This window comes from Juglans microcarpa x Juglans regia, chromosome 8D, assembly GCF_004785595.1.
Source record: "Juglans microcarpa x Juglans regia isolate MS1-56 chromosome 8D, Jm3101_v1.0, whole genome shotgun sequence".
NCBI lineage: Eukaryota > Viridiplantae > Streptophyta > Magnoliopsida > Fagales > Juglandaceae > Juglans > Juglans microcarpa x Juglans regia.
In genome coordinates, this window is record NC_054608.1 from 32,156,270 (window position 1) to 32,208,592 (window position 52,323).

At 34.0% G+C, this 52,323-nt stretch overlaps 4 protein-coding genes, 1 long non-coding RNA gene and 2 pseudogenes across 8 annotated transcripts; 4 read left to right on the top strand and 3 right to left on the bottom strand.

Moving 5' to 3' along the window:
* The first annotated feature begins 6,641 nt into the window (after positions 1-6,641).
* Positions 6,642-13,513, top strand: LOC121242731 (annotated as a pseudogene).
* Positions 13,514-14,105: 592 nt separating this feature from the next.
* LOC121242432 lies at positions 14,106-18,157 on the top strand (annotated as a pseudogene).
* Positions 18,158-19,426: 1,269 nt separating this feature from the next.
* On the top strand, positions 19,427-24,071 carry LOC121242732 (serine carboxypeptidase-like 10). Of its 3 annotated transcripts, none has more exons than XR_005935952.1 (14): positions 19,427-19,655; positions 20,433-20,578; positions 21,125-21,201; positions 21,322-21,444; positions 21,515-21,617; positions 21,708-21,745; positions 21,841-21,942; positions 22,319-22,405; positions 22,496-22,609; positions 22,688-22,759; positions 22,845-22,963; positions 23,127-23,220; positions 23,301-23,355; positions 23,454-23,539. XR_005935952.1 is itself a non-coding variant. In XM_041140675.1 (14 exons), the coding sequence occupies exons 1-14, from the start codon at positions 19,516-19,518 to the stop codon at positions 23,535-23,537; spliced, it is 1,374 nt and encodes a 457-aa protein (XP_040996609.1). In that variant the 5' UTR covers positions 19,428-19,515; the 3' UTR covers positions 23,538-24,068. The 3 variants fall into 3 exon arrangements, 2 of the variants coding, with proteins under 2 accessions (XP_040996611.1, XP_040996609.1); XM_041140675.1 differs by having other exon boundaries at positions 19,428-19,655; positions 23,107-23,220; positions 23,454-24,068; XM_041140677.1 differs by lacking the exons at positions 22,319-22,405; positions 22,496-22,609 and having other exon boundaries at positions 23,107-23,220; positions 23,454-24,071.
* On the bottom strand, positions 22,506-25,812 carry LOC121242733 (F-box protein At5g07610). Of its 2 annotated transcripts, XM_041140679.1 has the most exons (2): positions 24,456-25,812; positions 22,506-22,641 (listed from the first exon to the last, which is right to left on the bottom strand). In XM_041140679.1, exons 1-2 carry the CDS (start codon positions 25,528-25,530, stop codon positions 22,577-22,579), a joined length of 1,140 nt encoding a protein of 379 aa, XP_040996613.1. In that variant the 5' UTR covers positions 25,531-25,812; the 3' UTR covers positions 22,506-22,576. The 2 variants fall into 2 exon arrangements, with proteins under 2 accessions (XP_040996613.1, XP_040996612.1); XM_041140678.1 differs by lacking the exon at positions 22,506-22,641 and having other exon boundaries at positions 24,280-25,812.
* A 9,431-nt stretch (positions 25,813-35,243) lies between these two features.
* LOC121242735 lies at positions 35,244-37,895 on the bottom strand. Its single transcript, XR_005935953.1, has 3 exons — positions 37,502-37,895; positions 37,176-37,287; positions 35,244-36,474 (listed from the first exon to the last, which is right to left on the bottom strand). It is a non-coding gene; the product is annotated as an uncharacterized LOC121242735 (long non-coding RNA).
* Positions 37,896-38,853: 958 nt separating this feature from the next.
* LOC121242734 lies at positions 38,854-40,926 on the bottom strand. The gene is made up of 2 exons (XM_041140680.1): positions 40,645-40,926; positions 38,854-39,101 (listed from the first exon to the last, which is right to left on the bottom strand). The coding sequence occupies exons 1-2, from the start codon at positions 40,810-40,812 to the stop codon at positions 39,054-39,056; spliced, it is 216 nt and encodes a 71-aa protein (XP_040996614.1). The 5' UTR covers positions 40,813-40,926; the 3' UTR covers positions 38,854-39,053.
* A 7,279-nt stretch (positions 40,927-48,205) lies between these two features.
* LOC121243477 (mitochondrial import receptor subunit TOM7-1-like) lies at positions 48,206-48,820 on the top strand. Its single transcript, XM_041141589.1, has one exon. It carries the CDS (start codon positions 48,210-48,212, stop codon positions 48,501-48,503), a length of 294 nt encoding a protein of 97 aa, XP_040997523.1. The 5' UTR covers positions 48,206-48,209; the 3' UTR covers positions 48,504-48,820.
* Positions 48,821-52,323: the final 3,503 nt, after the last annotated feature.

Here is a 52,323-nt window from a genome sequence, read left to right on the forward strand (position 1 = left end):
GGTCGAGGTAGAGGCCGTAATGGAGGTTGGTTTCTCCCACTCATTTCTCTCCCAATCGTCTCAAATCTTGACACACAACACTGTCTTTTTATCATAGATTTAATCATGGTTATCAATCTCCTCCACCTTCTTCTCTCTCGACAAATTTCACTGTTGTTCTTCCACCTCTTGCTTCGGTTTCATTAGTTGACTCTAGTCGGTACCCTGACTCAGCCGCAACACATCACTTCACACATGATTTTTCTAATCTTTCTATAAATCCACCGGAATACAAAGGAGAAGATCAAGTGTGTATCGGTGATGAGACTTTCCTTCCTACTCATCATGTCGGCAGCTTCACTGTGCCCTCAAACAATGGCAATCTTCTTCTCTCTAAACTTTATCATGTTCCTTCCATTCCTAAGAATTTAATTTCAGTTAGAAAGTTTTGTGTAGATAATAATATTTTCTTTGAATTTTATTCCAACTTTTTTTATGTGAAGGACTCTCTTACTCACCAAACTCTGCTCCAAGGCAGCACTAAGAATGGCATGTATGTGTTTCCCTTAGTATCCTCTTCTCCTCAAGCTTACACAGGTACTCGAGTCTCACCCCATTAATGGCACATATGGCTTGGACATCCTTCTATACAACTTGTTCGTAGGATCATTTCAAAAGTTTATCTCCCAGTGAAGACTTCCTCCATGCCTGGCTTATGTTCCTCTTGTTGTCAAGCCAAGCTCCATCAACTTCCATATAATCAGTCCACCTCTCATTCCACTACTCTACTTCAACTTTTATTTTCAAATGTTTGGGGTCTTGCACCAGTTTTTTCCCGTGGCGGTTTTCGCTACTATCTATCATTTGTAGATGACTATAGTAGATTTACATGGCTATTTACTTTAAAATATAAATATGATGTAACATCTATCTTTTTATCTTTCAAACGTCATGTAGAGACCATTTCAAACGTCATATAGATCCTTAAATACTGTGTTGTACTCTTTTGGTATTTCCCATCGTCTTTCTTGTCCATATGCTCACTCTCAAAATGGGTCAGTTGAATGTAAACACCGACACATTGTTGAGACTGGCTTGGCCTTACTTTCTCACTCATCCACTCTAAATTTGTATTGGTCTGATGCATTTACTACTACTATTTTTCTGATTAATAGACTCTCATCTGCTGTTTTACATTTTAAATCCTCATTTGAAATATTATTCAAAAAAGCACATGATTATACATTCTTAAAATCCTTTCGTTGCATTTGTTGGCCTAATCTTAGGCCTTACAATAAACATAAAATGGATTATCGTTCACTTCCTTGCATTTTTCTAGGATATAGTTCGAATCACCATGGGTACCTCTATTTTCATCTACCCACTGCACGTATGTACATCTCTAGAGATGTATTATTTGATGAATCCAAGTTTTATTTTCCCATTTATGTACCTAGTGAGTATCCCATTTCCCTTCCCAGCCCAGCCCGAGCCCAATTTTGCTTCCAACTTCTCCAAATTTCACTTATACAGCCAAGTCTGCTAGGCTGACATCATCACATTCTCAGCCAACTCTCTACAAGCTTTACAAACTTAACCACCAACAACCCCAATTTCTCATTCATCTGCATCTGGCCTATCTCACTCCTCCGAGCCCTCTTCTTCCCAATATTCCACATTAACACCATATTCCAAGGGCATCGTCTTCTTCTTCCCCAATCAACTCCATCCCAACGCCTCCACTCAATGTCCATTCGATGCAAACTCGATCTAGATCAAATCTTCATTTTCCCAAGCTTCGAACCAATGGCACCATTGTGTGGCCTCCTCCTCAAACTCATGCTATCTCTGCCGAGACACCTAAAGATCCCACCTCTATGATCGAAGCCTTAAAATATCAGGAATGACACATGGCTATGCAGCTAGAGTTTGATGCTCTTTTGTCTAATAATACTTGGACTTCAGTTTCACCATCTTCTAACCAAAATTTTGTAGGTTGTCGATGGATATTCAAGACTAAGCATTTTTTGGATGGATTGATAGAACGGAGAAAAGCCAGACTTTTAGCCAATGGCTACAACTAGTTTGAGGGGATCGATTATTTAGAGACTTTCAGTCCAGTCATAAAACCCACATCCATCAAGTTGGTTCTCTCTATTGTTGTGTCTTCTGGATGGAGTATTCATTAGTTAGATGTGCAAAATGCATTTTTGCACGATACCTTAGATGAACACGTATATATGTTACAACTACTGGGATTTGTTCACCCACAATTTCCACACTTTATTAGCACTTCAAAAGTGATTGCAGAAATAGCGAACTCTGAAAATTCTCTTTCGGTGTCACCCTATCATAATAATGAAAAACACTGTAGTACCATGCATTCATACCAATCCATTTGTGTAACAACTGCATCATGTCCGTTGAAAGTTGAAGTATACTATCATCAATATGATGAACTAATTCCAAAACAGAGCAAGTTATGATGATAGAGATAAACCAACAAGGAAAAAGTATGATAAACATAGATTTGTTATGTCTGGGACTCTGTGGAAACCTCAAATTGTTTTGAGAATGCTTGTACTCCTGGTACTTGATAAGATTCAAAGCTATAAAGGTTAAGAATCCAAAGATTATATTGTCAGAAAATCAAAAATTAAAAAAAATAAAACCCAGGTGAATCATTATGCTAAGTACTAATCCAAGAGAACATATCGAACCAAGAAATGAAAAAAAAAAGTTTTAAGTTTTCTATTTATTTATCATTTTTCACCTTTCAATTCTCAAAGGGTTGCTAGTCTTGAGCATAGCTGCTCATTTTTCAACGTGAAACAAAAGTGTACATGGCTTACGGTTTACATTGGAAATTTCTTCAAGATTTTTACTTATTATCAAATTGTTACCAGCCCAAATGTAAGGGCAAAGAGGGAGACTTGATGCAATGCCTAAGACGTTGGAATTTGACCATGGATCTGCATCGAGAAATGATGTTATAGATTGGCAAATATGCTGGAATAATATGCAGAATCCTACGGGAAACCAAATACAGGACTACGTACTACCTGGTGATATTAATGGGGCTCTAGGCTTGGTGGTTGTAATGGTTGGCAAAATGAGATGTGGATGCTCTATTTCATGGAGTTAAAGCAGAGGCCTCTCTGTGATGGCTAGCAGCAGCTCCACGTGGGCTCACGGTTGGGCTACGACGGTGATAAATATATGGAACAAAAAATAAGTAATCAATAGAGTAAACTACACGAATTCTATACCCTTATCAGATTGAAACGTATTAGCCAAATGCTGAGTAAAATGAAAATAAGAAAGTTTGCATGCTAAGAACAGATTTTGGAACATTTCCTGACTGGAGAACTTTTGTTTGGGATAAGCACATAAAGAGTGAGGATTAAATAGAAGATTAAAAGGGTGAGAAAAAAAAAAAGAAGAGTGATGAAAGGGTTGCAATCAGTCTAAACCTGAGATCTACGGTGTTCATCTCCTTGGAGACAACCAAGTAGATGATACAACATAGAGTATGAGCCCGTTTGGCTGTCCAGGCTCTGTTATAGAAGCAGAGGTTTTGAAGAGGCAGCAATGGCGGTTACTGTTAACTGATTTTAAAATTTAAAACTGTCAAGGGCAGTTATTCATATGCGATTTCCGTGCCATATCACTACTGTTGACGTTTGGAAAAACTACCAATTAATGCAGTCTAAATGTCAAGTCAGATGTTAAAACTTGACTTCTATATAATTAAATAGATTAGTTCATTTTAAATAGATTAGTTCAAACTCCACAGAAGCTCTACACAAGAACTCTCTACAGAAGCTCCTTATGCCCAAACTCCATTACAATTCCAATGGATCTTCTCTAAATTTTCCTACTGTACTGTGAGATGTGTGAGGTCATGAAATATTGGAAAACTTTCCATTATAATGGATTTCACCCCTAAACAACCCGTGGACATAGGCATTATACCGAATCACGTAAATCTCTGTCTTTTTTTATTTACTTTTATTTGCTTATTTATTATTTATCATGTGGATGAACGCAAATAACACTATTGAAACTCGAATAATCTCGTGGGTCGAGGATAATTATTTCTTCCCTTCTGGTCTATTGTGCAAATTAAGGCATTAACAAGTATGTTATAATATATATTATAATTGTATTATAGACTATAGTGATATATTATAATATATAGTGATTTAGGATTAATATAACTACTAATTCAATAGACTATAGTGAGAATATATAGTTATTTATATAGGATTTTAAGATTTAATATTATATTATTTAGTAATTTATCATATAATACAAAATTATTTTTTATATAATTATATATATTATGTAATAAAAATTATATATAATATAAAAATATTTTATACAATATAAAAAATTAATATATATATATATATAAACCGATCTAGTCCGGTTCAATTGGATTTTTTCACCGTTAATGATGGATCTAAATTCACAAGTGGGTGGGTGTTCACTCTTGTGGCTCGGCCATCTCATGGGGATCTAAGAAACAAACTTGCATAACTCACTCAAATATGGAGTTCGAGTTAGTAGCTTTAAGAGCTATTTGAAAAGAGGCCGAATGGTTGAGAAACCTCTTAATAGACTTGCCAATGTGGTCGAGTCCAATGCCTCCTATTTCCTTACATTGTGATAGTCAAGCCACATTGTCAAGAGCGTATAGCAAGTCATACCATGGGAAATCAAGACATATAAGTCTTCAACATAACATTGTAAGACAATTGTTGGAAGAAGACATAATGACAGTAGAATATGTAAAGTCCAGTACAAACTTGGCAGATCCTTTAACTAAGGCCCTAAATAAGAACCTGATTCGTAAAACATCGCTTGAGATGAGTCTAAAACCTATGGAATAGATCACTAAAAGATGGCAACCCAATCTAAGAGACAGATTAACAATTGCCTCACTATTATCTACTCTTAAATCTCTATTTGCTATTTTTCTAACACATATTGGCATCACTTTCTTGATATTCAAGAAGTCAACTTGTGAAGCATGTGATAGGGATGTGCGATCATGGTGGTCCTTTGGAACAACATCATCCAAGCATGAAGTTGTGTTGATATGAGCTGAAATGAAGTATATAGTGCTGAGGGGCATTAGGTGTTCGTGCGGGAAAAAAGTTTCGATTAATCTCGGGGTGTACAAATTCTTAATAATGAGTTTTTTGCAAGTGCATTTCGAGTAATTTAAGTGAAAATTTTCTAGTCCGATAGTCCATTCAAATCCAACAGGATGGTTCGATTTATCTGACTCGCCCCAAGACGACTACGCTACCCTTAAAGGTTACTTTTGCAAAGAAAATAACAAAACTTAATAGATTGATTATTATAGTTGTAGTCTTTCTTCTTTCTTTAGGTGTTCTCTAAAATGATCTGACCCTGTGAAGATATCTGGATTTCATTCCCAATCGATAATCATGCACCCATTAACAACTTGGGGGCGTTCAATAAAATTTATGATTGCAAATAAGTATAGTTGTGCCAACTAATTCCATATTTAATTATAAACAATGGATCCAAACTTGGTGTCAATACCATAAAGATAGTCACAAAGATTGGGTCAATTTTTGTATGTCACGGGCTGAAGACTTTGTTTGTACATCTGTGCTTGATCTTGTAATTCAAAAGAAGTTTTAATTAGATTTCAACTTCTTGTTAGAGGGAATTTCATTAATCTTCAATATCTTTTGTAGATTTTTCTACAATTGAAAGAAGATTGGTCTCTGAGAGAACTATGTGTATTCTGACCAACCAAAACATATATGCAATGAGACAAAGGTGAAAAAAGAGGTTGAGTGGGGGTTGTTTCTCATGTAAAGAGGAGTTTTAGCTTTCAAATTACTGTACAATTGTTTAGGAGTCATGGATATCTCAAATTAGTATTTGATCATTAGGTTTATAGACTCATATTTTAGGTCCGTTGAACTTTTTCAAAGAGTTTGTGAATAGTAGTGAATAGATTCAAATTAAACTCGTTTAGGATTAGTCCATGTAGTTTAGCCCCTGAACAAATTATTTCTTGATTTTAAAAAATCAACTTTTTCATTTTCATATTTTTAGGGGCCATTTGGATAGAGAAACCATCTTATCTCCTCATTATAATTTTGCTAAATTCTCACACAAAATATAATAAATAATTCAACTTTTTCAAATCTCAAAACAATAATAATATTAAAAAATATTATTCTAATAAACTCATCTAAAATCATCTCATCTCACTATCTAAACGAGCCACGTTTCGATGGTTTTAATCCATCCTTCCATCACAGACATGCTACATTGCCACAAGACTTATAAGCCATGTCATCACCGACAAGATTATGCCAGGTGTCACATCATATAAAAAAAATACAAAAAAAAAAAAAAAAAAAAACTAATCATACAAAATCTATGGACAATATATGAACTATTTCAGTACCTTTTGTTTTCTTTCTTTCAAAATTTGACCCATTACTCAAAAGAATGGGCACCACCGATCGAGCTCAGACCTTGACATGATCTAACCATCAATTAAGCAACAGAAACGAGACTTTCAGTTATCACCAACATTTCTCAAACTAAAATACAGACTATAATCAACTTCATAGAATCACAAACATCGCCATTGGTTCACACCTTGACCTCTACCTATAAATCAATTAAGCAACAGAAACAAAAGATCAGACTTACCGTTAGCAACAACTGTCTTCAATCAAAAGATAACTATATATAGGCCTATCTATCTATTAATTATTGTATCAACTTTAAGTACTGGGATCAAAGGCGATTAATTAAGCATAAACTTGGAATAGCTTTAATGGAATCTCATTCCATCATGAGTTTCATGTGTTTGCAGCTTCTTCTACTTGGGGTGGCAGCCACCGCCTCCGCAGGTTCAAACACCTCAAAAATCATCACAGCTCTACCGGGTTATTCCGGCAAGCTGCCGTTTAAGCTCGAAACTGGGTAAGCATGCATGCATACGTACGAAGTTAAGTTGCCATTTTCTGGGAGTTTATTATTTGGGTTATTTATGATCTTTAATTTCGAAATTAAATCCATCCGTACATATGGCTCAATTGGTTTCCTAACATAACCAAAATCTGAGTATTTGTCAATATATCAAAATTAAATTAATTGATGCGTGACATATATATATATATATATAATATTTATGATCTTCACCTCAACCATCCAATAAAAACATGAGAATTAAAAGAACAACAATGATTTTTAAGATCCAAAAAATTACAAAACAATGATGGGGAGAGACAGGCAACAGTGGAGGGAAGATCATTTTGATCTCCCCATTGTTACTTTTGTTATATATCATGAGACATTTCATGATGGAGATATAAAATTCTCATATTATTTTATCATTACAATTTTTTCAAACTCATACACAAAATATAATAAGAATAATAATAGGGTTACCACCGACATACTACTACGCATTTACTATCATTTTTGTATTTGATTTTTTTTTAATTTTTAATTTTATTTAGTGATTAAGGAAGTGATTATTAGTAAAATTATATATATATATATATATTTAATTTTTTCTTAATGATTAAAGATGTTAAAAAAATACTTAAAAGAAAATGATAAAAAAATAAAAAATTTTAAATACACTATGGATAGTAAATGCGTAGTGTCACTACCCATATAATAATAAACAATTCAATTTTTTCAAATCACAAAATAATAATAATATTAAAAAATAATGTTTTGAATTTTTATCTAAAATAAAAAATTCTCATTTCACTCTCCAAACCTATTCTGAACATTTGTCTAAGATCTCACCCCATATATAAGGCTAGCTTCTTACGATGAAAAGTGGCCGATGTTTGCTATTGATGAAGGGGAACAAAACCTACATGATTAGAAAGTTATCAAACCAATACAATGTTCAGCAAAAAATGTAAAAAATCTGATGAAAAACAAAAAAACAAATAAAGTCAAAAGAGTGAATGAAAGAATGGAAAGTTCTTTGGGCAAATATCATTATTTTTTTTAATAAAATCTAAATATTTTAATAATATAATAACTTAATTTTAAGACCGTCCCTTTTGTTATATCTTGGTTGTAGTACTTAATTAATTTCTAATTTCTCAGGTAATTATGTTTTGTAATATATTAACGTAGATTTTGGTGCGTGCAATGGGGGTGCATGTGATTGTGTAGATATGTTGGCGTGGGTGATAACGAGGAGGTGCAGCTATTTTACTGTTTTGTCGAGTCCCAAAGAAGCCCTCTGCGAGACCCTCTCTTGTTTTGGATACCCCCAGGTCCCGGTTGCTCTGGTTTCAAGGCTCTTTTATTTGAGAATGGTACGTATGTTTAAAACTAAAGAGTTTGGGTAGTAAGGTGATATGATCTGAGTTTATTTATAAATAATAATATTTTATAAATTTTATTGAGATATGTTTGAATGTAAATAGGTTAAAATATGTGTTTATATATAAAGTATGTTGAAATGAGTTTAATTTTTCTTTTATAGAAAATTGAAAAATTAGTGAGTCTCATTAATAATTGATTTGAGATGGATTGAGATTATTCAACCAACCAAACATAGCCTAAGGCCTGGTTAATTTGGTTAAGGAGATGCTTTCATCTCATCCCATTGCATCTCAATATCTAAATAATTTTCAATTTCAAATTTTTAACTTTTTTATCTAATCATTGCTTAATTATTACAATTTTCTCAAACTTCTAAATAAAATACAAAAAATAATATTATAACATTATTTTAAATTTATAATATTTTTATTCAATTTTTTCTCTCTCATTTTCTAAAATTTCATAAAACATTTTAACTCGAATAATTTCTAACTTATCCGATCTTAACTCAACATAAATATATCATTATTATTCATAAACTAACTCAATTCATCTCATTTCAACTTCTTATCCAAGCTGAGCCTAAAACTAGGGTAATGATTCATGAAGTTATACAGGAGGTTTTTGTACAGTGTTGCACTGTTCATATCCCGGAAGTGGATCAGCAAACAGTAAAATACTACTGTTTATAATATTAGGAGTTCCATGTCCATGCATTTCTGAACTTGCTTATGCATAAAGAGAAAAAGAAATAATCAAAATGATAGAAGGAGAAAGGTACAGGTAGGCTAGATGAGAAGTGAAATCTCTCTTAAGTTTCCTGATCCCTCTTCCCTAAACTAAAAGGGTAGGCCTTCTCCATCCAAAAAAAAAAAAAAAGGGTAGGCCTTCATTTGCGATTAAAATGTCTTTTTTGTGATAAGAATTATGGTTCAATAAAAATATTATACCTACACCTTTATACCTACCATGTAAAATATAGTGGTACTAAGCTGGTAGATAAAGATAATACAAGTGTTATAAATATAAACTGGAGTGACTTAATCTTATACGTTAATTTGTAAAACTATTTTTCTCAAATCTAACATATACGTCAGTTTGTAGATCTAACGTATAAAACTATTGTTATACGTCAGATTATAGATCTAATATATTAAATGAAGTCACGCCAAGTTGTAGATTTACTTTTATAAAATCTCTTTGTAACCATAGTACTTCTCTAAAGATAATGGGCATAAATCTCTTATCCTTAGCTTATTACCATGAAAGTTTTAATTTAATGTCTTTTGTTCTCGCCTTAATAATTGAAAGCTCTCCTATTTTATAGGAAAACCCCAAAATACATGGAATTTAATAACTCACAATCTATTACATATATTAGGTCCTTTAAAGTTCACAATAGGACACTACAATGGGAGCCTACCAACACTTGAAGATAACCCATGGGCATGGACGCAGGTGAGAGTTTTATTGCATCATCAATTTGTTCCATAGATCCTAATGAAATGTGATGATGCATGCTTTTTTCAGGGCCTCAACATCATATATATGGATGCTCCTGTTGGTACTGGATTCTCTTATTCACAAAGCTCAGACGGCTACATTATGGACGATTATAAACATGCCCAACAATCCTATGAATTTATTCAAAAGGTATCTAGGTCTTCTTTCTTTTTCTCCCTAAAAAGAAGCTTTAGAAGTATGGAGACTCGATCTCCGAACATCGACATAAGAGAGCAAATATATATTTTATAAAAATAAACTCATAAACTGATATGACTTGCTGTGTTTTTACTTTTGGTTTGCTAACTGATGCAAATTTTATACAGTGGTTGACTTTACATCCTCAATTTTTGGAAAATCAACTCTATGTTAGAGGTGACTCATACTCTGGCAAACCTATTCCAATGATTGTGCAAAAGATTGTGACTGGTAATATATGTTGATGAGAGCCAAAACTTACTAAAATCAACCTCTTTTCATTGATCACTAAGTTTTCCTTTGTTTTTATATCCTGTAACTGATCGGTATTTGATTTGATCATGATATCGTGGTGTTGCAGACAATGAAGCTGGAGTTGTGCCAATGATTAATCTCAAAGTACATAATCCAACCATCTAATTTTCTTATTGAAATAGAAAATGAATTAAAATCTGTTCTTTGAATATAGAGGTTTTGTTTTCTCATTTTTCAAAGTTTGTTTGATTGGATACAGCTAAAATATTGTTTTCATCAGGGGTATGTCCTTGGGAACCCAGTTACAGATTCATTCACTGACTCAAATGCCAAAATCCCTTATGCTCATCGGCTTGCTCTCATATCAGATCAACTTTACCAGGTGCTTTGGTATCTGACAATTTTTTTTTCCTTCTTGAGTGAGAAAATTTCCGATCATACCTAACAATTTTCCTTCTAAACTCTTTTATGTTTTGTGACTTCTAGTCGGCCAAAGAAAGTTGCAGTGACAATTTTGTGCATGTAAATTCTAGCAATTATCAATGTTCCTCAGACATTGATGCTATCGATGAGGTTAGAGATCGAAGATCACAAATCTTGTCTTTATTTAGATCTACATATATAATTGAAAAAGTTTATTTGCAAGCCGGTATAAAGAATATACCTTCCTTATTATTAATATGACATGATTTAATTTGTAAATCAAGTTTTAAAATTTGAATCTTGTAAATCAAATCTTACCATATAAACAGTATGAATGGCGTGTCTGTTATGATCCCGAGAGTTAAAAGGCTTAACTCAAGGCCTTCATCCCACTATAATAAAAGGCTAAGCAAGACGAGATAAATATGATACTCATTAACATGTATTCAAGAGATAAAGATAGACTTAAGTTACTAATGATATAATCCTCTTATTAACAAACTATTTTTATTCCATAAGACTCTAGGACTCTTAGCCAAGTTGATGAGTATTGCTAGCAACTCCATGTAGCTACGTGATGATGGATGACTACTAGTAATTATCTGTAACAGCACGTTTCACATCGACTTACATATAGAATAATTTCTATTCACACTGAGAACATGATGTCGATCATAATTTGGAATTTGCAGCTGTTAAAAGATATAAATGATGTACACGTTTTGGAACCAGTATGCAGTAATGCAATCCCCAAACCAAATGCAGACATGGAGTCTGTACGGAGATATCTCTCAGAAAAATCAGGCCCTGCACTTTGGTGTCGTGTAAAGCTCTCTCTCTCTCTCTCTCTCTCTTCCTCTGAGTAATGCATGTATTATAAAATTTCATACAGAAACAAGTTCATGCGATTAACACATTGTTTCAACTCTTTTATATGTCAGAGTTATAACCATATGCTGTGTCTCATCTGGGCGAATAACAAAGGTGTTCAACAAGCTCTTGGTGTTCGAAATGTATGTGCAGTCTTTTATGATATATGTTATATTAAATGATTGGAAAACTATTTGTAATTATCTGTTACTTATCTGCTAATCATTTATCAGAAAACGATCGATGAAAAATAAGAGATAAGATGGTTAAAAGGAGGATCATGAATACTATTTTTATATCCAACAGTTGCAACAATGACTTACTAAAACATTCTTGTCATGTCAACCAGGGGAAAAAAACCTCATGGCAAGGATGCAATACCACCTTAGCTTATACTAAGGACGTGACTACTGTTGTTGGTTATCATCAGAATCTCACAAATGCCGACTAAGATCTCTGATATACAGGTAAAAATAGAGTTAAGTGCAAACTTTGACTTGTAGGATAGAATTAGTACCCGATAGTAGTGCAAGCAAATCCAAGTTAGCCACAGTACAAGCTAAAATGTTGTGGGATACACATTCTAAGCGCAAGAGTTTAAACTCTAGGGAAGCCACAGACCTAAGCAGCAATAGGCTAAATGCTAATACAATTTTCTTCTAATTCCAACAGTGGTGATCATGACATGTCAATCCCAAACATTTGCACGCAAGAATGGATCAAGTCTCTTGGTTTGAGTACAGATGAAAGCTGGAGAGTATGGTCTTTAGACGGTCAAACAGCAGGGTGAGTTTTGAGTTGCCAATCACTAAGAACACTGATCCCCAGTCCCCAACCACTTTTCCCTGGTCGAATCTCTGAGATGCTTGTAGCCTGAAATGTGTCCTCTCATGGATTTCAGGTACACCGAGAAGTTTATCGATGATTCTTTCACCTTGACATTTGTGACTGTAAAGGCAAGAAAATCTGTCACCTATGTTTCCTTCATATAGATAATGTCTTCAAGTCTAGAGGAAGTTTTCATATATTCTTTGTCCTTGTACAGGGAGCAGGCCACTGTTGTGAAATGTTATGCAAAGCGCACACACCAACGATGGCAAATAAAGTAAAACCAATACAATCAAGAACACGACATACAATATACGTGGTTCGACAAATTGCCTACGTCCACAGGAGCTGCAGAAATCTTATTAATCAGAGGAGATTACAATCACTCAATCTCAACTCACACTCTCTAAGACTTTTTGCTCTCTCACACAATATGCACTCACTAGATAATTGTTCTTTCTCAAAATATGCTTGAGGCCGTCCAACACAAGTCTAATATGATATATTTATAGTGAATGGCACTGGAAACGCTAAGATGGGAAAAACTGCACACTTAGCTCGAGCGGAGTGTCGAGCGCTACTCGAGCGAACATCCAAATGAACATTAGCTTGAGCGGAGTGTCGAACGAACACTAGAGTTTCTGTTTCGCTCGAGCTAAGTGTCGAGCGTTATCAAGCGAACTCTCAGACTTGAGATTCACTCGAGCGGTATGTCGAGCTACGTCGAGCCAAGTTGGCTCGAGCCAACTGTCGAGCCAACTTTTAGCAAACACTTTTTGAGCTTTAAAACCAGTCTCTACATATATCCCAACAGCCACCTTACTGCAGAATACAAGGTTAAGGAGTGTGCTGCCATGATAGATAGGTGGATGGCTTATTTCCCTGTTTAAGTACCGTGACCGATTAAAATCTGTCACAGTATGTTTGATCAACAAGAAAGTGATCGCAAAATTAGCAAACTCTTAAAATTCTCTTTCGGTGTCACTTTGTTTGTTTCTGTTCATAACCATGAAGGACAATTTCTAGTGTCATACAATAATGTCTGTAACCCTATCATAATAATGAAAAACACTGTAGTGCCATGCATTGATACCAATCCATTTGTGTAACAACTGTATCATGATCGTTGAAACGTCCAAGTATACTATCATCAATATGATGAACTAATTCCAAGGCAGAGCAAGTTATGATGGTGGAGATAATCCAACAAAGAAAAAAGATGATGAACTTGGACTTGTTATGTCTGGGATTCTAGGAAGCCTCAAATTGTTTTGAGAACGCTTGGACTCCGCTACTTAACAAGATTCAAAACTATAAAAGTTAAGAATCCAAAAGTTATATTGTCAGAAAATAAAAAATAAAAAAAATAAAACCAAGGTGAATCATTATAATAAGTACTAATCCAAGAGAACATACCGAGCCAAGAAAAAAAAGTTCTATGTTTTTTATTTATTTATCATTTTCCACCTTTCAATTCTCAAAGGTTGCTAGTCTTGAGCACAGCTGCTCATTTCTAACGAATGGTCATACTATCTGTAAGTCTGAAGATGACATTAGTGGGCCGTACATAATTTCTTCTACAGAGTTAAAGTTAGCTGTGTGCGGGATCTTTCTGCAACTTTATATTTATCAGCCGCGAAAGAGCTTATCTTTCGGTACATCTAAACAAGAATTCATCAGGGTATTGCTTATTATCAGGATGGGTTTGCGTCTGCTTCTTCTTTTGGTTTGCTTGGTAACATCCACCTCTGCCGGCTCGAACACCTCTAAACTCGTCACGACTCTACCGGATTATTCCGGAGACTTACCATTCAAGCTTGAAACTGGGTAGGTAATTATTATTTTGTCTAACTTTATTATCCATATCGTTCATATTTAAGTCCCTTTCTCGAAGATAATATCATAATTTAGGCTCTTTTAATTTGTACGTTCAAATTTTCACCCATTTTAGAATGTCAGTTTCAAATCAATTATTGGATTGTCAAATGTTAATCTTCGTTGAGATAATGATCGAGATTCTACTACGTTATCTCCTATGGTTCATCAATGTTAATATTCAGAATAAAGCAAGAAAATGCGATTTGGGGAGTAGTAGTTATGTATTTTTTTTTTATCATATGTAATATGTTGGACTTCTGTGCATGGAGATATATCGGTGTAGGGGAAAACGAGACGGCGCAGCTCTTTTACTACTTTGTTGAGTCCCAAAGGAATCCTGGGAGAGACCCAGTCCTGATTTGGGTCAGTGGAGGCCCCGGTTGCTCTGGTCTCGACAGCTTTGTCTTTGAGAGTGGTAAGTTACTCTTTATGATCATTTTTGGGGGTGGGTTTAGTTTAGCCACATTTTGAAGTAATTAATGGCAGTCGCCATTCTATTTCCTTCCACTTTTATTGTCTTTCTGGGAATTGTTTACAGAGATTTCCATGATGGATTTAAAAAAAAAAAAAAACATAAAACAAGGAAATAAGTAGAGAGAGAGAGAGAGAGAGAGAGAGAGAGAGCGCTTTGCTGTCGCAATACTGGTCTATAATATGTGAAGCTTCTATAATGTTTTTGGCTCAGACATATTTTATAAGATTCATTTTATTTCTTTCAAATTTAGAAAGCTTCATTGACTTGCATTAATCTTTTCATCAGAAAATGCACTGTATCGGAAAGAAAATGCATAATGAAAAAATTTAAGATGAAAACCAACTGTGTGCACCATTTTCAATTGAAACTTGAAGTTGGCTTTGGGCTTGGACTTTTGCTGGTATATATTAGGTTCTGGTCTCCATTCAAAATCTTCAGAGGGTATTCTTTTTCTATAATCCTGTATATTGCCAACTAATAAATTGAAGAGCTGGAAAGGTTTCTCCAAATTTATGAGAGGATTCAAGCTTTCTCTTAGACCCTCATACAGTTGTTACATCTATATTATGTGTGATTGACCCAATATTTCCTTCATAAAGAACAGTACTCCACTATTTTGCAGGCCCTTTAACTTTCAAACTAGGACATTACAATGGAAGCCTACCGACGCTTCAAGATAACCCATGGACATGGACCCAGGTGTGAATTGAATTACACTTGCTTCGATCTTTCTGCACAGTTTATGGCAATCATATTTTCATTTTTTTTCCCCATCTGGATCAAATCTGGTGATGCTTTTTCAGGGCCTCAACATTGTATATTTGGATGCACCAGTGGGAACTGGATTCTCTTATTCAGAAACCGCAGATGGATATGCTATGTACGACTACAAATATGTGGCACACACCTATGAATTTATTCAGAAGGTGTGAGAAAATTTGGAAAATAGGAGAATATACTGGTACTTGGTTAAGGCCGGGTGTTTAAACTTTTATTCCAAATTTGATGCTGTGTTTGAGGTGTTTGAACTGTAAAGCTCTTTATAAGCTGATTTCCTATTTGATGCAGTGGCTGAGCGAACACCCTCAGTTTTTTGGAAAACCAACTCTATGTTGGTGGGGAGTCGTACGGTGGCAAACCTGTTCCGATGATTGTGCAACAGATAGTGATAGGTAATACAAGTTGATGAGAACCAAAACTTGCTATAAATGGATCAATTCAAATCTGTCAAGTTACTGTTTATAAAATCTACCTCGTTTCATGGTGTTGCAGGTAATGAAGCTGGAAGCATTCCATTGATTAATCTAAAGGTACATGATCCAACCTTTTTTCTCAATACAAGAGAATATGACTTTAACTGTTGTTCCTAGAAAAACTCTGTTGTTTTCTTTTTGTCTCCTTAATGTCTTTCAACCATTATGTTCTGAATTTGGAAAGTTTGGTCGGTTAAATTGTTCCCAGGGGTATGTGCTTGAGAGTCCAATGACAGATACATTTACTGACAGTAATTCAAAAGTGCCATTTGCTCATCGGCTAACTCTCATCTCAGATCAACTCTACGAGGTAGTTTGGTGCTTAACATGTCTCTCTCTCTTCAGATTTCATTTGTATGATTTACTTGTACCTTAATTATTCTTTATGCGAAAAAAGCTTAAATATTCATTGATTAGTAAACTTTTAGTTTTGAATGGGTAAATTTGTCCCCAATGATTGGGAGTGAGGACCAGTAACCTCGGATGATCCCGGCCCTTTGAGTTATGTTTGAAACTTCAAGGCCTAGTTAGAGAGATGAACAATAGTGTGCTGGATCCTTTAGGGTGTAAACCTTCTCTAACAGGAAAGGATATTATATATCTGTCATTCTTCATTATCTTCTTTTTAATTGTACCTTCATATAATCCTTCTCTCTCTTTTTTAACTCTCAATGAATATCTTCTGATTAAATGTGTTTCATTATAAACTTTGTCATCCTTCATGCCTTCTAGTCAGCCAAAACAAGTTGCAACAACAATTTTGTGAATGTAGATTCCAGCAATTATCAATGCTCTTCAGACATTGATGCTATCGATGCGGTTAGTGGATCACAAACCTACTCGTTTCTTAGATTATTGTATTATCAAACTTCCCTATAAACTGAGAATGGGTAATCATTTGAATTTTCAGCTGCTAAGCAGAATAAATACACTGCACATTTTGCAACCATATTGTCTTAGTGGCTTCCCAGAATCAAATGAAGAATGTTTGTCAGAAAGGCATAATTCTGCCCCTTGGTGTCGGGTAAGCCTCTCTCTCTCTCTCAATTGACATTTTAATGAGTTCAAACTTCATGGCAGGGTTATAACCATATGCTTTGCTCCAACTGGGCGAATGATAAAGGTGTCCAAGAAGCTCTTGGCATTCGAAAGGTATGTGCATTGTACCCTATACATACATATATATATATATGTGTGTGTATCATAATATTCAGTCACGACATGGAATCACCAAAATATTTTCGGTGATGTTTTCCACAACAGGGGACAAAACACGTTTGGCAGTACTGTAATTCTACCTTAGCTTATACTAGGACAGTCACAAATGTTGTTGGTTATCATCAAAATCTCACAAATGCTGACCTACGACTTCTTATATACAGGTAAAATCTGGCAACATGCTTATAGCAACTCTGTTTTCACTGTATTTTTTTTTTTTCACCAACTAAATATGTAAGCCCTAAACTTTTTGACCCAGAACTCTTTTAATCTACAGTGGTGATCATGACATGTCAGTTCCAAACATTGGCACACAAGAATGGATAAAGTCTTTAAACTTGACTACGGATGAAAGCTGGAGAGTGTGGTCTGTTGATGGTCAAACTGCTGGGTGGGTTTCAAGTTTCTAATCCTGTAGAAATCTTCATTTTCTCTTCCCTCTTTTCCTAACATATTTTCTCTTTCTCATGACTTGCAGGTACACAAAGAAGTTAATTATTGATGATTTCAGTTAACATATGCTACTGTAAAGGCAAGAAAAACAAAAGTTCTTTATGCCTCGTTTGTTTTCACAACTTCTCTCAACTCATATCATCTAATCATTACAACTTTTCCAAATTTCTACACAAAATAAAATTAAAAAAAATCAACTTTTTCAAATCCCAAGACAAAAATAATATTAAAAAAATATATTCTAATAATATTTTATTCAACTTTTAATTTTAATCTCAATTCATCTCATCTCATATGAGAAAATAATGTCTACTACAAATCCAAACCAAAAACAAAGTTTCATTAATTCTAATTCCTTGTGCAGGGAGGAGGCCACAATGCTGCAGAAGACATGGTCAAGGAGTGTGCCGCCATGATAGATAGGTGGATGGCTTATTTCCCACTTCAAAATGAAGTGATCTGACATTGTATGAGCACGTTTGTCTTCAGAAGTGAATGCAGATTAACAAAGAAACTCTGAAAAGTCTTTCTCTCGACTCACTCATGACTTATCCCTTTGTCTATCTCGATCATAACTGTGAAAGTGTTCCAAGTTTCATGGAAAATGATATGAATCCAGTTTAGGGCCGAAGCTACACTCCCAACACAGGATGTTTTGTCTGACGGACACCTTATGCCTCGTATAAGAATGATAAGAATCTGATGGCCTTGTACAATTAAAGTGGGCCCAACCTTCAAAGGAGAGCCCATCTGCCAAGGGCCTAGCCCATCTTAACTAAAAAAGCCAACCCGCAAATAGTCCAACATCGAAAGGGAAACATTTGCTTTAACGCAAAGATAATGTACCTTACGCCGTCTTTTATTACTTTTTTTTACTATCCAGTTATTTTTTTTTTCTTTTTTAATGTGAATTAAAAATTTCAAAATATAATCTAAAAATAAATAAATTTAATTAACTAACATAATCATATAAATTTATTTTTATTTACATGATTACGTTGGTTTGATTGAATTTTTTTTTTTAAATTATGCAAAAATGTCATGTTGTGAGATATTTAATTCAAATCCAAATGGCAAAAGGAAAAAGAAATAATTGTGTCGTAAAGGAGGTGCAAAGGTATCATTACCCTTAATGTAATGTGCAAAAGTAGGTAAGCGATGTCTACTCACCACTTATCTCAAAAGTTTAAGCTAATATGAGAAAATATAGATTTTATTATTTATTTTATATCTTAACATTCTTCTCACGTTTAGGTCATATTCTCTCTCAATGAATGGGCCTACCATATAAAATATTTAATTAAATAGGATAAAGTGTAAAATCGGAATTCGAATTCATAATCTCTGTTTTGATATAATGTAAAATTACTATTTATTCTTAAACTGACAAAAAAATATAAATTTTATTATTTATTTTATACACGCGAGGTTAGATAAAAAGACCCATTTAAAAAAGAACCAACAGAGACTATCTGAAGAGTAGTTGAAGCCATGGCACAGCAGAAGAGACTAATAACAAATTGCCTTTCGATGATTTTTCAAGGAAATGAGAGTCACCAAGAAAAACCAGTTGTTGACATGCGGTGATCTGTTGGATCTCTAACCCAATTAACTGCAAGTCTGAAGAAGAAATTATGTACAGCCAACTAATTATTTCATCTTCGGACTTACAGTTAGCACTGATATTGACTCCAAACTTAAACATTTAAAAAGCTTTGTGTGCGTAACATCTTTCTGCAACTTCATATTTATCAGCTGACAGCCTCGATCGAGAGAGAGAGTTTTGCAATTGGTGCATTTAAACAAGAATTCATCAGAGTAATGCTTATCGGAATGGGTTTGCGTCTGCTTCTTCTATTAGTTTTCTTAGCAGCAGCCACCTCTGCCGGCTCTAACGCCCCAAAACTCGTCACCACTCTGCCGGGTTACTCCGGCGAGTTATCCTTCAAGCTTGAAACTGGGTAAGTAATTACTATTCTATCTGATGATATTATTATCCAATAATTTCAAATTTATGTCCCTTTCTCGAAGATAATATCATCATTAACTATCCTTCTATACCTTTATTTAAATTGCTACCCTTTTTACAATGTGATTTTCGAATTTTTTATTGGATTATCAAAAAGTTTTTATGTTATTCTTCATTGACACAATCGAGATTCTACCATGCACGCTGTCACCTATGATTCATCAATGTTAGCATTCAGAATAAAACAAGAAAACGCGAGTTGGGAACAAATAGTAGTTTAAGCAGTGTTTAGAAACAATCTCAACCTGTGAATAAGGTTTTGGACATGTTTATAAGAGATGAACAATAATTTCTTATAGAACCGGTATTATGAGATGAGTTAAGCCCATGAGGTTTTTCATAGTATCAGAATCTGTCACAAAACGAATAGGGGCCCACACTACTTATTTCGTGACAAGGACTAGAAAAAATACTGGTATGCACGTGAAGAAGGGTGTTGAGGAATAATCTCACATTGCCTGTGGACAAGTCTTGTACATGTTTATAAAGAATGAGCAATCATCTCTTATAGAACCGGTTTTATGAGATGAGTTATGTTCATAAATTGCTTCAAGGAGAATGTGCCAAAATGGGAACTGAGATACTGCACAAAGTAATGGAAAAATATCTGTTATCTTTTACTTGCCCATTAGTTAATGAAAAGATGATGATTAAAAGAATAATTAACATATGATTTATGCTGGACGTCTGTGCATATGATATGGATAAGATACGTCGGAGTAGGGGAAAACGAGACTGCCCAACTGTTTTACTACTTTGTTGAGTCCCAAAGGAACCCTTTGAGAGACCCAATCCTGATTTGGATCAGTGGAGGCCCCGGTTGCTCTGGTCTTGGCAGCTTTGTCTTTGAGAGTGGTACGTTACTCTTTATATAATATGATCATTTTAGCCATATTTTGTGGTAATTAATGGCACTCATAGGTTCGCATTCCTGTATATCTCAATTCTCAACTAATATATTGAAGAGCTGGAAAGGTATATATTTTCGATCGATTTCATTTATAAGAGGATTCTATCTTTCTATTAGACTCTCTTGGCATTACATAATAGAGAATAATTTGTGTAAACCTGTTTTTCTGGTGGATTGATCCCACTTTTTCTCAAGGAGCTTTCCTCGAACTTGCAAGTCCGAAATTGTATATAGCATTACTTGCACTTCCAAACAGCCTTCAGGCCTTATCTGAATTCAGAAAGCGTCTCATCTTATTATTACAATTTTCTCAAATTTTCACATAAAATATAATAAATAATTTAACTTTTTCAAATCTCAAAATAATAATAATATTAAAAAATAATATTCGAACAATATTTTTTTTAACTTTCATCTTTCATAAAAAATATCTCATCTCATCTCTGAATCCAAATCAGCTCTTAATATATAATCCATGCACTATTTTGCAGGCCCATTAACTTTCAAACTAGGACATTACAATGGAAGCCTACCAACGCTTCATGATAACCCATGGACATGGACCCAGGTGTGAATTTAATTGCACTTGCTTCGATCTTTTTGTGCAGTCTATGCCAACCAGATTGTCATCTTTCTTACTTTTACCATGTCAAGCAAATTATGTGTTGAACTGATGATGGTATTTCAGGGACTTAACATCGTATATTTGGATGCACCAGTGGGAGCTGGATTCTCTTTTTCAGAAACCTCAGACGGATATGCCATGGATGACTACAAATATGTGGCACAAGCCTATGAATTTATTCAGAAGGTCTGTTTTATTTCAAATTTGATGCAGTGTTTAAAGCTCTTTTATAAGCTAAGTTTCCAACTTGATGCAGTGGCTGAGCGAACACCCTCAGTTTTTGGAAAATCAACTCTACGTCGGTGGTGAATCGTATGGTGGCAAGCCTGTTCCGATGATTGTGCAACAGATTGTGATAGGTAACACATGTTGATGAGAATCATTTCATTGAAAAGGATGAGTTCTAATTTTCTAACTTAATTGGCCTTGATTTCATGGCGTTGTTGCAGGTAACGAAGCTGGAAGCGTGCCCATGATTAATCTAAAAGTATATGATCCAACCATTTTTCGCAGTAACACGGAACATGGAATTAACTGTTTTTCCTAGAATAAACTGTCGATTGTTTTCGTTTGTCTCCTCAGGGGTATATGCTTGGGTCTCCAGTGACAGATTCATTCACTGACAGTAATGCAAAAATCCCACTTGCTCATCGGCTGACTCTCATCTCAGACCAACTCTACGAGGTAGTTTGCTGCTTAACAAGTCTCTCTCTCTCTCTATTCAAATTTCAAATGTACGATTTACTTGTACATAAATAATACTTATTTTAAATATTCTTTGATTAGTGAAGTTTTAGTTTTGAATGAATCAATCTGGCCCTGAAGATTGAGAGTGAGGACTGGTAGCCTCGGATCAATTTCTCCTTGAGTTACCGTCCGAATTCAAGGCTTTGAATGGGAGAAAGAAGAACAAAATGAGTAGACTATTCAATTACCAATTGAATTGTTGGTTTAGGTCCCCTAAACATAATATAATGTGAGATTTCATACCTAAAACAAGGATATTTCTCGATATTAACTTCTGGAAATGCGAAATTTTGTAATGTTTCATGCTTTCTAGTCTGCCAGAACAAGTTGCAACGGCAATTTTGTGAATGTAGATGCCAACAATTATCAATGCTCTTCAGACATTGATGCCATCGATGAGGTCAGTTGATCACAAAAGTACTCTTTTCTTAGACTTTTGATCATCAAATCTCCACACAATCTGAGAATGGGTGATCATTTGAATTTGCAGCTGCTAAGCGAAATTAATACGCTACACATTTTGCAACCATATTGTCTTAATGGCTTCCCAGAATTAAATGAAGAATCTTTCTCAGAAAAGCCTACTTCTGCTCTTTGGTGTCGTGTAAACCTCTCTCTCTCTCTCTCTCTCTCTCTCTCTCTCTCTCAAATGACAATTTAATCAGTTCAAACTTCTTGGCAGGGCTATAACCATATGCTTTGCTACAACTGGGCGAATAATAAAGGTGTCCAAGAAGCTCTTGGTGTTCGAGAGGTATGCGCATTGTACCACATACATACATACATTCAGTCACAACATGGAATCATTAAAATATTGTGGGTGATGTTTATCAAAACAGGGGACAAAACAATTTTGGCAGTACTGTAATACTACCTTAGCTTATACTACAACAGTCACCAATGTTGTTGGTTATCATCGAAATCTCACAAATGCTGACCTGCGACTTCTCGTATACAGGTAAAATCTGGCAACATACTCATAGCAACTCTGTTTTCATTGTTGTTTTCACCAACTGAATATGTAGGCCCTTAACTTTTTGACCCAGAACTTCTTTGATCTTTCAAGTATAACCCTTTTCACGGATCTTTTAATTTCGACAGTGGTGATCATGACATTTCAGTTCCAAACATTGGCACACAAGAATGGATAAAGTCTCTAAATTTGACCACGGATGAAAGTTGGAGAGTGTGGTCTGTTGATGGTCAAACTGCTGGGTGGGTTTCAAGTTTCTAATCTCCTTAGAAATTGGAATTCTTTTCCTGAAATATGTTCTCTCGTTCTCATGGATTTGCAGGTACACAGAGAAGTTGATCAATGATTATTTCACTTTGACATATGCTACTGTAAAGGCAAGAAGAAAAGAAAAATGTTCTTCAAATATACACAACGTTTGCTACAAATCCAAAACCCAGAACGAAAGTTTCATATATTGTTCTTCTTTGTGCAGGGAGGAGGTCACTATGCTGCAGAAGACATGGTCAAGGAGTGTGCGGCCATGATGGATAGGTGGATGGCTTATTTCCCACTTTGAAGTGTGGTTGATCGGAATGTATTAGGCGATCCGACATTGTTTGAGCACATTTGGTGAAAAATAATAACTTCAGCTCTTCGAAAGTGATTGCAGATTGACAAAGAAACTCTGAGAAGTCTTTCTCTCGTCTCACTCATGGCTCAGCTTCTATGAAAGTGAGTAAGTTTCATGAAAAATGATATGAATCCAGTTCAGATCTGAAGCAACAACCCGACATAAAAATATATTGCCTCACATGCACCTTTTGGCTAATATAGGACTGACTCACTTGTCCATTTGTCTAACTTGATCATAACTATGAAAGAGTTCCAAGTTTCTTGCCTAATATAGGGCACATTTTAACTTTCCATCCGAATATAGCAAGGCCATAAGAGCGTGGGAAGGATATAATGCCCATAAATTCAACATATGGTCATTCCCTCACAGCTCCAACTCATATTCACCAATTCAGATTAGGAATTGTTTCATACAGTCCCCAATTCGCAGCCTAATGAATTTGGCAGGGCGGTCTGTTTGGGAACCCAACTGTTCTCAAATATTCTCGGATTACTTCACTACTACTCATAAACTATTTTATTACTATTCACAAATCATCTGAGATACTCTTAGTTTACTATGATCATTAAACTTGGATTTGAGTTTGCAACTTTGAAAATAACCATAAACTTTGAAAATACAAAATCACTCGAAAGGAAACATGAAACTCCACACCAGGAAAAAAAAAAGAAAAAAAAAAAAGAAAGACCATAGGAGTCCAAGATTGACGTATAAACAATCAAACACAAGCCAAAGACTCCATATATTGATAGGCATCAAGCCATCCGAATTGCAATGAGCTACTAGATTCATTGCTGTAGGGTGTTAACTCGCAACACTTGTTGAAACTCTTTTCCCTAAGATTATAGGATAAGATCTTACCAGGCACGTGCAACAAGAGCTCTGCCTCCTCCTCTTCATTCCTAACAACAAAAACTATAACGAACGCAACGTAACACGAGTCACATGGGTCGAGAAAATTCCGGACCATCTCCGGATACGCAGCAACAATTCCATCAAGATCGACCTCGTCCTTCACGAACCACCCAGAATAGTCGCTCGCCATCTCAAAGACTTGGAATTGGGTTGTGCGAGCACCGTAGATTTCGATGAGATGCAAATGGCCACCGGACTCTCCGAAATATCTGAACCTCCTCTTTCCCCACGCTTCAGAACCGGGGAGACTCGGCATTGTTCCGAGGATCTCCTTGTCGAGATTGAAGAACATCGCCGCTCCCGATGGACTAAGCCAATGAACTGCTCCATTCCAAAACACACCATGGTCGAACACCATGTCGAACGGCACGACGAATGGAGAGCCGCAAGGCCTCCAAGCGCGAGTCTCGGACGAGTATATCCTGATTTGGTAGAAGTAAACTGAAACAGCAGCGCTCCAAACACAGACCACTTGGTAATACGGCGATTTGGTGGGCTCAAATGCCAGGGAAAGACCGAATATCGTGATGGGTCTCTCGGTACTTATGAAAGGAAGCTTTGAGAATTGCTTGGTGGTAGGATTGCACACGTAGTAACGATGACTTTGGTCTGTTAGTGTCTTGTTGAGGCTACGGCACAAGAGCAATCCATTGCAAGACTGTAAAATCTTGATTCGCGAAGAACAAGGAGGATCGCTATCGTTGTCGTTGTCGGTGATGAAATCGAGGGATGTGAAGGGAGGCTTAGAGTGGGTCCCATCAAGAGTGACGAACTGAAAGTGTGATGGGATTCTTCTGCGGAGGAAGATGCCGGAGACAGAAACGCGGGGGTGGTGGTAGCAACGAGAGAAATGAGGACCGGAGATGAGGGAGAGCCAACGCTTGGATACGCATTTGAAGCGGAAAAGGGGCTTGACAGGGAGACGGAGGAGGATCTCAGTAACGATGTCGTCGTTACCTCCGATCATCTCGGCTGCAGCTGTGGTGTTGTTCGGAGATTTGTTTCCGGCTGTACTCGGCATATTTTTTATGTCGGAAACTTCCCAAAACCGAGACTTCGAAAGTAAAGAGCAAGGGCCAAGGGGCTGTTGTTGATAAAAGACGAAAGACCAGATGTTCAAAAGAGCATTATGTTGCTTGTCCTCATATAGCAGCAAGCTTTTTTCTTTCTTTCTTTAACAACCGCCATTAACGCCATCACACAGACCGTCCAAGACGCGAAAGGTGCTTGCATTGGTTGGAGAGACGAGCACATTTTATTCGAGAATTTCGAGTTCATGCCGGCAACAATGTAGCCATAGCCAAACTTACGCATATTTCTTCTTCTCGAGGAATGCTACCTACAGTACGGTGGGCTACGCAAGCCTAGCAGTTGTTTTAAAAAAAAAATAGAATATATTATTAAAAATTAATTTTTTATATAAATATCATATTTATTTATTAATTTTTTAAATAATTATATAATATTTATATATAATTATTATTTTTTTTAAAATTATTAAACAGGAAGATACAATTTTTTGAGTTTTATATTTTATAAATTGAGATGATCAAGCATGATGATAAATATATTTATAATAAAAATAATATTATAATTTAATATATCATATTAATTCATATAGTTCGTAAATTTATTATTATAAAATCAATTAAAATACTTTTCAAATAAATATTTACAATAAATTATGTCATATCCTAAATAAAATGATTTTGTCATTCATAATTATACTAACTAACGTGTTATATTTGAATGACTTTTCATTTACGCAATCGTTTATGAAATCATATGCGATCATCAATGTTTTACTTCAATAATTATAATTAAAAAGGATAATAAAAAAAAAAATGAGATTTCTAACATATATATACCCGTATAATAATATTGCCACGGCAGGCTTCATTACTCGAAATAAATAAAGAATATCTAACCTACGTTTTAGGAGGAAAAAATATCTCTGAAGCACATAAGGAAAAAAAAAAAAAAAATTTGGTTAACTGATTTTTGTTAAGTAATACTAATATGATTATAGGTTGTGTAAGTACTGCATACTATTTTTGAAAAAGGGAATTTATTATTAAATAATTAATTTTTTCATATATGTTCTATATTTACTAACTTTTTTCAAAGAAAAATAATATTATAGTGCTTGAGTTTGTCTCCTTAATTTGACTACTTATGTATTTTATTTTTTTACTTAATGATTAAGGAAATGACTACTAATGTATTGATTTTTTTTAAATGTTTAAAAATATTTAAAAAATATGCAATTTGTACTAGAGGCACTCCTAGTGATCAAACCTAGAAGGCATAGTAGTACTATCCTTTTTCAAAAAGAGTAAGCGAGTTGCACATTATGATTGTAAATAACATTTTTTTTTTTAAAATGTCATTCTGTTAAAATATCATCTTCTAATAAAATCTAATGCGATCTTAAGGTTATATTTCTTTAATAATAAAAATTTAATTTAATTATACAAATAATGTGAATTAATTACAAGTTAAATATATTGACACACAATTAATCTATTTATTAAATTATTTATTTAGATTTTCATAATTCGATTTGAATCTTATTACGTTAATCATGGTACCATATGTTGAATTGACATAAAGTCTATCCTAATGTCAAGTTATAATGAAGGGACAGCACTAATTACATATTTAATCCTCACAAACAAAATGTGCCAATAAAAAAAAAGTCAATAATGACTCATAAAAAAAATCATTAATCCTTTTCCATATAACTTTTTTATTGGTCCAACAATGAGACAATTTTTAATATAGATAATCAATGCATTAAGCTAAAGGTGGCCATATACTTTATGAGAGCAATGTTTGCAAGTCTCGATAAATAAGTCTCGTATAAATCTTTTGTAAAAAAAAGTCTCACGAAAACTAAATATTATCTTCACAAGGTCTATTTTTTTACAAAAAATCTTCGCAGATTTGTATACTCGAGACTTTTACAAATTATTACTCGTTTCATAATTAGTAAGGTGAAGATTAGATCTAATTAAAGTTTATTTATCTCTCTCTTTTATTTTTTTTCTTGAGAAAGTTATCTTAACCCCGAAATTACCATTCTCATGTATATTGCCTGTCAATTTGAAGCAGATTCAGCTACAATATGCATCTTTGATATGTTTCTAAAGTATTAATAAACAAATAATTATCCTAATCTACATTTATTTATTTATTCACTTTGTCTATTTTGATGATCAATACTTGTCCAAATCATGTGGGGACAGCAAGGATTTCATATTTGATAATTCCCATGCACAGGCAAAATGTGGGTCACTTAAAAAATGCATAATGATTAATAAAAAACAAAAGAAAATTTTCAATAATGCTTCTCCATATCATTTTTTTTTTGGTTGGTTCCACAATAAGAAATTTTTTAAGATACATTATGATAATTAATTTATGAGAGTCCATCTACCCAATGATCAAATTTAATCCTAGGATCATGAGAGTAGATCCAACTGAATTTTACTTTTTTTGTTTTTATTTTTCTTGGAAAATCTATTTCTTCTTTTCTCTCTTTTGTTCTTCTACTTCTTCGCTTGAGTTACGTTTTTCTTTATTTTTTATTTTAGGAGACATCAACTTCTATTATTTAATAATAAGAAGATTACATACATTTATAAAATTAAATAGATTGAGAATGAAAGTCTGGAATACAATCTCATCACATCTCAATGCTCTCAACATTCCAAACATTACGGGCAAGTCTATGGGCCACCATATTACATTCCCTGTGGACATGATTAAAAGAACATTCACCAAAACATTTCGTAAGATGTGTTAAAAAAAATAGGGTTCACAATTAAAAAATGAACTTTTCATGTTGTTTACATATTTGTCTATTTTTCTTAAAGAGAGTGTGAATTTATATACCCTATGACTATATATATTTTCAATTGTCACACCTAATTTCACATTAATCATCATTATTTTCTCCTTTTTGGGGCATTTAAATTTTAGTTAGGTTGTGATCAAGATGTATCATTGAGAATAAGAGTGGATCTTTCCCACTATCGATTTCAGACATGCATGATATATGCCCCAATGAAATTAAACGGTAAATACTTTCAAATAAGAGTTTGGATGCTGGGTATTGTGCAAACAAGTGCACAATTATCTTAGATAATAAAATTTATATATTCCTCTTAATTTAAATCATTGGGATAGGTAGAGATTTAAGATGATATTAAAACAATGAATGTTATATACTATATAGTATATTCTCATATCACTTTTGTTTCATTATGTAAGATGTGATACAATAACCATCATTGGATGATTATGATAAATGTGTCACATCTTATGTCGTGGATTGAAAGTAAGATGATAGTGTTAGAATTTCCTTATGAAAATAGAAGTCTTTAAATTCAACTTCTCATCTTTACACTCCATTTTATTTAATTAAAGAGAAATGATATTTACAGTCTTATAATATGCAAGTTTCACACACTATTTTTTAAAAAAAAAAAATTAGTAAATTTGAAATCTACATAAATTTTTTTTTTTTTTTAATGGTAGATCCTACTTTTTTCAACGGCAGTGTGCGGACACTAAGACATTATTCTTAATAAATGTTATATGTTTGGAATCAGTTAACCCACTTGAAGGTATTACCAACTCCCAATGTGGAGCAATTTGTTCCAATTCTTTAGTGCAGTTTTGGACACAAAACATTCAGCATGATTGATTGTCCCTATGTGGAGCAATTTCCAATTCTTTAGCCAAATTTCAAATGATGAATGAAAAGTGAACAATATAAAATTATACACTATATTTTGTTGGTGTAAAATTACTCTATTAGACATCAAACACGTGATAAACAAAAGGAATAACAGAGCTATCCAGCTTGCACTGTCGTTTCATCATTGCCAGCCTTCTTAAGGAATCTTCGTAAATTCTGTAGCCGCTTCTTCAGCTTCGATCTTTGCCGACATGTTTGGAATACAATTGTTTTTAAATATTTTTATATTATTTATAAATTATTTTTTTATTATTATTTATAAATTATTTCATTATTATTTACAGATATTTAAAAATATTTTTAGCATCCGAACGAAGCTTAATATTATCCAAAATATTTGTACGGATAATAATAACAACGTTTGGTTATTAAACTCATCTCAATTTATTATTACAACTTTTTTAAATTTCAATATAAAATATAATAAATAATATAATTTTTTTAAATTCTAAAATAATAATAATATTAAAAAATAATATTTTTTCATTTCAATTCAACTTAACTCAAATCAATTCAACATCTAAACGCAGTCTAAAAAAGTGTTAAGTATTATAAAGTTCATTTTATGTACTAATCTTTCTCCCACTTAAAATCCACAATTTCAAACAAAATTAAAAAAGAATTATAATAATAAAAAATAAAAAAAGAAAAAGAAAAAAGAAGAAGCTTGATCACAGCATGTGTCTATCCAATAGAGCTGATTTTCTAACGTATTTTTTTTAAAGGTCTACCGCTAATTATCATTCAACTTTTTTTTGGCCATTTATTTTATGAAAATAAGCTATGCTAACGAGATGATTTTCATTAATTAAAGTGGCTGTGAATTGAGCTTCCACGTGTAATATGGGAATCAAGAGACAAGTGGCATTGTGCCTAGGTTGTTTCGAGTAATGCTAGTCTGTTAGATATAATGTTAAGGTATAAAAAATTATATATATATATATATATTTAAAAAAATTGAATTTATTATTAAAAATTAAATTTTTATATAGATGTCGAATTAAACTATTTTTTTAAAAAAATAAAAAAATAAAAAATATTATTTTTAGATTTATTTATAGTCTCTATTATTTTCACGTGTAGGACCAGCTGAACAAATAATTAAAAAATCCAGATTGTACAACAGAGTAGCGAAAAACCTACCAATACCATAAATGCTATTTATTAAGTAAGTAATTAAGTAAGTACCTCGATTTTCACTTTTACAACTGCAAAAATCGGTCGTTATTATTATTATTATTATTATTATTTTCAATTTGGTGAAGTATCCAATTGGCAGGTAACGACAACCTTTGCATGGACATCGACAAAGTCAATTATTATTCGTTGTCATGGTTAAGAGTGTAAAAGAAAATCGGTAAATCGGTTGAATCGGACGTCCAATCTGTAACCGGTTCTTAAAGAATCAAAATCGGTTCTAAGTCGGTCCACTATAAGTTTTTATATTTTAAGAATCAGTTTAAACCGAACTTTTTTATTTTTATATTATATATAAAATATTATTTATAAAAGTATTTATATTATATTATATATATTATATATTAAATTACTAATTAATATAATATGAAATTTTAGTCTTATTATTCATGCCAATTAATCTTATAATATAAAATTAAGCTTTAAAAGTTTTAATATAACATTTGATTTATGATATAACATAAATTAATCTTATATTTTTAATATAACATTTGAATTTTGATATTAACATATAAATTTTTAGCCAAAAATTATAAAATGAGGGATGTGAGTCAATCATTCGCTAAGTTTTGTTTGAATATGATTTTGTTTATCCATAAAATCGAAAAATTTGGACTGAACGTGAACAAAATCCAAAAAATTGGAAGTTTCAATTTTAGTGGTTAATTACTCCGATATCGGTTCTTAAATTTTTAAAGTTGGTGGATATCAATTCGGTTCTATAAAACTTCTAAAATTGAACCCGTTACGCCCCTAATCGTGGTGTGGGTCCCTCTATTGTAGGCCCCAACAAGATGTTGCATATGATGGCCACATCCACGTGGGATAACTACTTTGTTGTGAAAACTTATCTTGATGATGACCCAGTTACCAATTAATTTGAATTTTAACGAAGTACTATTTAGGTAGAGAAATGCTATAGGGCTGTATGGACAGAGTCGGCTTAACAGGTAAGGCGAAAATTTTGAGTGAGGTCTTTCTATACAAAATTTTGACTAAAGTTCTTGCTAATCGGTTGTCTTACTCTTATGTAATTTCAGCCACACAATGTGCGTCTATGTCGGGGAGACTGATTACAGATAATGTTTTACTTGTTTTTGAAACTGTGCATGCTATTAGAAGGAGGCGAAGAGGACATAATGAATGTATGTCTATTAAACTAAATATGAGTAAGACATATGATAGGGTAGAATGGGTGTTTCTTGAGAGGGTTATGCAGAAAATGGAGTTTAGTTCACTTTTTATCATGGCTCGTATTTCTTCAGTGTCATATCAGCTTCTTCTAAATGGTGCTCCTACTGAGACTATTTTACCTACCTGTGGCTTGAGACAAGGCTGTCCTCTATCATCCTATCTCCTTGTTCTTTGTGCTGAAGTACTGTTTTCTTCTATGCTCAAACAAGCTGCAGATGACGGTTCTTTACAAGGTATTTGTGTAAGTAATAGAGCACCCCGTCTCAATAACTTATTTTTGTTGACAATAGCATCATGTTTTGTCATGCCACACCTGCTGCAAATGCAAAGGTTCAACACATTTTATTTGTTTATGGGGAAGCTTCGGGTCAGCAAGTTAATAGGGCAAAAACAAAATTGATGTTCAGCAAAAATACTGGATTTGAAGCCATAGATTAGATCAAGGCACTATGGGGTGTACAATCTATTCGATCTCATGATAAATACATTGGGCTACCTTCTTTTGTGGGTTGTTCTAAGCATGCTAGTTTAGGGAAAATAAAGGAGAAAATCTGGAAAACGTTACAGGGAGGAGAAGCTTTTTTCACAGACTAGTCGAGAAGTCCTTGTTAAAGCATTAATGTTACAAACAATACCTAACTATACTATGAGCTATTTTAAACTCCCAAAGGGCTTTTATAAGGAGTACAGTTTTGGTGGGGACAACATGGTGATGAGAGAGAAATTCATTAGGTTAATTGGAATTGTTGTATGGGTTTTATGAGAAAAAATCATTGTGTGGTATGGGCTATACACCCTCATTTAATTGCATGGTGAAGTATATTTGAGTCAAAAGTTCAAAACGAGTTGTACAAGCAGGATGTTTATGGCGGATAGGATGATTACTGGCTGCCAAACTCTCCTGGTAGGACAATTCTCACTCCATGTAATACTTTATCGTTTGATGCTAAAGTTGATGTATTGCTGGATGTTTCATTGGGTTGTTGGAATGCTAAGTTGGTAAGAAATGTTTTTCTTCGTGTTGATGTACATAAGTAAGGATAAATTAGTTTGGAGTTACACTAGAAATGGGATGTTTACTGTCAAAATTGCATACCATGTGGCTTTGAATGTTATTTCTACGGTGGACCAAGAACCTAGTTCTCATCGACAATTTCATCAAGTGTTTTGGAAGAAAATCTGGAATCGAGCCTTCATACTAAGATGGAGAATTTCACTTGGCGTGCTTGTGATGCTTGATGCAGTTGCTCTATTATATCTCAGTTGTGGGGGACTTTTCTTGAAGTTAAAAGCTTTGATTTTCAGAAGCATTGTCGATTTGATTTGCTGGTTTGGGAAGTGATGCAACTTGCTTATTAGTCTTTACATGAAAGGTTCTTGACTATAGCAATGAAAATGGTGATATACTAATGGAAATGTGTCGTAAAAAGGAGGGAGACTTTATGGGGTTGAAGATCAGATTGAGGCTTTAGCAGCATTGAGGGGCATCCAAATGACAATATCGCTGGAAATTTCATACCTGATTCTTGAATGTGATTCACCAGATTATTGTGTAGGCCATACGTTCTGAGAAAAAGTCTTTTTCATCTTATGGTCCTTGGTGAAAGAGATCAGACCTTTGTTTTCTTTTTTTACACATGGTATGTGATACTGTACAATGATGGCAAGATCCTCTAGATTTTCTTGTTAGCCGATTAATTGTGGATAAAGCAACAATCTCTAGTGTCTAACTTTAATTATTTTGCTTGTGATGTTTGTTTGTACTGATGTATTTGTATGGGATCTTTAAATGAATGACATATTTCTTAGTTTTAATTTTTACATTACATTTTTTATTTAAAAATTAAACCTATAGTTTTGTAAAGCAAAATTACTAATTAAGATTTTTACTACTTTCTCAATTAATAACCGACTTAACTTTATAACAAACTTATCGGTTTATAGAGGCTTTTATCAACTTTAATTTCGCAATATGCGCTTTAGATTTTTAGAAGCAATTATAATCATTATTGTCAATAAAGTTCTATAAACAATCCATGCATTTGGGAAAAAGGGTGGGCTTCTACCTCTTCGAACTATTATAATTTTCATATTATATATTAAACTAATAATGAAAAATAATTATTATGTGGAGATAGGATGTGAGAAATTTTTGTCATCATCAAGTGCACTTACACATAATAGAATTCTTAAAAAAGAGATTCCAATATTAACATATATATTTAGAAACATAATCATAAAGGATACTGAATTTTTTTTTAAAAAAAAAAACCCTCATGCCAACGAGTACGTTTTTGGTAATTAGGGAACATTACTAACATCTTTATAAACGAATAACGTAATATGAAAATAAAAGTTTTGATGGTGAGCCAAAAATATTTTAAAAAACCCATAAACCAAAAAAAATTCAATCAAAGTTGAGATTTTAGAAGAAAAAAGAAATATGATAAATCAAAGGGATAACCAATTACATAAAATAACTTTTAATAGTCTCTTAATGAGTTAATCAATTTTTGTTTTAATTGAGTATTTTTAAAGGTTCTATTTGGGATTTCTTTGTGGGGCTTTTCTTCCATTAGAGGCCTTAGGCAACCGCCTACATCGCCTAATGGAAGAGCCGGCCCTATGTATGAATATTGAGAATATTTCATAATATTTGTAAATAGTAGTGAAATAATTAAAATTAAGATATTTTATTAAATTTTGTGAAATGAGAGAGTAAAAATTGAATAAAAATATTACAAACTTAAAAATGATTTAAATATAATTTTTATTTTAAAATTTGAAAAAGTTACATTGTTTTTTGTGTTTTATTTGAGAATTTGAAAAAATTGTAATGATTAGATGAAAATATTGAAAATTTGAAATTAAAAATATTTTGTGTTTGAGTGATATTTGGAAATGAAATATTTGAGAATATTTTAGCATCCAACCGGATCCTAGTCATAAAGAGATCTCACAAAAATAAATTCATAAATGACATGTCTTGATGTGGTACGTTAGATTATAAAATTACTTTTATTGTAAAATAAATTTAATGTATCATATAAAGTCATGTTAGTTTGTGAATTTACTTTTGTGAGATCTTTTTGTTATTGTAGCACTTCTCTTCTAGGTATCATGATAGCTAGCGCTTTAAACCAACATCACCATATGCACGAGGGGCCTCTACCCTTTGAATTTCATCCCGTGTATAATTGATCTTTTAGCATGAAGTTTGCTAAGAAAATGAAGAGATTTATTAGGAGTATCCCTGCAAATTAATATGGCACTAATAATTAATATCCCTCATGCCAACGAGCATGAAAGACAGGATTGAAAACTAACATTGTCGCAAAACAACACTGGTGGCGTAGAAAGAAAGACGCTAAATTCTTTAAGAAGATATTGCACCCAAGTGAGTTCAGCAGTAAACAATGCCAAACATATTTTTTAGATTTCTACTCCTAATTTCGTTATCTCTTTTCTATTTTATTACAATCTTATTAAAAAACAAATAAGCACAAGACTAATGATCTCATCACAATCGTAATCGGGAGAAGGAGCTAAATCATGATATATGCCACACACCATAAAAACAGTGTTCAAATGCGAGCAAGGGTCTCCAAGTATTGGTAAGTCTTGATCCCAAGGGTCTCCAATTCATAAGCCCCGTTCCAGTTATATATTACTCCAAACATTCCAAAATGACAGAGAGTCTTTGAGGCATTTGTCTTGAGATTGTAAGAAATCACTTCCCCAGGTACTGCCATCACAAGAGTTACCTCCTCCTGTGTTTCTCCTTCTAGTAGGCACAAGAGATGATACACATGAAGGTTATCAGAGTGAGCGCAGAATATCCTTGGGAATGCATCTGCCAGAACACTAAGATCACAATGATATTTCACAAACCAACCAGACCTGTCTTGTTTCATCTCATAGATAGTAAGTAGCGTAGTTTGGAGACTGCATGTTGCAATGAAATGCAAGTTGCCACTTGACTCACCAAAATACTTGACAGAACTTATTTTCAGCCAATCCTTTGAATCCGGCACTCTGTCTAGACATTCTGCATCTAAATCAAGGTACCAAACTGCTTTTTGGGTTTGATCATACCAGTAAATAGCACCATTCATGTAAACTGCTTCATTGTTAAATCCTGCATCATATGGTACCGTGACAACTTTGGCAGGATTCCAAGATTGGGTCACCGATGAGTAAATATCAATTTTCAGTAGAAAGTTAGATGATGAGGAAGATATTTGATGAATCAAGATAACTTTGTAGTGAACTGACTTCGAAGGATCAAAAGATACAATGACAACGCTCACATGTATTGTTGACAGCACATCAAACACACCGATTCTTGTGGAATCCCAGAAGCAAGATGACAAACATAGTAAGAAATGAGCATGGGGTTGTGAAGATCTGCCATAGAATAGCACAACAAGCCCTTGCAAGAATCTAAAACATTTTTACCCTGCTTGTTGAGGAAGTTGAATGGTAAAACCCTAGGAGGTTGATACTCCTCAAGGGGAACGAGTGAAAGTCCTGGGGCTTGATTGAGACGTTTCAACAATAAACCATTGGATCTACGGTTTCTGCGGGCATGACTGATAGAAAACTCAGGATCAGAGATGAGAAAGCACCATTGTTTGCACACAACCTTGAGTCTGACAAGATGTCTCACAGGAAGACGCGTAAGAATCTCTCTCAAGAGGTCTTCACTGCTAGCAACTGCAGCAGCCGACATCTGCAGCCTGGTTGTGCTGGATCCGCCAGTGCTCTGGCTTTTTCTTATTGTTGCCATTGTTGCAATGTGGTCCTTCACTATTAGTTCCTCTTCCATGTGAGCATTATAACACTCTTCCAATGACTCAACAAATACAAAAAGTTTCTTTTTTTTTTTACAATACAAGAGTAATTTTACTTATCATCTTAATTTAACATGAAGACCTACCAAACAGGTTGAAATACTTTCCATCAACTGAGATGTATCGTTGACATGACAATGTGAGAAAATTCATAACTTATCAACTATATAGTTGATAAATCATGTGTTTACTAACTTCCTAGTTTTTATAAACAGTTACTAAAAACTGGACCTTAATTCTCCATTCAAAAGCGCTAACAACGAGCCATCAACAGTAATTTGCTTTCACCCAGTCAACCAACTTATGCTTATGCAGCATATTTATATAGAAAATAGGTAAGAAAACAAATCGTATTTGATTCCCCATATTCCTCTGTAGCTGCTCTTGTTTTCTTAGCTAATAACATTCTAAGGTAGGCAAAACATACTTGGGATATCAAAAATATTGTTTTGATTGGTGATATAAAGTCCATATGCAACAAAAACATCGATACATATTTCAATACTAGAGACATTAGGATTTATTCTGACTGTCATTTTTGTAGGAAACAGGAAAACATGGAAGAATACAATGTGTATGGACCACGGATGAAACCAAAGAGAGGTGTTATTGACCATTTCTTCAAAAAATGAAATACTAGCAAATTTGAATGTTTACCTGCTCTTTAACTTTATCTGAAATGCCAAATTTATGTTATGAATTATCAGCCAAGGCGAGCTGTAAGTTCCTCAAATTAATACTTGATCTGCTCTCTCTCTCTTTTCAGAGCCTGCAAAGCGAAGCATACAAAATCAAACCAAATAATTGCAACCCAGAGTTGCGTTTCTTATATAGATTGTGAAAAATAAGGAGGAAATTCAACCCAGTGTTGCATTTCAAATTCTTAATATTAAAAATTGAGAGAGAGAGAGAGAGAGAGAGAGAGAGAAGAGCAAGAAGAAGAAGATGACGACGACGATGATGAAAAAGAAGAAATTACGCACTAATCCTTGTAGACTCGCTGGCCTTCTCCGAGAATTCTCAAATTTTCAATCCTCAGTTCTCAGAAAAGTTGTAATACACAATTCGACACAAAGCGGAAGTGAGGTCCCTGGCTTTCATTGACGAACAAGATCAGCATCGAAACCGAAAGCAAAGACGATCGAGTGGTCAGTTATCCCTGTCGATTGCACAGACACACTGAGCACTGAGAGAGAGAGAGAGAGAGAGAGAGACTTTGGCAAGTCAACCTTAATACTTCGTAGTCAAGCCCAAATTTATTGTTTTTTACGAATAATTGATATTATATTTTATATAAATTATATCGCTTAATAATCAATACTTACCGAGCAGTCTTGAATCATTGCTTTACGACAACAACTAACATTGAATTGGTAGTCCAATAAATATTTGAATAATTTTATATATAATCGTAAAGTTCGTAAATATAATTATTTTAAAAAATAATAGAATTTATTATTAAAAAATTAATTTTTTTTATATAAATCTCATATTTTATTATTTTTTATAAAATAATTACACGATAATTATATAATTCACAATTATAAATATCTTTTCTCTAAATACTTTGCTTTTCTTTTTTTTTTTTTATTTATAATGGAAACTCTCCTTTCAAAGCATTTCATTACCTCTTTCTTTTCTTTTTCATTTTTTCTTTTTTGACAGAAGGATATTGAGGAATGAACGATCGTAGTCACAGTCTGGCTTATCAAGATGGGATAATGATTTTCAAAACTTAACATATACATAGTTTTAATTATGTAAATACTTGCAATGCCCAGACTTTGTAGTAAAGCCAACATGACTATAGGCTCAACAAACAAAAACACAACTTGGGCATTGGAACAAATAAGACAGGGCGAAGAATAATTAGCTCCATCAATTATCTTTGTCTAGTTACACAAAACTAAATTATCTCATTTCATCTCATCATTCTAACTTTTCCAAACTTACACACAAAAATATAATAAATAATTCAACTTTTCCAAATCTTAAAATAAAAATAATATTAAAAAATTATATTATAACAATATTTTATTCAACTTTCAATAAAACATCTCATCTCATTAAACTGCGTAACCAAATGAGGCGCCTTAGCATACAAATATTATATACATATATAAATCACAAGTATAATGTATTGGACAAATAGTTAGAAGTGTCTTAATTTGCCTTCAGATTTTTAGGAAAAAAAGTGTTAAATCTACACAAAGATCTTATAAAAGTTAACTCACAAACTGACGTTTATAAATTATAAGATCTTTGTGTGCCTTCGATTTACCTAGTACTAAATCAGTGTCATGTCTTCTGCATGAGAGAGTCCCAAGGAAACATATTGAATAGATAAAGCATAACTTGAACATTATTGTTCAGTATTTTTGACAGCAAAGTATAAGGAAGACTGGCCTCCGAACATCACATTCTAAAAACTTTCAAAGAAAAAAATAAACCAAATACTCTGCCTGATCGTTTGGTGATTCAACAGAGAACTTAGCTCTATTACTCCCACGATTACTATCGAGCAGTTCTGAAGTCTTACAGAAACTTCCTGTACGGCCTGCCTGCATCCTCATCTTGCATATGCTGAACCAAAGTTGATAAAACACTTTAGCAAGCTCAATGAGTTGAATGGAAGTCTGGAATAACAGTTGCCACATATGATATATGCTTTTGTATCCTAGTAAACTACAGAAATGCAAAAATTCAACAGAAGGCCTATAATGCACCGTATTACAATTCGGTGATCAAACAAAGATCAAATTCTTAATCCAAATTACTCCTGAATTCGCATGTGCTGCAAAAAAAGAAAGTCAAACAGCAGGGGCCTAGGGTGTATAGAAGACCAACAAAAATAGGACTAGAATGCACAAAGCAAGGACAACATAGAGGTAAATTGCTCACTGTTTCAGAAAAAAGTTCAGGCAACAAAGCAAACGAAGAAAAAATAACAGGAAAAAAAAAAGAGAACAAAGCAAAAGCAATTTTAAATGTCAAAGATTCAAGATTGTTGAAGGCATCCTCCATTGGCAAGTCCATTTAAACCTATGATTCCCTGATAATGGATTGGCAGAATTGATGGAAACATGAAAAGTTGTTCATCTAATTAGTATCCATTGCATCCAAAAAATACGAAATAAGAAATCCATAGCGTATGCATTGGATTACAAACTTATAAAATCACATTACAAAGCGTATCGAATCTTTACTTGTAAAAAAAAAGTGTATCAAATATTGCCAACCATTAAGTCATCTAGTGTATGCAATTTGAGAGAAAATATAGCTTTTTTTCATAAAAAGCACCTACACCGACACAGGACATGGATAAGATATGACAATATACAATGGCAAGTAGTTTTTTTAAAGCCTCGGATACAACGGAACAGGAAGTTGGCCCGTCTTAATTCATTGATTATTGATGAAGAACTAGTATTTTGTAATAGGATTTTATACTAGTCAAGGGATAGATGCGTTACAGCAATATCTCGCATGAAAAACAAAGAGTAGTGTCGGAATCTATAGGGCGGCCGAAGGAATTAGTGTTTAAAAAATTCTATTTCATAACAAGGTTCGTTATTGACATTACGTAGCCTGTTGATATTCAATAAAGAGAGCCCCAGACTCTTTATTTTCCAACGATAGTCACCTGCCCAAGATTTCACATGATAGCTACATTACAGGTTTCTAGAAACAATAACCTCAACTGTTGACCAAAAGGTTTCCCCTTTATTTGGAACCGATATCCAGATCAGCCTAGTCATAACACACAGCTAGAGTAACTTCGTTAAACAAAATTGAAATGTCCACTTCCATTTTAGCAGAAATCGAAATCCAAACTCGTATCACCACTAGAGTTCCCCAAGATAACGATTTCGATGAAAATCAAATAAGAAGATATTAGCCACAACGTCAACTCGTGCAATTTGAAATCTTCATCTTCAATTCATATGCAATCGGTTCTATTATTTCTCGCAAACAAATTTGAAGAAGAATAAAACTGAAATGACGGGAATTAGCAACGGATCGACAGATAGAAATGAAAACGAAGTACGAAACGATTGCATCGGATGAGTAAGCATAAAGTGAATTGCGTAAGAGAAATTGGGGGGGGGGGGGGGGGGGGACTTACAAATTCACGGACGATGCCCTTGTAGACAAGGATGGGGACGGCGAGGCCGAAGAGGCCGACGAGGGCAAAGTTACGGCGAGTCCAGCGGAAGTTGTGCTCGAGGTTCTCTCTGGCCGAGCCCCAATCCTCGATGAACCGGTTCTTGTTAGCCTCCATTCCACCCCCCATCTTCTTCTTTTCTCTCGCGTTCTCCCTTCTCTCTAGTCTTTCTCAGCTACTGCTTACCCCGCTGTATCTCCCGACCTTCTTCACTTCCCTTTCCTCGCCCCTGTATTTCTACGACTTGTGTTAAAATTAATATAAAAGAAAAAAATGTATTTGACTTGTGTTAAAATTAATTTTTTTAAATAAATTTCTTTATATTGAATAATAGTAAAATAATTTGAGTTAAGATTTTTAGGACTCATTTGAATACTAAAAATATCTCATAATAGTAATGAAATAGTTTGTAAATATTAGTGAAATAATTTAAGTTAAGATGTTCTATTGAGTTTTGAGAAAGGAAAAATAAAAAGTTGAATAAAAATATTATAAAGTTAAAAAGATTTGAATAGTTTTTTAATATTATTTTTATTGTAAAATTTGAAAAAAATGTATTATTTTTTATGTTTTGTTTGAAAGTTTGAAAAAGTTATAATGATTAGATAAAAATGTTGAGAATCTGAAATTGAAAATATTTTGTATTTGAATAATATTTGGAAATGAAATATTTGAGAATATATGAGAACACCTAAGAACAATTGTGTTTCCAAACGAACACTTATTAGGTTTTGAGAAAAAAAATATAAAATGTTGAATAAAAATATTATAAAGTTAAAAAGTTATTTGAATATTATTTTTGAATATTAATTTTGTTTTGAAATTTGAAAAAATTATTTTGTTTTTTATGTTTTGTTTAAGAGTTTGGAAGTTTGAAAAATTTATAATGATTACATAATGATTAGATGAAAATGTTAATGATTTAAAATGGAAAAATATTTTGTATTTAAGTTATGTTTGGGAGTGAAATATTTAAGGAATATCTTATAATACTTAAAGAATATTTGTGTTTCCAAACGCATTCTTAGTATCAAATTCCAATCGAAGGTAGAAAATTATCAGAACTTTTATAATTTGAAAGTATACTATATCACCATGTTAGTTTTAATAATCTAAAAAAAAATCTAAATTGTAAAATACAAAAGTTATAATAATTTGAGGGTACAAAATAAATTTATTATTTTTTTCTAATATGTTACAAAATATATTTATTTATTATCATCATCATCATTTTTTCTTTTTCGTAAAATACTTTCCATCGATAATTTCAATATATTAAAACTTTTTATGTCGTTAGTTTGTTTGTAATTTTCTTTTTAAATGAAAATAAACTTCATTTCATTCAATGAAATCGGGACTACAAGCCAAACTAATGCATCTGCTCTGGAGCACCCTCACACACAAATTTCTTTGTGACGGATATTGTCTTAACTTCTAAAAACTCTCTCATAACGGAGATGAGCGTTTTGTAAAACAGAACTAAACGTCCCATCTTCCAAAGAAGAGAAGTACTGTCTTCATCCTCCCTAAGAGGAGGATTACTATCTCTCCGACTCCTCTCAAGGGAGGAACGAGATTCTACTACTATGGACACCAAATCCAATAATCTATTTCTTTTTATTATTAAGAAAAACAAAACACCAAAACTAAAAAATACAAGAAAAATAAAAACACTAAGGAAAAAACACTGCCATAGCGCTACATCTCATTCCTCTCCTGCCGTCCTCCTTCTTCTTCTTTTTCTTTTTTCTTTTTTCCTTTTTTCTTTTGCAGCTTTCTCCTACATTGCTTTCACCGTGGCCCCTCCCCCGACGCCTCAGCCGCCACTTATCTCCTCCATCGGCTTCGAGTTGCCCATCCACCTTCTGGCTCGCTCACCTCCACCACGACCACCGTCTCTCTCTCTCACGAGCACAAGCACCCTATTGCCCACCTCCACCACTGCGCAGGCGGCTGCCCCTCTTCCCCTGTCGTGGCCCCCTCCATCGCGCCTCGCTCGCCCCCCCCCCTTTCCACGCCCACCCTTCTGGGCAGCTCAGATCTGCCCAGGCCGAAACAAAGGACGCGCAGGCAAGCCACGCCATTTCTCCGATCTGCTCAGGCCAAATGAACGTCGTGGGTTGGTTCCATATCAGTAGTCTTAGTTTGTTTGTAATTGATTGGCCATAGTCAAGCATATTAGCTCTAAGCTTATAATGATATTTTTTTCTAATCACGTTGCTTAAGTGAAAATGATAATATTTCATATTTTTTTTTAGAGACGTAGGGATATTATCATAAGTAATATTTACACAGACTAAGACTACATTTGGTTGCAAGATTCAGTTAAGTTCAGCTGAACTCAGTCTAATTTTAAACTGAGTCTAACATTCAAATACTCAACTTTCAAATTACTAAACTCATCTCAACTCAAAACCTCCTTACACATGGGACCCACAACCATTTTCAACTTAACACATCTTTATACGTGTGACCTACAACCTTTTTCAACTTCCCATAAAAAGTACTAAACTCATCTTAACATCCAAACACACTTTAAACTCAGTTTAGATGAACCTCACATAACTCTCTCAACTACTCAACTCATTATTATTCATAAAGAGCTCAGCTCAGCTCAACATCCAAACGCAGGCTAAAGAGAGATTTGGATAGTAAGTTGAGTTGAAATGAAAGTTGAAAGTTAAATTTTGTAATATTATTATTGTTTTGAAATTTGAAAAAGTTGAATTGTTTATTATATCTTGTGTGAGAATTTGAGAAAGTTGTAATTAAATGAGAAGAGTTTGAGGGACTTTTGTATCCGCACCTTTATTTTGCAGATTAGCCTCTACATGTACTCCATCATTCCAAGAAGTAGTAATCACAATTCACATCCATGCAATCATCTTTTAATTTCCAGGGAGTTTCACATCTCCAGATTTTTCTCTTATAAATTAAACTAGAACTGCTTGCATTAACATTTAAGCAAATAGGATTATGATGAGAAGTAGAACTTGGAAGAGTTTGTATAAGCCTCTTCCAACCTCATGAAAAGCCTCAACCAGATCTCATACTACCACCAAACTTCTCAGCATTCTCAAGTATTTCATTCAAGTCCTAATAACTAATCAAGGGATATTACAAGGTTCTTTAATTTGTCTTAAAAGTGCCCAACTACCACCACAAGATGCCATTTTAGAATGGCCATAAAACCCTGCTAAAATCTATTTGAATGATGCTCCTGTAATTGATACTTCGATGTGTATATGTTTGAAAGAACAATTCCAGAGATCAATAATAAAAGTATCAGTCCAGAGTAAAGCAATACCACCACTAGCTCCAATCCCTTTTATCTCCAACATATTTGGATAACCTAGTTTCAATTTAGTTCCTTCCATTTTTTGCCTTGTTAATTTTGTTTCCATAAGAAACAAAATAGATGGTCTTTTATCCTTTACCAAATAGCAAAGGCCATAAACCAATCCAGGGTTGTCAAGCCCTCGATAGTTCCAATTGATTAGACTCATAATTCTTGGCAGAGTTGTACAATAGCCTCCATTGATGTTTCGTTGTCTGGTTTAGGTTCCTTCATGAGAAATAGGGCAAACCGAGTATGATATTGTTGGAGTCTTACTTGGTTTCAGACTCACAGATAGTGTTATTCCCTGATTCCTTTTGTCCTTCATATCAGTTGGACTAATATGCAGTGGAACATTCTCCTTTCCAAAACGAGCTCTTTTTTTCATGTTCTAATTTCAACAAATGGAGCAAGAAGTGGTTTAGAAGGGACCATAACAGAATTACTAACCAAAATTTTCCCTAAGTGATCCCTAATTTGTAAGAGATTTTTCTGCCCCCACTTTTGTACCTTGAGATGTGAACTCTATCAGAGTAACTACATAACTGTCCTCTTGAGTTTTATTAGAGACAACAGTTAGGATGTCAAGTAAACCGTCTACCTCTTCTTTTGCCATAACTGTCTCCTGATGAAATACCTCTAACTCAAGATAAATTGGTGGAGAAATAGGACTAGATTTGCTAATACCTAAACTTGAAGACGCACAAATCCAAGGGCCATATTGATCTCTAGAATAAGCACCATGCAATGTTGTCTTTGGGGGTGCTGGGCATCCACTTGGAGAATGTTTGATGATCCCACAACGGAAGCAAAAGCGGGAAGCCTTTCATGTTATGATCTTGAGGGTTGGGTCAATAGTTGGGTCTTTAACAATTGATATCAAATCAAAGACCACGTCACAGATTCAAGTCATGGAGGGGGCGACCTATAGACTGAATTAAAATATATTTGGTACTATGTATAGGCATAGTGTTAAGTTATTGAATACTGATAGATGAGTGAAGCCGCCAAAAGGGAAAAAGCTACCATCGGGTTAGTGTTGATAGAGTGGGCCGCCGTGGACGTCGGATTCGGAAGCGTGGTGGAATGTTATGATCCTAAAGGTTAAAGAATTAACCAAATTAGTATCCAACAATCCTATGACTTTTAGATCAATGGTTAGGTCTTTAACATTTCATACTTGAATGAAACCCATGTCGAACAACCCTGAACCACTACTAACTTCCCCCGTAGTAATGGTTTCGTAATAGTCAAAGCAACTTTAACCCGTAAGAACTTTCTCCATCCTATCTCATTCTCATCCACATTCACTTGTTCAACTATCCCAAGCAAATCATCAACATGTTCTCCAACCTTGTAGTTCATACAACAAATGGAAAACCATGTATTTGAAATCAGAAGGATTCCATAGAATGATGCAAATCAAAGTTAGAGAGAAGAGTCTCGAATTGAGAAATCTGATTATCAAATAGCCATGAACGTGTAACATAATGTTAGGAAAAATAGGGATTTTCACTTCGAGGGAGAGGCCTCCAGAAGAAGGGTTGAAGAATGAAAGTTTTTGTTATAATGTTGGAAAAAATAATGTTGAGCTAAGCTGAACTCAGTTCTTTATGAATAGTAGTGAGTTGAGTAAGTGGAGTGAGTTATGTGTGACCCATCTAAAATGAGTTTAGATGTGTTTGGATGTTAAGATGAGTTTAGTACTATCTATGGGAAATTGAAAAATGTTATGGGTCCCAAGTATAAAGATGTGTTGACTTGAAAATGTTGTGAGTCCCTCGTGTAAGAAGGTTTTGAGTTGATATGAGTTTAGTAATTTGAGAGTTAAGTGTTTGGATGTTAGACTCAGCTTAAAATTAGACTGAACAGAGTTGATCTCAGCTGAGTCTTGCAACCAAATGGGGTCTGAGTGTATTTGAGCTGATTCAGAAAGCTTCACTCGGTAAGCAACAACTCCAATCTTCTCTATGATTTCAAAGGGTCCGTAGAACCTGGGAGAAAGCTTCACATTTCTTCTCTGGGCGACAAACTATTGTCTGTAAGGTTATAAACGCACAAAAACCCAATCTCCTACATTCAAAGTTACCTCCTTTTCTCCCCAACTCTACGAACTTCTTCATCCTTTCTTGAGCTTTTTGCAGGTTCTGGCGTAGTAGAGGCATGATGATATTCTCACGAGCTTGAAGAGTGGAGTCCACTGCCTCAACCCTAGAGGTATCTACATGATAGCTCAGTAGAAGGGGGTGTGGATAGTCGTAGAGGTCTTCAAAAGGGGTTAGCTTGGTGGAGGCATGGGTGGAAGTGTTGTACCACCACTGGGCCATAGGAACCCAGAGTACCCAATCCTTAGTACGATCTCCCACAAAGCAATGTAGATGGTTCTCTAGGGTTTTATTAACGGCCTCAGATTGGCCGTCTATTTGGGGGTGGTAGGCCGAGCTAAAGGCCAGCTGGACCCCCAGATCAAAATTTACTGGTGATGGATTTGTCTCTGTCTGAGATGATGGACCTTGGCATTCCATGATATTTGAATATATGTTTGATAAACTGTTGGGCTAGGGTTAAGGCAGTGTATCGATAAGATAAGGGCATGAAATGGCTAAACTTGGTCAAGCGGTCCACCACCACCCATAGGCAGTTGAAGCCGTGGGATGTTAGTAGGCTTTCAATAAAGTCCATTAAGATGTTGGACCTAGGCCTAGAAGGGATTTCTAGTGGCTGGAGAAGCCCACCTGGAAAATGATTCTCTGGTTTCGCTCGTTGGCAAATCTTAGAATTTCTTATAAATGCATTCACCTCAGCTCTAAGTTTAGGCCAGTAGAATTCCCTTTTGATCCTATGCAGTATCTTGTCATAGCCTAAATGGCCCTCAGTGGGATTACTATGGAACATTTCCAGTAGTTTAAGCTTGTAGGGTTGGTTGTTGGCGATGAGAAGCCTATTTTTGTAGTACAAAAAACCTTCCTTCATACAGTATTTTGACCCCAACTCCCCATTTCTCCATTTCTGTAGCAAGGTTTGGATCTCAGAGTCTTGATTGTATAGCTGATGTAGTTCATCCAATTGCCCTAGATTAGGAACAGAAACCATAGCTAGAGATACCACTATATCATCATCATACCTTCTCGACAAGGCATCTGCTACCTTGTTATCTTTGCCCTACTTGTACGCCACTAGGAAGTCATAGCCCAAGAGTTTGGACACCCATTTTTGCTGTATAATTGTCCCCACCTTCTGGTCTAACAGGAACTTTAGGCTTTGATGGTTTGTTTTAACTGTAAATCTGGTCCCCATTAGGTAAGGTTTCCATCTATTGGTTGCTGAAACTAGAGCAAAGAGCTCATTCTCATAGGTTGACATAGTAAGTGCTCTCCCCTTCAAAGTCTAGCTGTAGTAAGCTATAAAATGACCCTTTTGTAACTGTACTGCCCCTACAAACCTTCCCTGAGGCATCACACTCAATGCCAAATGGTTCTGAAAAATCTGGCAATGCCATGACAAGAGGTTTTATCACGACTTCTTTTAATTTCAAAAAAGCCTCCTCAACTTTTGGACTCTATAAAAACCCATCATTATTCAATAGATGAGTTAAATGCAAACTTATAACAGAACGACCCTGCTTTTGGTCTTTCCTAGGGTACAATGCAAACTTGTAACAAAACGACCCTGCTTCACTTTGGAAAGATCATCTTTGTTTTCAAACTCAAATCACAAAAACATTTGGACCCACCCCAGAAATTCGAATTAACATATTTTAGTTTAATTGGTATTTTATCATAATTAAATGCCTTTTAAGAAAATTGTGACCAAATTTATAATCAAAGAGAAATGATATTTATAATATTAGGGTATATAAATTTTATACATTTTGTAAAAAGAAGTAAATAAATCTAAGAATCATATAAAAATTTATTTTTTTAATAATAAATCCCATTTTTTTCGAATAAAATTCTACACATTCTAAATTTATATGCCGACCAAATTCATTCTCAAACACAATCCATTTAAAATAAATGAAAGGAGGAGATTATTCATTTTTTAAACAGGTGGACCCCAAGTTCCCATTGGTTCCAAAATCTCTTTCTAATTTTGATCGACGGCTGTGAGTGCACTGATCAGAGTCCAGACTCAACTGGGACATTAGCGAGACGGACCCAAAAAAAAATCTCTATAATTAGGGTTTTAGATGTCACCAAAACAAAACGCCACCAGAAAAGAGACTCCGAGAGAAAACTTGAGGGAAAAAATAATATCGATGGCTTCTAGGGTTTCACTTAAGAGCAAGGGCAAGGCTAGCGGCAAGGGGTCCAAGGCCTCGTCGGAGGAAAAATCCACGGCGCAGAGTCTGAAGGAGTGGAGCACGTGGACCGTGAAGAAGGCCAAGGTCATCACCCACTACGGCTTCATTCCTCTGATCATCATCATTGGCATGAACTCGGAGCCCAAACCTCAACTTTCTCAACTCCTCAGCCCCGTCTGATCTTAAATCCTCCGTCTTATGCAATACCCAGATCCAGATTTGGGCTCGTCTTTCGTGGGTCGGTGCCTATTTGTTGAATCTACGTTGGTTGAGTTCGGTTTTTATGTTATGTTTGCAGTTTATGTTTGTTTATTTGCGCTTGGATAGCGGGAAAAGTCTAGGGAATAGAAAATAGAAGCTAGTGTTGAATTTTGAATCATTATTATACTGACTTTTCGATGTTTCCTGATGTGGTTTTAACGGTTAATATCTGCCTCTAAATTCTAATTTTCGAATATGTTTATAATTTACTAGATAAAGTAACTTTTTATGGTCAAGATTTTGCTTTGATAATTTACTTTTCCTCGTTCTCCTGTGTGTCGAATTGTGTCTATGTTCTGTTTGGTTGCTGCGTGAATGTATTTCTGTATAATCTGATTACTTCCATAGCCGGATGAAAGGTCTTGATGTTATTGATATTTTCCGAGATGATCGATGTTTGTTTGGTTCTGGATTTATTTGATATTTTATTCCTTCCTATATGACTTGTTGATTGTCATCAATTTGAATAATAAACATATGGGAAAATTAGTTGTCTTTTATGGAATTAGAATGAATCACTGTTAATCTCTGTTTGGTATTGAATTAAGCTTGGGAAAGTTAGCTACGGACCCAACTCCCAAGCCGTTTCCATTATATAGACCTGTTGTATATTTTCTCTTGCCCCTGCTTGGTTCATGAGAAAATGCGGAAAGAACATGGAAGTTTGAAACTTTTTCCATTATCTTTTTTAGTTTGAGAAGACCAATATTTCTCTTAACTTTTTCGGCGTCCTAGAAAATCTTGACTACTATATGATATGTTTGATTTCTGAAGTTAACGAGAAAGGAAGAGCAGGAACTTTGGTTTTATCTGGAAGGTTGATTTCATTCATATATACAATTAACAATTAACCATATTGAAAAATTTTCAAATCTAGTGGTCAATGACCGGCTTAGAATTAGCTGTAGACTCATACATATTGGGTTCGATTCCATGTTAAGAGTTTCCTTGGATTGCTCATTGCCTAATACATGATTTTGGTTGGTTGGGTCGTGAGTCCTGGCTTTCCTATCCAGGAATTGACTCAAAAGAGTCCTATCTTGACTATGTTCTATACTTTCAAAAATCTACCCTCTTTTGGGGGTTTGTATTTACTTTCAGACCTTTGATGGAGTTCATTGACAGTAATGTTGTAACTTTTTCTTGGTGATTTTTTTTTCTCTGAAACATTTGAGTCTTGAATATACTTCTGATATACTTCTGAAACATTTTAGTCTTGAATATACTTTGAGACTCTATTTGGTTGCCTATTTTAAAAGAGGTTATGGAATATACAACTTGAAATTATTATTTTGTAGAACAAAAATTGATCTAATAATTGATGGGCAGTGTCACGTCAATAAAGTTTGATGTGTGTAAGCTGTGGATGAGAGTGTAACTGTAGCATGACTCTTTTAAAAGTTATGGATACATGTTTTTTAAGTCAGAACAACTATAACTTGAAAAACACGTATGCTTAATTTCCATCTGATGTATGCTTTGTAGGGCTTTTTTAAATCCCTTTTGGTCTCTTCACTTAGAACTAATGATTGTGAAGATGGTTACCTACTCACCTTGGCCCTACTTAAGTTTGATGGGTTGGAGAATGGATAATAGATAATACAAAAAACTTGAAGAAAAATGGAGTTTCGGGTTGTGACTCGGGAGTTATGTCTTTTTTTCTTTAAAAAAGTTATTGTATTCAAGCCTGTGTGTAAATCATCCGCATTAGTTAAATGGTAAAATTTGATTAGCAAGATTTAAATTTTAAAATTTATTTTTTAAATTAAATTATGCTATATGGGCATTTCTAGGTATGCTCTATGCACTGAGTTCTTGATAATAGAATTTTGTTTACAAGGTAATAATGATATTGTAGCATTGTGGAAGTTTTGTTTTCTGGTTCTTGCAAAGATGCAGGGTTACAAGTAGAATGAATCCCATCAAGAATTTTTGCTATTCCTATCCACTTGAAAAGTTAGTAGTGAGTCGACACATTTGCTATGAGATCTAGCATGTTAAATCTTCCACCAAGCCTTTGGATACATATCTCAAGTATCAAAACTACTCTGAATAAAAAACCTATATGGATAGAATGGCAGCTTATTTATTAGAAATGTCGCATGGGATTGTACATTAATGTGGCACTTGCCTGGTCAAAACCACCACTCCAATAATATTACAAGAAAAAATCACATTGGACGAATAAAACACTGATTCGGAACAACTCTTAACATATATGTTTATAGACTAATGCTACTTTTTCTTTCTAGATTTTATCATCCCAAATTAGACAATCAAATATGACACATTTGGAATTATTTATAGAGTAATGTTATACACCACACTCTCGTTCTATTTTGATCATACTAAGTGGTATGTAGTACATTTATCACTATTAGATCATAAAGAAATATATAATAAATGATCATTTAATGGTGATAAATGTGCCATATCATACTTAGTAGGATGAAAATGAGATGGTCTTATGGTGTATAGAATTTTCTTTATTTATATGTATGCATGCTCCGGTTGTATAATTGTATTTAAGACATATGAGACCAAAATTGAAATGGCTAGACCTCTTTTTGTTAGTTTGTACCTTACTAACTTGGTAAAATCCTAATTCTACAATGATTCAGATAGTAAAACTATTATACAATGTGAATTAACTTCATTCACATCAAATATAACATCATTTTAAATAATTTTCTATTTATAAATAACAAATCCTATTGGTGCATTTTTTCGTCAAGGTCGGATGTCAACAATACAGTCAAATGGCTCGCGGTGTTGTTTGGATGAATACTCACTAAATATAGTGAGTATTCATCCATGGTTAAAACAGTACTAAAATGCAAATAATGTAAATAGAGATAGTGAGATTTATATAATTCGGTATTAAAACTTACGTCCATAAGGTTTTTTATTTAGTGATTTTATAGTTTATTATAGCCTCACTTTACTCCCATTGTAATAGTGAAAAATAGAGACTGATAAGCAGTTGAAAAAGATGTCGTTTGGTTGTGTAGAAGTTGGAAGGCAAGAGAGAGACTCGCCGTATGTTGAAGTTTCTTTGCTTTCATCTATCTAGTTTCTTGTCTCTGAAGTTAAGCCTTTTAGTTTATGTCACCTTCTAAGAGCATTGGCATTGATTTCATCAAAGTTATCTCTAAAATTTGATGAAAAGTACATGATTTCTATAAATCTAAAACTTCCCTAGCCATAACTCCACATTGAATTAGCCATTGAATTCATCAAAATAATAATATAATATTATTTTTTTAATAAAAATATTTTTATTTTTTTTCATATTTTACAATCACACTAATCATATGTTGATTAATAATTTAATTTGATTCTTACATTATTATTACAAGACAGTTGGAGATTAAACGTGAATAAAAAAAACATTTGAAGATTAAAAGTGAATAAAAAATAGATTTGATGAATGAATAGTACATCTTCAAATTTGAAGAAACTTATACATTTACTGTAGCTCAAAGTTTCACATTTATCTATTTGACTAATCTAATGCAGTTATATTTTGATGAAATTCATCAAATTTTGCATTTGGCTAGGCTTTTGATGAAGCCAATGCCAATGCTCTAACTTTCTAGTTGCTGCCCACTTTATCTATCTTCTTTTCAACTTTTTACTTGTCAAACCATTAGTTTTAGGGATTGTTTGGATATTTATTGAATATTTCAAAACATATGTGAATAATAATAAAATAGTTTGAATTAAGACGTTTGATTTG

Excerpts from the sequence above, each read along its gene's own strand:
- LOC121242734 (XM_041140680.1), bottom strand. The coding sequence starts at position 40,812 with ATGGGGGGTGGAATGGAGGCTAACAAGAACCGGTTCATCGAGGATTGG. Across the intron at positions 39,102-40,644 it reads AGGGCATCGTCCGTGAATTT|CATATGCAAGATGAGGATGC; the intron begins GTAAGTCCCCCC and ends ACTTTGGTTCAG.
- LOC121242732 (XM_041140675.1), top strand. The coding sequence starts at position 19,516 with ATGCTTATCGGAATGGGTTTGCGTCTGCTTCTTCTATTAGTTTTCTTA. Across the intron at positions 20,579-21,124 it reads CAGCTTTGTCTTTGAGAGTG|GCCCATTAACTTTCAAACTA; the intron begins GTACGTTACTCT and ends ACTATTTTGCAG. Across the intron at positions 22,760-22,844 it reads AAGCTCTTGGTGTTCGAGAG|GGGACAAAACAATTTTGGCA; the intron begins GTATGCGCATTG and ends TTATCAAAACAG.
- LOC121242733 (XM_041140678.1), bottom strand. The coding sequence starts at position 25,530 with ATGCCGAGTACAGCCGGAAACAAATCTCCGAACAACACCACAGCTGCA.
- LOC121243477 (XM_041141589.1), top strand. The coding sequence starts at position 48,210 with ATGTCACCAAAACAAAACGCCACCAGAAAAGAGACTCCGAGAGAAAAC.